General features: G+C 49.9%; 1 protein-coding gene across 1 annotated transcript; it reads left to right on the top strand.

Annotated features, from left to right (window-relative positions):
* The first annotated feature begins 33,643 nt into the window (after positions 1–33,643).
* Positions 33,644–36,269, top strand: ACTL8 (actin like 8). The gene is made up of 2 exons (XM_044236296.1): positions 33,644–33,991; positions 35,517–36,269. The coding sequence occupies exons 1-2, from the start codon at positions 33,644–33,646 to the stop codon at positions 36,267–36,269; spliced, it is 1,101 nt and encodes a 366-aa protein (XP_044092231.1).
* The last annotated feature ends 34,646 nt before the right edge of the window (positions 36,270–70,915 follow it).

Here is a 70,915-nt window from a genome sequence, read left to right on the forward strand (position 1 = left end):
GTCAGGCCCTGTTGTCTCTGGTATGGGAGGAGGGCCCCTTGCTTACGTGCCTCATAGGAAGCTTAGAAAGTTTGGTTACCTTGACCCCTGTGGGTGAAGAAAAAGTACCGTATGTTTGGAAGAATGAGTTATAAATGTGCATTTCCCCAGGAGTTGTTACTGTTCAGAAACTGAACTTTTATTCCTTTTGTCTGCAGTTTTTAAAAGATTGATTTATTTATTAGAGAGAGAGGAAGGAGGGGCAGAGGGAGAGAGAGAGGAGAGAGAGAGACTGTCAAACAGACTCCCTGCTGAGCGTGGAGCCTGATGTAGGGCTCAATCTCACAGCCCTGAGGTCACGACCTGAGCTGAAATCAAGAGCACACTCAGCTGACCCCACCACCCAGCTTCCTCTCTGTCTGCAGTGTTTCGACAGCAGTCTAGAACAATAGAACAGCATGTCCCTCCTCCTGCCGAGCACTCTTCTGCATGCTGTGTGCACATTAACTCATTTATTCCTCGTGAGATAAGGCACCATGCTTCTCCCCATTTTATGGATGGGGAAGACTGAGGCCCAGGGAAGCCGCATGGAACGTTGAAAGAGTGTGGGCGGTGGAGTTAGAGGAGACACAGCCGGGATGTTTTCGACCTGCTGGCCATTAGACCTCTGAACCCATTCTGTCCTCTGTGAGGGGAAAGTAAACCTTGGGCTCAGAGGGTCTGCCCACAGCAGCACTGACCCCCGGCTGGGTGTGTGCAGTAAACACCAGGGAAGGCAGTCTCCCTGGGAGGTTTCATTGATTGTGGATGAGAGGATTTGGACCAGCCCCTTCTGTTCTAGGGGGGTAGGTAGGTTGTTGCAAGGGTAGCTGTCCTCACCTCCTTCCTGGTCTCTCGGGGTCTCAGATATCTGTCCCCTGCTGGGACAGGGTGCCTGCAGGGTCTTCGGCCCCAGACACTTTTTAGCTGGTTTGTACCGGCTATTCTGTATCCCAGTGGTCACGCCTTATAGTTCTCGGTGTGTTCTTCTCAATTCAACATTTTCTCTCTTACTTTGATGAGTGTGTTCATTTTCTCTTGCGGCATAACACGTTATAGTAGACTTCAGGGCCGAAACAGCACACGTAGACCATCTCACGATTTTTGCAGGCCAGGGGCCCTGGCACGGCTGAGCTGTGCCCTCTGCCCCGGGTCCGATGAGCCTGCCGTCAATGTACCATCTGGGTCGTGTGTCCATGGGAAGGCCGGTCAGGGAAGCGTCTCCCCCACGCCCACTCCGCTGGCTGGCAGAGTCGGCTTCCTTGGGGTTGTCTGACCGAGGACGTTCGTGCTCTTCTGGCTGGTGGCCAGGATGGCGCTCGGGCCCTGTGGGCCACCATCAGCTGCTGGTGCCTGCCCACAGGCCTCCGCCTTGTGGCCCTTTCCAGACGCAGCTGGCCACACAGCGAATCACTTCTTCAAGGCTGACAGCGGAGCCTCGGTCTTCAACCTGTGAGGGCAGAGTCTTACAGAAGGAAACACAACCGTCGGGGATCCCGTCCCCTTGGCAATGTTCGGTGGGTAGGAAGCAAGCCCCAGGCATGCCTACACGCAAGGGTTGGGGGGGGCGGTTTGCAACCATGGAGACCATGAGGGTCACCTTCAGGCACGTCTGCCACAATGAGCTTAATAAGCTTATTTACATTGTGTAAAATAAGAGTAATTAGCTCGAAGCACTTTCCTCGGAGTGAAGAATATATAATCCATTTTGGCTATCAGATCTGTTTTGCTTTGTAGTGGTGGGCTGTGTTCTGGAGAGTTAAGGGTACCAGAAGAATAAGGTATTTATCTTCTTGCTTGAAATGTGTTTGTCTGTTTTGACTAAATTACCATGAAGTGAGAGGAAGTCGGGGGTGGAATGAGCCCGAGGTCAAGGGTGATAAAAGAGGGAGGGGACATGTGTGTGGGCTTCCTCTGTATCCAAATGCCAGTGACTTTTTTTATTTTCTTCTTATTATTTTATTTTGAGAGAGAGAGAGAGAAAGAGCGTGTAAGTGGGGTGGGGGGGAGGGGCAGAGAGAGAGAAAATCATAAGCAGGCTCCTTGCCGAGCCCGGAGCCTAACGCGGGGCTCGATCCCATGACCCTAAGATCATGACCTGAGCCGAAACCAAGAGTTGGACGCTCAGCTGACTACACCCCCTGCCCCAAGGCGCCCCCATGTCAGTGCCTTTTTACAGTTTTATATAAATGTGTAATAACTCTTATGTTATACATTTTAGCGTATTTTCCCTTCTTTCTGTTCATCCCTTAACCCTCCTTCAGTGACCTCACCCTCCCGCTCCCACCCCGAGACCATCTAGTATAGATCTTTTCATATTTTCCCACATTCTTAGAATCACATACAGACTTAGACCAATGTTTTCACGTTCCTGGGTCACCTCTCACTCACCGATGTCCTGCGGAAACCCTGTCACACGGAGAGCTGTAGTTCTAGCACATTCTTTGTAACGACTGTATAGTATTCTAGAGTGGGGAGGTACAGTCATTGGCGGCCCGTTCCCTGGCTGAATGTTATTCCGTGCTCGTTTGTTACCATAAGAAACAGCATGACGAGGCACCTCCCTGCACACATCCGTCCTTAGGTCAATCCGTACATTTTACTTCTCTGGCGCCTAATTTCAGGAGTCAAGTCATGCAATGGGTTTGTGTGCTTTTAATTTTCATAGCCCTTGCCAGTTTGATTTTCCCGGAGGCTCAACATGTCACCTTTACCCCAGAAATCTGAGACTTGTCCTTTCCCTGTATCTTGCCAGCAAGAGTTGTTACTGGTCTCGTTGGTTTTTGTGTTTTTAAAGATTTTATTTATTTATTTAGCAGAGAGAGAGGGATCACAAGTAGGCAGAGGCAGGAAGAGAGGGAAAGCACTCTTTACCCCACTGAGCCACCCTGGCGCCCCTGGTCTCATTAGCTTTGACCAAGTTGAGAGGTATAAAGTGAAATCTCGTCATTACTATTAATTTGCATTTCCCTGACTAGCCGTGGGTCTGAGCAGCTTTTGAGCTGTCTGGCTGTTTGGACGCTCTCGCCTGTGAATTACCTCTGCGAATCTTTTGCTCATTTGTCCATAGGGTCATTTGTCCCCTTCTTGTAGACCTGTCAGCATCTGTATTGTGTACATGTTAACCCTCTTCTGGCCTCTGCGGAGCAGTCCTCTTGTCCAAGATCCTCCGTTGTCTGTCACCTGTGTTCATGGTATCTTTCACATGCAAGATTCTGAATTGTTACGTGGTTAGAAACACCCATCTTTGGGTGCCTCGGTGGCTCAGTTGGTTAAGCGTCTGCCTTCAGCTCAGGTCATGATCCCAGGGTCCTGGGATGGAGCCCCGCATAGGGCTCCCTGCTCAGTGGGGAGCCTGCTTCTCCCTCTCCCTCTGCCTGCTTCTCCCCCAGTTTGTGCTCTTTCTCGCTCCATCAAATAAATAAATAAAATCTTAAAAAAAAAAAAAAAAGAAAGGAACACCCATCTTTCTTTCCGTGGTTTCTGGGTCTCCAGAGTCAGTCCGGAAGGCTTTCTTATCCACACGTGTTTGCTTTACTTTTGCAGTAGTTCAGTCTGATATTTGCCACGTGTATGACCTGGGCCCGGCCCTGGGCCAGACACTTAAGACATGGATTATATAAGAAGTGGTCCCACCCTCAAGGAACCCAGTGTCACTTAGATAATTACACCCAGCTTGACAAAGCAAAAGAGGCCACAGTCAGGGGGCTGCTGCCTCAGCTCAAAGCCTCCTGGTCAGGAGACAGGAGACAGGGGTGTCAAGGCTGAATGACCTCGGCACAGAGAAGCGGGACCTGGGCTGGTCCAAGCCCCCAGGAAGGTGGCTGCCTGCCGTGGCCATCTTCATCCATTCACCGCGTGCGAGAGGCCTGGGGCAGCCTGCGCTCGTGTTGGGGGCTGCTGGCTGAATGAGCCAGGTGAGGAAGGGGGTGGGGGGAGGAATTCCTGGAGGAAGGAAGAGCAGAGCGATGGCCGCAGGGCTGTGCTACGGAGGAGGCCCCACCCGGGCCACAGGAAGGGGTGTGCGTGCGGGGGGCGGGGGCGGCGTGCCACCACGCTGCAGAAGAGACCCAGAGCGGGTGCCCCTGGTCGAAGATGTAGTGGAGAAGAGCGTGGAAACTTCTCTCCTTCCTGGGACCTCGGTGGTGGGAGTGGAGGGCCCGTGTTGGCCAGCCGATGTCCTGGCTTGCTGCGGGCCACCTCCGGGCTATGAGCTCCTCCTGACCTGTGGTCATCAGAGTGGGCTACGTGGATCCCCAGGAGGGTGTGAAAAGAGCCACGGAGCACGGGAGACAGAATTAGAGCTTCATTCCTATTTCCGTCCTCATCTCCTCCTCTAGAGGTGTGTTTCGGCGTCTGTTTAATGATGCACATAAAACGGGGAAGGCAGCGTGCGTTTACAACGATAAACAAACATGTACTGGGACGTGTGCGCCATGAGAAGTTTGGAGACCGTGGATCCTAGGGGATGAGCTACTTCAGCGCCCCAGCCACCCCAAGGGTGGGGGGACCCATGTCACGGGAGGGAGGGACACTGCTATTGGATGGGGGGTGGACCGTGTAGGGTAGTTACCCAGGTGGGAGTAAACCTCTTCCAGGCTTCTAGAAGCGTGGGGTCCTTCTCCTATGTTCCCTCCATGGAGCAGCCCTTTCCAGTCCCACTTACCTTTCATTTTAGCCTCTTTTATTTCCTTTAGAAAATATTTTGTGATTTGTAGTTATGCCTCTGTTCTGCCCTTGGACTGGAAGCTCCCTGAGGACAGGAAACCGGACGTCTCCGTCTTGGGGCCCTCCCCCAAGCCTCTAGGACAGCGCTCGGCACAGAGTCGGTACTCCTACCTCGCCACAGCATAGTCAATGTGTGTGTTAGCACATTTTAGGTGTTTTCCAAGCCCCATGACTGGAGGCATCATTTTGTAGGTGAGAAACTTGGATTCAGAGAGGCCGAGTAATTTGCTCAACGTCACACAGCTAGTTGGGTGGCGGGAGAGGAGGAAGGGAGCTAACAACTTCTGAGCACCTTCTACATAAATGTCTGGTCTTCCCTAACTTGGTACACCCTTACTGGCTGAAAGGTAAACTGAGGCTTGGGGGTGGGAAGAGACTTACCCAAGACCACTCAGCTAGGAGGTGGAAGAGCTGGGATTTGAGCCCTGGTCCATTTGGGTCCTAAGCACATTTTCTTTCTAGCATCTCAATGCCAGTTCCTTTATTCAGGGTTTTCCGGGGTCTGGTGGTGGCTCTGTCCATAGTGGGTGCATCTGGGCACACGCCACATGGCGGGCTCCCTGGGCAGACACCCCCGGGGGCAGCGGTGGGGAGGCGGCTGGGTCGGGCTGCCCAACGGTGGGTGCTGGTTCATGGGCACCCGGCCTCGGTGCCCGGCTGATTTGCCTGCTTGACGAGGCGAGTGATGTTTTATGCATGGCGCCTAATTTTGCCCCCGGCGGTCTCTGGCTATATTTAACACCATTAATCATTATTGTTGGCTCCCGGGGGGATGGATCCCTGATTAGTGTCAGAAACACATCACACGAGGAAGAGAGAGGGGAAAAATAAGAGCTCTCCCCCGCCCTGCCCCGATGCCTCTGAACTGGAGCCGAGATGCGTGTTCGCGGCACCCTCCTCCCCGCCATCTGGGGAGTGCGTGACTTCGGCTTTTCCTTGGTTTGGATCCCAGACCTCCAGCGCTGGGCCTGCAGCCCAGTGGGGCGCCTCGGCACCCCCTCCTCTTTGCATGGGAGAGGGGGCACCTCAGCCAAGCGAGTGCAAGAAAGGCCTGCCCAAGCACTTATTAGGCGCCTACTGTAGCCCAAGGTCCCCGCCCAGTGCCTTACCCACATTATCCTCAACACACTGCCTCTCATCTTCCCAGGAGATGGATTTTCAGCCCTCCTTGATGAGGGGGAACTGAGGCTCGGAGGCAGGTTTCACACGCCTGTGCCGGTGTGATCAAACATGTGGGAACAGGCTGGGTGTACCAGGGACTCCTTGAGTGTTGCATAACCACGTGGCTTTGCCTTCCGCTATCTGGAAGGGTTTTCCCTGGCATCGGGCACAGGAAAGAGCCCAGTCTTTCTCATAATCAAATATAAACCCGCGCAGAGACCTGGTTCTGTGCACATTTATTCTCTGCCCTCTTTGGGCCTCAGGTAGGTGATGGGAAGCCCCTTCTTACCCATCCCCTCCTTCTCCTGCTCATCCTGCCCCCACCTTCAGGTTGACAGCGGGGACAGTGGCTCCTGTCTTGTCCGAGATCATGGGACTCTCTCCTGAGCCCTTGTGGTCCTAGTGGTGGCCTCCCCTGGCTTGACTTTGAATAGGGCTTTGCCAAGTCCTTCCCCAGCAACAGTGAGGACGGGAGGTACCAGGAAAAAGAAGGTGAGGACAGAGCCTCCCATCACTCATCCCCTAGACCGGTGGCAGACTATAGGCCAAGGAGAGTCAGAGGTCAGTGGGGCGGGGCAGGAGATGGACCCAAGAGACAGGGGCCATGGGAGGATGGCGTGTCTTCTGTTGTAGGAATGTTCAAATCCAGCAGCTTCCCTGGACAGGGGTGACTCTGTGGGGTCCCCAGTTGTGGGAAGGGGGCGGTTTGCAGTGGCCATCTGGGGCTCTCACCCTGGTGTGGACGGAGCTGAGGCTTGTGACCACCGGCCGTGTGCATGGGTCCTGGGCAAAGGGCTCTGTCCACAGAGTGTTAATGCTACTTGGGTAAAAATGGAAAAAGGGTTTTGATTTTTCCACTTTTTGCCCTTAACAGGGATTTCTTCGAGTTCTCCTTTCTTGGACCTTAATGTCTTCGGGCAGTTTCCAGTATTTTCTGGCCCCTTTCTGTTATTCGAACATCATCTCATGACCTAGCCAAATCTCTTTATTAACCTCCCTCCCCCAGCTTCTCCAGGTCCTCAGAAGGGGCATAGGGAAGGGGGGCTCACTCTTTAGTGGGCTGGGCAGGTGGTGGGGTGGGGTGCTGTCTGCTCTGGCTTGGGTTGGTTCTGTGCTTTCTGGGGGTCCTGCTGCTCTGATGGCACCTCCAGGCTCCTGCTCCTTGATAAAACTCTCATCTCCTTGCCGACATCATCCATCCACGGCCAGCACTCTGGGCTCCGTGAGGCTGACCTCCTGTGCTCAATATGTGTGGGGAGAGTTGGTGTTTAGTACTGGCTCTGCTGCCATGTGGCCAGTCCTGGCAGGGGACAAGAGAGGGTTAGGGAATCTGAGAGTACTTGGCCCTCCTCATCTCTCATTTGGCTTCAGCTGTAATCCCAGGGCACCTGGAAAAGTCTCACCACATTAGTTATGGGCAAATTTCTCTTCTCTTCTTGCAAACACCCCTTTTGGTTTATGGGATTATTCCCATCACAGGCAAGGAAACAGAAGCTCAGAGAGATGCAGTCATTTATCCAAAGCTGGTCAGCAATGGAAGGTGGGTAAGATTTGAACCCAGGTCTGGCTGGGGCACTAGGGTGGCTCAGTCTAGTTTCGGCTCAGGTCATGATCTCAGGGTTATGAGAGGGAGTCTGGCGCCGGGCTCCAAGTTCAGTGTGGATGCTGCTTGAGATTCTCTCTCTCCCTCTGCCCCTCCCTGCCATGTACCCTCTCTTTCTCAAATAAATAAATCCTAAAAAAAAAAAAAAAAAAAAAAAAAAAAAGGGAACCCAAGTCTGTCTAACCTTATGGCCCTTGCGTGAGGGCCTGGATGATGGAGTCCAGCTCCTCAGACTGGGATCTCAGCGCTGCTGCTTCGTAACTATGTGACCTTGGGCAGAGTTCCTTAGCTTCCTTTGCTTTAGTTTCCTCATCTGTAAAACAGGGATGACAATGAACAATACCAGGGTTGTGGGGAAGGTGGGATACGTTATACGCCAGGACCCATTTTTACATTAACCACCAGGGGGTTGCTGGCGTTGTCTATGGACTGCACTGACCCCTTTAGGTCCCACAGGAGAAAGGGCTTTCAGGCCTCAAAGCCTGGAAAAAAGATATGAAGCAACCAACCGTCACCATGAGTTGTGTTCCCCTCTTTGCTTTGGCTGCTCGGAAGCTCAGTCAGATTGCTGCAAGCATGTAGGCCTTCCTGGTTTCATCTTATTTTTTCTACTTTCCTCTTTCCTTTAATTTTTTTTTTTAATGTCACTGTGTCTTACTATCTTCTGTATGAAGTTAAAGAACATTTTCCTGGTTGCCACAGACTAATGTTGCCATCACAGGGCAAGTTGAGGGTGATGTAGAGACTCTAGAGCATTACTCTTCCAGGTAGTGCCTAGTCCTTCCCCCTCAGAGAAGAGCATACTTAAAAACCAATTGCTCTTGTGGGAGGGAGTGGGTGAGCAATATTAGAAATTCCCTTTAACCTTTGAAATGCTGAGGTAGTAGGACAGTGTACTGATAAGGTCTGCAAAAGGAGGATTACATCCTAGGTCCCTGTATCAGCTTAAGGTTGATGCCAACTAAGAGGTCTAAGCAAGTGAGAAGTTGGTTCACTCCCACATTCAAATAGTATAGAGTTGGGGGTCCACCCTGGCCTGGCATGGGGCCCACAGTGCTGGGGCCCATCTTCCTCTCCATTTCTGGTATGTGTAGCTTCCATTCCCCAAAACCCTCATGCTTCGAGTCAGTTCCTGGAGCTTGCCAACATGCCAACATTGCCAACATGTATTTCAGCCAGCAGAAGGGAGGAAGGGAGGAAGGACAAAGAAGGGCATGCTTCTCCCACCAAGGACACTTCCTAGAAGCTGCAGCTAGAAGGACCCCCCCACCTTTCTCCCCACTGAATAGTTTTCAGGCCACGCCTTGCTTCTAGAGAGGGTTCATCCCTGCAAACCTGGCTTTGGCTGAGCCCATTTCTTTCACTATAAACACTCCAACCACCTCACAGAGTTCTTAGGAGGATTAAGTAAGAATGTAGTAAAATATAACAGGTGTTCTGCAAATGTAAATTTCCTTCTATTTTTAGTGTTCCCTTCCCTCCATTACTTGGGAGGAAGAGGGAAGCTTTAGCTACACCAGGAAAGATTTAGGAGCAATTAAAAAAAAAAAAAAAAAAAAGAGCACTCTTCGGGAGCGACTGTTGCAACACACACCAGAAAGGTGGGGGAACAGATTCCCTTTGGCTCCTGTCAGTGAGGCTGGAAAGTGGAAACTCAAAAGCAGGGCCAAGGTTCCGTGTTAGAGCAGTAGAGGTCAGATAGGTGTAGACACAGGGTGTGGACCCAGTGAGCTTGGAAGGGTGGTACCTGCCCTTCGGTTCCTGAACTTCGCGGTGATTGCCTTCCCTGCTTGCCCAAGGTGGATTGGGGTGTGCCTGTCTGGGTCTCTCCCTCCTTCAGATGAGCTTGGGCATTTCCAGGACTGTTTGCCCACTAAGCGAACTAGCATGGGGTGTGGCATGGTACAGCCTCTCATCCCCCTGATGCCCACTTTCCGCCAGGGTGGAACCCCCAGGAGCCCTTGTGGGGCCTTAAAAAGCCGAGCTGCTGAGCACAGGAGCCCAGAGGCAGCTGGTTCTGCTCCACAGAGGCTGCTGGGCCTGCTTCTCCCCATGGGTGTCTCACCAGGGCGGAGTCAGCAGTGGGGCAGCACATCCTGGGGTCCCCCAGCTGCCGTGGCTACTGAGCATGCCCAGACTGTCTCTGCTGGGGATCGTGTGGTTCCCTGGGGGGATGAAGGAGAAAAAGAGGAACAGGAAGTTTCGGTGGGCTTTAACTTGATGGAGGGGTGGGGATGGCCCTGTGTGTGTGTGTGTGTGTGTACAGATCCTGGCACAAGAGATGCTGGAACTTTCCAACCTCCAGACTCACACAGCTACCATGTGACCGGTCCAGCAGCTCCAGATGCACTTGGCTTTAGATATTGATAGAATGCTTCTCGACCTTGGCTTCTAAATTCTACCAGGTGGACCCTTCTTCAGCAGCTGGTAGATGCTCTAGATTCAGCCTACTGAGTCGGGAGGTTTAGGTGGCCGCTTTCTGGGAGTATGAACTTGTGCTCCTGGAGTTTGCTTGTTAACTTCCAAGCTGGGGATTTCCAGAACGAGTGAGCTAGCCCATCTCTGGCACTTCAGCAGGAAGAGGCCAGCCCCGAGGGCTGAGGTGGGTGGGAATGTCCACTTCAGCTCACGCCCGGGTGTCCCTCTGCGTGGGCCCCCAGATTACAGCCAGTGGGGGGCCCTCCCTGGTGCCCCAGAGCCATCGCTGTCACTGGGGACCCCCCACACTCCTGCTACCCAGGCTTACAGCCCATTTTGGAAGCACCTTTAACTCCCTTGGTTTAGCAGAAAGAGCAAGCTTCCAATCAGACTGCATTTAAGTCTCATATTTCTCCTGCCTTGATGGGGGCTGAGGGCATTCCCCAGGACATCGGAGCCTGTGTCTGTACCGCTATGGGCACACCTCCTCGGCCACTGAGGGACTTTAGGTGGTGCCGAAAATGTGCCCAAACCCTGCTGGGACAGGTATTTCCTGAGCCGTGTCCTGCAACCAACAGTAACCATTATTACCAGCAGAAAGGGGGTGTGAGGTGTGGCGGGGGCAAGATGCTGAGGGCTTGGCTCTGCGGGAGACGAGAGGGGTGAGATCTGGAATAATCAGGAGACCAGAATCCTATCACATCTGAATGGGGGGGTGAGGGTTCTCCTCTTTCCAGAAGGCTTTTCGTGTAGCCAAATCCTGGAGTGGATCCGCAGTCCAGCTCCTCCCCCACCACGTCTTTCCTTTAGGGGCGCCTGGGTTCTCTCCGGATCTCAAAGAATTAGCTAATTAGGCCGGTTCTGCCTAGAAGGCAGAGGGTGTATCGGTTTGTAATTCTGTGGAATGTGCAGTGGAACTGAGCGGCCCTCATCAGCCCGGCTCTGCCTGCCGTCTCGTCCTGAGCTATGCAGACCCGCGGACCCGGTGTTCACGTTGAGGGACGGAGCCCACGGCCTCACTTCCCTCCACCCTCGGGCCACCTTCGGGGAAGGCATGGTGCCTACAGAGCGACCCGTCAGGTGGGGGAGTTGGGATAGGCAACCCGGGCGGGATCTACAAGGGCAGGGGACTCTCTGATGCTGGGAGGCAGGACTGGAGGCCCTCCTGGAGGGGTGCCGGCTCCCAGAGGAAGCCTAACAGAGTACCTAGCAGGTGCTGAACACAGGGAAGGACATGAAGCCAGCAAAAGAGGGGTGTATGGGGAGAGAGAAAGAGTGAGAGGGAGAGGATGGAGGGAGGGAGGGATTGAGATTTGAAAAGCCCATAGACTTTTCTTAGAGCTCTGGTTTCAAGATTTGTTAGTCTGAGTCGTGCCCTAATTTCTATCAGGATGATTGAATCTTGCCTGATTGCCTTGCATTCATTCCTCACACGCTTTTCACGTGCCAAAACTAGGTTAGCTTTAAAAAAAATTTTTTTTTTCTATTTTTGTCCCCCAGGTAAAGCAAGTTCATGTCATTCTACCATTTGTCGGGTCAAGGCCCTTCCTCTGGTCTCACTGTTTGCACATCTTTCATTCCCTGCCTTGCGGCTTGACCCTCCCCACGGGGAGGCACCTGCTTGTTGCCTGTCCTCAGATACGTGTGTATTCATATAAACTGTGCAGGCTTCTGTATTAACTTACGTCCCCGGCATTGGGCTACCAATGAGCTGGTTTTCTTTGTTTGCTCAGTGCTGTTTCCGAGTACTGTCCGTGGCTGGAACGTCCGGGGACAAGCCCGCTCTCCATGGATGGGTCCAGGGCTCTGTCTCTTCCTTGAGTGCCATCCACATTCGTGGCCTCTCCAGTTCTTCTCCATGAACGAGGCTGCAGGGAAGGTCCTTGTAAAGCCCCATCACAGGCTGGAGGGGGCTGCTTCTCTGGGGGTGAAGACCAAGGAGTGGGAATGCCCAGTCAGCAGGTTGCTCCGGGACCCAGTGGTCCTGCTGGGCTCACTCCCACCAGGGGTCTGAGAGATTCCTCCCCATCCCTGACCCAAGGCACGCTCCCCTGCTCTGTTGGTGATTGTTAGTTTTGCTAATCTGGGGCATACAGAACACTTCCTTGCTCTCCTATGTGTGTTGCTGTCCAAGGTTTGCTAGAACACTTTTGTATCTTGATGGCTAATTGGATTACCATCCCCCAATGGGCTAGTTTGACACTTTACCCATTTCTCCATTGTCTTTTTTTTTTTTTTTTCCTCTTGTTGGTTTGTAAGAGTTCCTTGCTTGTGGCTGTTAGATATTGCCGGGTTCTTCTCACATTGTGATGTGTGTCTATTAAACGAGTCTGCTTTCACGGAACGGAAATCGATCACTTTTATGTTGGTACATCTCTCTTCCGTTTTTTTGCCGTTGGCCTTAGAAATTGTGTGTATGTGTGTGCGTTTTATAAGCCCTTCCCGGTGCCAAGGCCGAAAAGATTCTCCAACGATATCTCCCCTTAGCTTTATAGTTTTACTTTTTAAATTTAGCCTTTGATCCGTCTGGATCGTGTCCTGTGTTCTCTGTCAAGCAGGCAACTTCCGTCTATACTATATGTCAGTCCCTCCCTCTGCCACTCCCCCTGCCCCAAATTTTATCTTTTCCCCTCTCGTTTGGGACCACCTTTATCAGGCTTCACCTTGGCACACAAAGAGGTTCCTATCTGAGCTCTCTCCGCCGTTCTGCTCTTCATCTGTTTTTATATGAGCATTATAGCTGTTTTTATCGCTTGTCCTCTGGGACAATTCTTCTGGCCTCCTTGGAGGCTTTTTTCTTCTCTTTTGAGACTGAGCAATTTTCTTCTTTCAGATTCTTTTAGGATGGCTTGATTGAACTCTTTGAAAACCTGTAATTTGGGGGCACCTGGGTGGCTCAGTGAGTTAAAACCTCTGCCTTCAGCTCAGGTCATGGTCTCAAGGTCCTAGGATCTAGCCCCGCATCGGACACTCTGCTCAGCAGGGAGCCTGCTTCCCGGCCCCCCCCACCTGCCTCTTGGCCTACTTGTGGTCTCTGTCAAATAAATAAATAAAATCTTTTAAAAAAATAAAAATTAAAAAAATAAAGATTTTATTTATTTGTTTAACACGGAGAGAGATCACAAGTAGGCCGAGAGGCAGACAGAGAGAGAGGAGGAAGCAGGCTCCCTTTTGAGCAGAGAACCCGATGCGGGGCTCGGTCCCAGGACCCTGAGACCATGACCTGAGCCGAAGGCAGAGGCTTTAACTCACTGAGCCACCCAGGTGCCCCAAATAAATAAAATCTTAAAAAAAAAAAAAAAAAGAAAATCTGTAATTTTCACATTGAAATTGCATTAAAATTTATGGATTAATTTGGGGAGTTAGCATTTTAACGATGTTCCCATGACATTTAGATTTCCTTTTCTTTTTTTTTTTTTTTGGTCACTTAAAACTTTTCCTCATATAAGTCCCAGGGATTTGGGTCAGTTCTAAAATAGGATATATCTTTTATTTGATAACATGAGCGGTGTCTCTCATTGGTTATTGCAAATGCAGAGGAATGCTGTTCATGTTTAAGTTCATTGTCCTGAGCATGTTTCAATTCTGGCGGATTTTTCTTCTATCAACGCTAAGATTTTATCTTAAATGTGAGTGTGATACTTTTGTCTCTCTTCTTCCAATTATTTTATGCTCTATTTCTTCTTGTCCAACTGCGTGGGCCAGCACCACCAGTGCCATATTGAATGGTGTTGTAGAAGGGATGGCAGACTTCTTGCCTTATTCCCAATATAAAAAGGAACAGGGCTGAGATTTTACCTAAAGACAGATTTGCTGTCGCTTTTATGGTGTACACTGATCCAGTTAAAGAAATTCTCTTCAATTCTTTGCTGAGTTTTTAAAAATAGAAAGTTAAATTTGATCAAAGGTGTTTGTCAATCTGTTGTTGCAATTCTTGCCACATCATGAGCCCCGAATACTGTGTAGAACCATCAATCGAATTCTGTGCCCTAAAACTAACATAACTTTGTTTTCAATTAAAAAAATAAAAAAAAACTGTTCTGAAATAAGCAAACCTCCCCTACTCATATAGACCTTAAATTTCACTTCAACTTAGAAATAGTCACAAAACAAGTTAACAAACCGTTAGATAAAATATATTCTGTCTTCCTGTCTCAGAAATCTACCTTGATAAACATCAAACCTACAAGATACCAAGATCACTGAATTTAATTATTATCTCACATTTTAGGGTTCTTTGTTTTTTTTTTTTTTAAAGATTTTATTTTTATTTATTTGACAGACAGAGATCACAAGTAGGCAGAGAGGCAGGCAGAGAGAGAGAGAGAGAGAGAGAGAGAGAGGAAAGCAGGCTCTCCACTCAGCAGAGAGCCCGATGCGGGACTCGATCCCAGGACCCTGGGATCATGACCTGAGCCGAAGGCAGCGGCCTAACCCACTGAGCCACCCAGGCGCCCCTAGGGTTCTGTTAATAAGCCAGAAATATTTGGATGAGTAATGAAGTTATCCATAATTCATAAATTACGTATTTATTCCACAAAACTCACTTTCCTTGCCTCCAGTTTGGTAAAATAACTAAATTTTGTTGTAATCAAGCCTGTCCCATAATTTGGGTTCTATTGATAGCAATAAGATAAAAGATGAAAAAAAAACCATAATTATGTACAAAGTATACAAAATTAAACTTTTATGAACTATAAATTAAATATAAAAAAATAAAAAGACTTTCCTAAGCCTTCAGGAGTTTTTCATCTAAAATTCAAAATCAGCTGCGAACATTAAGAGGTAAAGTATACATCAATAAAATTTTTAAATTCAAAGTTGTTTGAAGCCTGAATGTGCCTGCCTTTCGAAAACGGAACTCTGATCTTTGCTGTCCATGTAGCTGGCAAGATAATTGCCACTAGATCCAGGTACATACACATGTTAAGGGAATGTGACTTGTTCAGTGTTTCCGGTGCCCCTGAGTTGCCCCGTGAGGCAGCTGGGAATGCCGTCCAAGTCTGGCTAATCTGTGAGAGCCTCTGCTCCCACAAACAGGAACCTGCACGAAATGAGGACGTGTTCCTTCCTTCTGCAGGAATCTATTGCATGGGGGCTGAGAGGAAGGTTTGAGACGGTGGTTAATTCGCCTTTCCTCTTAGCAGATCACTTCCGCTGCCCAAGGTCTGCCTCCTATAGCTCCAGTCGTGTGTGTGCACACTTACTCCTTGGGGGTGGAGTCCAGGGTCCCAGACAGGGTTCTGAGAAGTTAGGCAGCCGGCAAGGAGTGGAGGGGTTGGCGTTGGAACCCAGGCTCTCTGACCCAGTCTGACCCCTGCTGCCTCTCGGGTTCATTAACTTGACTCCTACCTTGGTTAGCGGATACTTTATGTTGAAGTTTTATTACTTATATTCATAAGTGGAATTCGCTTATGATTTCCCTTGCTTATAGTATCTTTACTCAGTTGTGGAATTCAGATTATACTAAGTTCATAAAATGGAATCAGTGCTTTCCTTTTTTCCCTGTATTCTGTAATTGAGGGATGGTCCTTTTGGCACAGCTCACCTCTGTGCTCATCTGGGGTTACGACCCTTTGGGGGGTATCTTGGATTACCATTTCAATTTATTTAATGGTTTGGCTTGCTCAGCTCTTTTTGTTTCTTCATTTACCGATCATGGCGTTTTCTATTTTTCTGGAAGCTTCTGTTGGTTTTCAAATTTGTGACCCACCCAGGGCAACGTGAGTCACAAGGGTGCTTCCCTGGCCTCCCCCATGAGTGGTACTCTGGTCTTGTCCTCCAGGTTGGGGTTTCCCCAAGGGGCCCAGACACCTCCAGCTCTTGGACACTTCTCCTAGTTTCAGCATTGAAGTCAGTCTCCTTCTGTGGCCTCTGCAGGATGGGGCCTGGGGGAGGGTGGCTTGTGTGGGCTTGGGAGCTGTGGTCAGCCGCCAGGGTTAGCTGTTGATCATGTCAGGACTGTGTTCAGTTACTGTGTCATGTGGGGCCTCCAGGTGGCTGGAAGCGGGTGGAGAGAGTCTACTCCATATTAAGGCCCTGCAGGCAAGCGTTCTTCATATGGTAAGTGATGCCCATTAGTGATGATATTGGCTAAGGGTGGGAGCAGAGGACAGTGTAGGCCACATCATTGTTCCCGAACTCAGTCACTGGGCCCAGTTCAAAGTCTCTGTGATTTTAGAGATAGAATATAAGCTCAAGGCAAGGATTTTAAAGCCAGCAAGACTTGTGTTCAAATTCCAGCTTTGCCAGATTCCAGCAGTATGCCACTGGGCAGTTTTTCTGGACCTCCATTTTTTATCTATAAATTGGAAAATTGGGTATAATACTTACCTCATAGGGTATGTGTCATGGCTAGGTGAATACAGACAACATAAGAATTGTGTGTCAGTCAGGAATCTAACCTGCTCAAACAAAACAAGGAAATTGATTGGCTCTAAGAACTAAAAACCCCAGAGGGAATCTGGCTTCAGGAGAAGTTTGATCCAGAAGTTCATGATGTTGCTCCCTCCCATCTCCGGCCCAATTCTGGGCCATTCTTGGCTCTGCCCTTTTCTCTGGGCTCACTTTATCTGCAGGGGGTAGCTGTATCACAGTAAGGACGTGGGAGTTTCAGATCTGACATGCCCATGCTGAACAGGAGAATGGCCTTCTGTGATAAGAGAAAATAAAGGTTCTTTCCCAGAAGCCCTGAGCTAATGTATGCTCATCATTGGCTTGTATTGGGGCCGATGTCCCTCCCTGAATCAGTCACTGTGATGAGGGTTTTGGGACATGGCCCTGAGCTGAGTAAAAGGTGAGTCCAAAGCCAGATGCAAGTGCTGTTGACCAGACGGGGTTGACGTGTGTACGACTTGGGGGGCCACCTCCCATCTGGCCCCCCTGCTTCTGCCTGTGCCCACCACCCATCCTGAGTCCCTCTGCTAGTGTGGTTCTTCTAACGTGCAGGGGGGACGAACCTTCCCAGCCTGCTCAGAAGCCTTAGTGGCAACCAGCAACATCTTCCTTTAGGATTTCCCGACAAGGCCCTTGTCGCTTTGCACCCCATGCTTCCTGCTAAAAACACCTCGTGTCCGGATTATTCCCACCCAGTCACGCTGGGTACACTGCCACCTTGAGGTCTTTACCTCCTTCTTCCCCAGATATCTGTGTGCTGGTGCCCTCCCCTCTTCACATCTTAGTCAAATGGCTCCTCCTCTGATCAGTCTTTTTATAATAGGAATTTCTTCCCATATACCTACCCTTGTCCCTTGTTTTATTTTTCTTTATAGCCAATATTGTATAAAACAAGTGTTTCCTGCCTCCCTATAACACATATGAACACCCCTTGACAGCTCCATGGTCTTCCTGTTCACTGTTCTATCTGCAGAGCCCAGCACAGTGCCTGGCACACAGTAGGTGCTCAATAAATAATTGTCAAAGGGAGTGCCTGGGTGGCTCAGTGGTTTAAGTGTCTGCCTTTGGCTCAGGTCATGATCTCAGGGTCCTGGGATTGAGCCCTGCATCGGGCTCCTTGCTCAGTGGGAAGCCTGCTTCTCCCTCTCCCTCTGCCGCTCCCCCTGCTTGTGCTCTCTCGCTCTCTCCCTCTCAGATAAATAAAAAAATAGAGATAAATCTTAAAACAAAATATTTGTCAAAGGTGTAGCTCTAATCCTGCCACCTCTCACCAGCCCAGTGAGCACTCTCTCTCTTGCTGGCCTTGCCCTCGGGCTGGGTGGAAAGGGGGGCCCAGGGAAGAGATGTCACCTGCTCCGATGATCTGTGACACATGGCCTGGACATTGGCGTGTCCCCTCTGGTCCTTGGGGGCAGCTGGTTAAAGGCATTGCTCCCCCCTCCCTTTCTTTCTCTCAGCTGCCAGGATCTTATTAGCCCTGTTTACATGGCCAGGATGTCGAGCGATTAATTTTTAATGGCTTGGTTTATTGCATGTTTGAATGGTTTATTGAGTAATTCCCACATTTAAGTGATTAATTCCCCAGAGTTCAGAACGACTGGTTAGTTTTACATTAATCAGGGTTTCTGAATGCCAAGAGACAATCAATCAATCCTCCCTGCCAGGGAGAGTAATGTTAAAATACCTCAAGGTACAATGGAGTTAAGAAAAGGAGTAATTAAAACCTTGTCTTCCCCTCATGCAAATTTGATGTCTCTGTCTATCTCTGTCTCTCTCCCTTCTACTTCTCCTCCCCCTTCCTCAGTGAAGGCACTCCCTGAACCCAGCTGCCCTTTGGAAGGATCAACTCTACCCTGTCCTTGGACTTCCTATGATGAAGTTTAGTCCATCTGCCTCTGGAGATGGGATCTGCTCAGCTCCCTGCCCCCAGGACGGGACTCTGTAGCTGATAAGGCCACAGCAAAGCCCCGGTGTCTGTTCCCCCAGCTTGGTTCCTGATGTACAGGGAAGCGCTGAGAGCCATATCTGGCCTCATGATAAAATGTCTGGTTTCACCTGGTAGCCCAGCAGATGGGATCTCCCCACAGGAGGCCAGGGGAAGGTGTTTGGGATGGGGGCTTTGCCTTTGGACCCTACCATGGATCCCCTGTGGCCTCGTCAGCCATGAAGAGGAAAGAAATGTGAGCTGCTTTTGAATCTATATGGGTTCCCTACAGCTGCTATGGCAAAGGACCATAAACTTAGTGCTTATAAACAAGGCAGATTCATTACATTATGGTTCTGGAGGTCCGAAGAACAAAGGGAGTCTCATGGGCTCAAATCAAGGTGTTGGCAGGGCTGTGATCCTCTTAGAGGCCCTAAGGAAGTTTCCACTCCTTGCCTGTGCCAGCTTCTAGAGGCCGCTTACGCTCGTGAGCTTGTGGCCCAGTCCTCCATCCCCAGCCCCAGCAGTGTCACTGCTTTTCTAGATTGTTCTCTGACTCTGACCTTCTTCCTCTCTCCTCCACATTTCAGGGACGCTTGTGATTCCCTGGCGCTCACCTGGATCATCCACATTGTGTTCCCCATCCCAAGAGCAGATGATTAGTAGCCTGAATTCCTCCTGTAACCTTAATCCCCCTCGGCCACCTAACCTAACCTGTCTGCCCATTTGGGGATCGGAACACAGGCGACTTTGTGCTGTGCCAACCACAGCAGGGAAAGGCTGAGAACAAGGTGGCTGTTGGGTTAGAGGCATGAACTCTGGAGCCAGAGATTCTGGGTTCATATCCTACTTCAGTGCTCAATGGCTGTGGGGATTTGGTAAGTTTCCTGCCTGTGCCTCTGTTTCCTCACATAAACACCTGAGGCCGGTGATTCTATCCAGCCTACAGGGTGGCTGTGCTCATGAGATGGGAGCAAAGTGCTCCTGTGGCTTGGGGGTCGTGGGAGGTGTGTGCAGGGTGAGCCGTGATCAAGTGCTGATGTCCAAACACGGAGTAAGGTTCCCACATCACGAGGGCTCCTTAGGGTCCAGCGAGAATGTAGATAAAGGTGCTGAGTTCCTTACAAAATGTTTCCAACCAAACACAAGGCATTTTTTTAGGGTCCCCAGAGGGAGCCTTGGAGGACACACCCCGGAGTGCCTGTGTGCACAATACCGTGCAGACCCCGGGGGATCGAAGACCTGGGGTAGACAGTTAGCAGTAAGAGGCCCCACTGACCTAATGCAGTATGGTTCTGCAGCCCTTCCTGTAAGCAATCTTGCTTGTCCTTTCAGCATCCATGAGAGGTAGTTGTTCTCATTTGAAAATGAAGGGCTAGAGAACCAGTTAACATGAGCCCCTTGGTTAGCCATGGCAGTGGTTACCCTGGGCTCTGGAAACCAGAGGTGTGGATAGGAATCCTGATCGCCCCGGAGACTTGGAGTCTTGGAGCCAATGCCCTCATTGCTATAAACTCTAATCTCTGCATCTGTACAATGGAGATGGTCCTATTCCCTTGTCATTGGATTATTTCACATTTAAATGAGATAAAATGTGGGCAGGGCCTTGCTCCGAGCCTGGCACAGTGTAAGCACCAACAGGTGTTCTGGGTCGTGGTTGTCTGGAATTGTTGTGGTTGTCTGGGTTGTCGAGGAATGAGCTCCCATGTGGGAGTCGGCTGGTGCTAGAAGCTTTCTGGAGTGAAGGCTTGATTTGGATAGTAAAGGCTGGAGAAGTGTCAAGGAAGGGAGTTTCAAGCAAAGAAGAGCTAAGGAATGGACACAAGACTCACGAAGCAAATACAACACAGCTCTCACTTCAGATGCATGGGGAGGGGACCGAGAGGTGAGGTCAGCTGGCAGCCAGAGCCTGGTGCCTTCCTACGTCAAGCAGAGTTCACACTTCCTCTTGCTTATTGGCAGCAGAGCTGGTGAAGGGTTTTGAGCAGGGAAGTCACCAGAGGCTGATAGAAGAAACATTAGAGGAACATGGGAATGGAGTCCCTATTGAACTATCATGCTGCCAGCTAGCTGGTGTGTGTGTGTGTGTGTGTGTGTGTGTGTGTGTAAGCTTTTATTTATTTGAGAGAGAGTGGGTGCTTGCATGCAGGAGCCCAAGCAGGGGGAGCGGCAGGCAGAGGGAGAAGCAGGCTTCCTGCTGAATAAGGAACCTGATGTGGGGTTCAGTCCCAGGACCCCAAGATCGTGACCTGAGCGGAAGGCAGACGCTTAACTGGCTTAACCAATGGAGCCACTCAGGTGCCTAAGCTGATGTATTTTAAAAATTGTATTCATTCAACATAACTTGATTTAACAAAAATAGGCCAGGTATGTGGTGGGACCATGGAAGCAAAAGACAAAAACTTGACTACCCTGGGTCCTAGAGTCTGGTGGCCCTTGGAAGACAGACAACACCCCAGAAGACACACAGCATCATTCAGTATTGGGATAAGTGCTGCTGTGATTCTGGCTGGGAGCAGAGCAGGTGGACAGGGAGAACTTCGATGGGGCAACCCTTGAACCCAGATGGTCATGGTGAGAAGCCGCTGCTTCCAGAACCGCTGGAACAGGTGTTCCAGACAGAGGGCACAGGGAATGCAGGGCTCCCAGGGAGGATGGAGTAGGCTGTGTCCTGGGAAAGGAAGGAACAGAGAAAGGTCAGTGGGGCTGGAGGCCCATGCACTGAGGGAGAGGGTACAATATGATGCTGGAAAAGCAGGCAAAGTTTTCCTACGGTACAGAGTTTAGAATTAATTGTGGTTTGTTCTCGGGGCACCTGGGTGGCTCAGTGGGTTAAGCCTCTGCCTTTGGCTCGGGTCGTGATCTCAGGGTCCTGGGATCGGACCCCGCGTCGGGCTCTCTGTGCAGCAGAGAGCCTGCTTCCTCCTCTCTCTGCCTCTCTGCCTACTTGTGATGACTGTCTGTCAAGTAAATAAATAAAATCTTTTTAAAAAAAAGTATTTAAAACTGTGGTTTGTTCTGATGCCATTCAAATTTTTTCTCCACTGGATTAGTCTCATCAGCACAAAACCAACATATTATTTCTCGTCTATTAAAGAGAAAAAAAAAACCTCAGACTCCCCGGGGCCTCATATCTCTCCACATCTATTGTATTTCTTGGCTTCCTTTCACAGCAGAACTCATCAAAATCGTCTATGCTCACTGTCTCTGATTTCCGTCTTCCCATCCTTTCTTTTCCTGAAAGCTTTTAATTTTAAGAACCGTTCGTACTTAGCGAAGGTGCGAGAACAGTTCAATGCACTCTCAAAAGCCCTTCACCTCTATTCAATAGCCAATATCTTCTACCACATTTGCTTTGTGGTTTCTTCTGTGTACACGTGCTGGGTTATTTTCCAGATCTGCTTGAAAGTAAAGTGCATGATGTTTTACCTTCAATACTTCTTCATGCATCTATTTAAAATCAAGGCCATATTATCCTTCAAAACCACAACATAGTGATCGAATGCAAGAAATCAGACGTTACAGACACAACCCGTGTTCAAACATCACCAGTAATTCCCCAAATATTCTTTTCAAAAATTCACTTAAAAGATTTGCATGGAAACAAGCATCACCCTTTTCGATGTGATTCCACATGTAACCAAGATATAATCCAGTTCTTTCGTCCCCCCAGATTCCTCCACGCCCTTACGTAGTTAACCCTTCTTACCACCCCCAGCCCTTAGCAACCACCGGTCCATTCTCTGTGTTGATAGTTCTTGCTTTTTTTCCGGAATGTGCTAGAAATGCAAGCATACAGCCTGTAGGTCTGGCTTCTTCCGTTTCGCATGCTGGTTTTGGAAGTCCTGCATACTATTGTACAGGTCCGTAGTTTTGTTCCTTTCTACTGCTGAGCGGGACAGCGTTGGATGGACATACCCTAGTTTATCCTTTCCCCAGCTGGAAAACACTTAAGTTGTTTTCACTTGTGGGTGATTTTCATTGGCGTAAACGTTTTCGTGTGAACATAAATTTTTATTTTTCTTAAAAAATAAAAAATTATTTTCTTAAAAATAATTTTTATTTTTCAGATTGCTGGGTTGACGGGTAGGTGGATGTTTAACTTCGTAAGAAACTTCCAAGCTGTTTTCCTGGTTAAACCTTTTTATGCTTCCATCAGCAGTGTATGAGAGTTTCAATTCTTCCACATCCTTGCCGACTGTGACTGGCATTGTTCTTTTTTAAAAAATGTAGCTTTTCTAATTTGTATGTAGTAGTATGTCATTATGGTTTTACTTGGCATTTCCCTAATGACTAATGATGCTTAGCATCTTCTTGTGTCATTATCATCTATAGAGCTTCTGTGATGAAGCGTCCAAATTTTTGCCCATTTTTTAAAAAGCTCATTTTTAAATTATTGAATTTTGACAGTCCTTTATATATTCTGGATATAAATTCTATATCAGAAATGTGATTTGCAGATATTTTCTACCAGTTGTGTGGCTAATGTTTTTCATTCCCATTGTAGTGTCTTTTAGAGAACAGAATTTTGGGGGCACCTGGGTGGCTCAGTGGGTTAAAGCCTCTGCCTTTGGCTCAGGTCATTATCCCAGGGTCCTGAGATTGAGCCCCACATTGGGCTCTGTGCTCAGTGGGGAGCCGGCTCCCCCCTCTGCCTGCCTCTCTGCCTACTTGTGATCTCTGTCAAATAAATAAATAAAATCTTTAAAAAAATTGTCTGCTTTCTGCTCAGGTCATGATCTTGGCGCCCTGGGATCAAGCCCCGCATTGGGCTCTCTACTTGGCCGGAAGCCTGCTTCTCCCTCTCCCACTCCCCCTGCTTGTGTTCCCTCTGTGTTCTTGCTGTGTCTCTCTCTGTCAAATAAATAAATACAATCTTAAAAAAAAAAAACAGATTTTTTTTTTAAGTCTTGAAAAATGTTTTAAAAAATCTTTTCTTTTGTGGATTGTGGTGTCATATCTAAGAACGCCTGGATGTTCTTAGATAAGGTCATAGATTTTTTTCTTATGGTTTCTCTTATAAGCTTTACAGTTTGGGTTTTTTTTTTTTTTTAAGTAGGTTCTGCACCCAGCATGGAGTCCAACACAGAGCTTGATCTCATGTCCCTGAGATCAAGAGTCGGATGCTTAACCGACTGAGTCACCCAGGAGTCCCCAGTTTGGGGTTTTATAAATATAGTTTGCATGATCTATTTTGAGATAATTTTTTGTGTAAGAGGTAAGGAATGGGACAAGGTTATTTTCTTGTTCACAGAGAGCTTCAATTTTTTTTCAGCACTTTTCATTGAAAAGACAACTTTTCAGCACCGCAGTGTTCTACCTGGCATCTTTGTCAGAATCCTTGGCCAAACCTGTCACAGTCTGTTCCTTACCACTCATCTGTGTGGACATCCATACACCGTTATCATCCCATTTTGATGACTATGGATTTACAGAGGGTCTGAAAGTCAATAGTGTGAGTCTTCCAACTTTGTTCTTTTTTCAAAATTGTTTTGGATGTTCATTCCTTTGTCATCCTATAATAAACTTGAGGGTCAGGCTGTGGATACCTGCAAACAAAATTCTGAAGGGATTTTGATTGGGATTGAATCAATAAAATCAGTTTGGAAAGAATTGGCATCATAATGATATCGCATCTTCTCATCCATGAACAGAGCATCTCTATTTACTCAGGTTTTCCTTGGTTGCTTCCATCAATGTTTGTAGTTTTCAGCATATCTTATGACACATTTTGTTAGATTTATGCCAAAGTCTTTTACGGTTTTTGATGCTATTATGAATGGCACTGTTTTTTTAAATTTTTGACTTCTAGCTGTTTGTTGCTGGTATGTAAAATAAAACTGATTTTCAAAATATGGAACTTGAATGATGTGACTTGGCCAAGCTCATTTATTAGTTGTAGGATTTTTTTTTTTTTTGCAGGTTCTTTGGGACTTTCTACATAGGTAATTATGCCTTCTGTAAACAGGGGCAGTTTTATTTCTTCCTTTGCAATTTGTATGCCTTTTCTTTCTTGTTCTTGCTGCATTGACCTGGGTAGGACTTCTGGTTCATTTTGAGCTAGGAGTGGTGAAAGGTGACATTCTCACTGTTTCTGATCTTAGGGAGGAAAGTTCCAGTCTTTCACCATTATCTGTAGGTTTTTTCCTAGATGTCCCTTATCAGATTAAGGAAATTCACTTCTAGTCCTAGCTCCTGAAACCTTTTATTATAAATGCACATTGAACTTTATGCAGTGGCTTTTTTTCCTTCGAGATAATCATGTAGTTTTCCTTCTTGGTCTTTTGGCAGGTCAAAGTATAATGACATTAAAATAATGAGCCAGCCTTACATCTCTGAGATACACCCCGTTCAGCTGATATGTGTTATCCTTTTTATATATTGCTGGGTTTGCTAATATTTTATTGAGAAATTGTTTTCTATCTATGTTCATGAGGGATTTTGGTTTATAGGTTTTTTTGTAATATTTTTGATTTGGATATCAGGGTAATGCTGTCCCCACAAAATGAACTGGGATGCATTCTCTCCTCCTCTTCTGCTTTCTGGAAGAGATTCTGTACAACAAGCTTTGTATCCTCCTTCAGTGTTTGGTTAAATTTACCAGTGAAACCATCCGGGACTTTCATTTCTTTGTTGCAAGCTTTTTAAACTAAAAATTCATCTCTTTCTTAGTTTGAGGACTATTCAGCTTATATATTTCTTTTTTGAGTGAACCGTGGTAGCTTCTGTCTTTGAAGGACTCTGTTCATTTCACCTATGTTGTCAAACTGATAGGCAGAAAGCTTTTCATAATATTCTCTTTTCATGTCTCCTGGATTAGAAGTAATGTCACCTCATTTCTGATACCAACCTTTTGTGTCTTTCTTCTTTTTTTTTTCTTCTTGGTCTGACTGGTGGTTTATTAATTTATCGATCTTTTCAAAGGAACGACTTTTGGTTTTATTGAGTTTTCTCTATTGGTTTCCTGTTTTCATTTTCAGTGATTTTACTCCTTAACATTTTCTCCCTCTGCTTGGTTTGGGTTTAATGCATGCTTCCTTTTCTGGTTTTCTGAGCTGGGTGGTTAGCTTATTGGCTTGAAACCTTCCTCCTTTTCCTCATAGGAATATTTAATGCTATAAATTCCCTCTGAGCACTGCTATAGCTGCACCCCACCCCTTCTGATGGGTTGTATTTTTATTTCCATTCATTTCAAAATATTTTCTATTTTTTTCTTTGACCCATGAGTTATCTAGACTTGACTGTTTAATTTCCAAAGGTTTGGGGATTTTCCTGCTATCATTCTGGTTTTGACTTCTAGCCCAATTCTTTTATGATGAGAGAACATGTTTTATATGATTTCAATTCTACATTTGTCAAGTTTTGTGTCGGGGCTCCTAAGATAGTTTATCTTGGTGAGGGTCCCATGTGCTTTGGAAAAAGAATGTGCATTCTGCTCTTATTTAATGCAATGTTATATAAATGTCAGTTGGAAAATCAGCAATGATACAGAATTTCTGAACAGCCAGCCAGCTTGGCTGGTCTACTTTTTCTCTCAGTTACTGGAAAAGGAGTCGAGACCTACAGGTTGAGTGGTGGATTTTTCTGTTTCTCTTTCTGTATCTTTTAGTCTTTGCATAAAGAGTTTTGAATACCTGTTCAATGCATACACATTTAGGATTATTATGTTATTTTGGTAAGCAGATCTTTTACCATTATGCAACACCTGTCTTTGTTCCTGGTGGTATTCTTTGTTCGGAAGCAAACCTTGTCTGATGCGGGTGGCTGCTCCTGCTTTCATTTGATTCATTCTTACATGGTTTAGTTTTTTCTATTTCTTTGACTTTTAGCTAATTTTTATCATTGTATTTAAAATGGATTTTAAAAAAAAGTCTTTATTTGTTTATTTGACAGAGAGAGAGAGAGAAAACACAAGTAGGCAGAGAGGCAGGTAGAGGGAGAGGTAGAAGCAAACTCCCCACTGAGCAGGGATCCCAATGTGGGGCTTGATCCTAGAACCCTGGGATCATGACCTGAGTCAAAGGCAACTGCTTAACTGACTGAACTACCCAGGCATGCCTAAAGTAGATTTCTTGTAGACAGTCTACGGTTAAGTCTTAAGTCATTTTGTTGTTATTCCAACTGACAATCTCTGCCTTTCAATTGATGTGGCTTGGGACTTATTTTGGTGTGATTGTTGATTTGGTTGGATATAGGGCTGCTCTTTGTGTCTCTCCTTCCCTGTGCCATTCTTTTGTTTCTCTGTTCCTTTTTTCTTGCCCTGTTTCAGATTATTTGAATGTTTCTTGGTGTTCTGTTTCACTTTACCTATTGGACTTTGGGGTTTATCACTCTGTATTATTATATTTTTTTATTGCTTGCTCTTGGGATTGCCATGGATATACCTAGCCTTTCTTTTAAATTAAAAAAAATTTCTAGCTAGCCTTGAACAGTATAATTAGAGTTAGTGTTTACACTTCACATAGCGTGTAACACTTGCAACTATGTAGGTCCCTTCCCACCACCTCCTTTCTCGTGGGACTTACATGTTTTCTGTCCACATACCCTGGAAACACCACCGCATGTTGTTTTAATTTTTTGCTTTCAATGCCCATATCCATTTTTAAGAGGAAAAAGGATCCTTTTATTTTTGCCCAGATATTAACGAAATCTGCTGTTCCTCCTTCACTCCTGGAGTTCTAGATTCTGGTGTCATTGTCCTTCAACCCGAGGAACTTTCCTTAGCATTTCTTTTTTCTTTTATTTATTTACTTTCATCATTAGCATTTCTGAAAGGAGTACTGCTGGGTATGAATTTTCTTGGTTTTCCACTAAGAGTGTCTTATTTTGTCTTCATTCCTGAGGGATACTCTTGGTGGGTATAGAATTCTGTGATGACATTTCTGTTTGATGACAAGTCCGCAGTTTGCCTAATTGCTGTCCTCTGCCCCCCCATATTTACAATGTTTTCATTTTTCTCTGGAGGCTTTTAAGATGAAGCAAGAGAAAACTTCAGTATTTGGTAGTGGAATACACTGTGTCTACACATGGGTCTCTGTGTTTTGTTTTTAAAATTTCTTCTCTTTGGGATGTGCCGAGCTCCCTGAATTGGCAGATTTATGTCTTTCACAGAATCTGGGAAATTTTTCAACGTCATTGCTTCAAATATTTTGTACTGTGCTGATCTTTCTTCTCTTCTTGTGGGACTTCAATGACATGAATAGTAGATGTTTTTATAGTGTCCCATGGGTCTCCAAGCCTCTTTTTGTTACATTACTTCCTTCCTGTTTTTCATATTGAGCAATTTCTGTTGATATCTTAATTTATCTTATTCATCACTCTGCCACCTCCATTCTACTATGGAAAATACTTCTCAAAAGATTTCAGATATTATGCATACCTCTTGGTTCTTTTTATAGAATCTACTTCTCACTGAGAACACCTGTCCTTCCCCCCACTCCCAGAGCATCTACCTGTACATCTGTTGTAACCGCTGCTCGGACGTCTTCAGTAATTCCAGCGTCTAGGTCATCTCAGGGTTGGCATGCATCTCTTTTCCCTGAAGGATTAGTTAGGTTGCTCTGATTCTCTGTGTGTTCAGTAATTTTGGTTTCTACACTGGATATCCTGAATCTTCAGCTGGGAGACTCCTCTGGAGAATGCTTGTGTTCTTGGTTCTGTTTTAGTGTGCAGCAGCCCAGCTGGGCTCAGGCTGTACTTGGTCTTCTTCCATGGGTGGTGGTTCTCATGTCAGTTCCACTCATAGGGGCTTTGCAGTGCTGCTTTGGGTCCCTCCCTTGCACGCACTTTTACATCTTAGGGCCTTGAGCAGGTTCTTACCTGAACGAGGGGAGTCCCTTCTCTGCTGTCTTCCTTCCATCCTCTTTGACTTACAAGCATCCCCCTTCCTGATGTTGTGGCCAGAAAGACAGGTCTTTCCTTGGTCTTGGAGGTCAGTTATCTTCTCCTGAAGCTCTGCTGGGAACCCATCTCAGACCAACACTGCAAGAGAGAAGGGGAAATCGAACAGACGAGAACTTCACCCCTAGGTGTGTTGCTTCTCTAAGTTTTGATTCTTCTCTTTAATCTACCTGTTTTGCCTTTTCCTTTTCTCTTTGCCTTGTGTTGGATATTGTTAGTTTTATCCAGTGGGAGGCAGGGCTGTGGTGCTCTGTCCCAGTCCATACCAGAAACTTGCGATAATGTTCTTCACGGTAATTTTATTTCTCTGATCCACAGCTAGAAAATGTACCTTGTGTTGGTGACCTTGTCCTTCCATTTTGAACACTAAACATTTCTTTTGTGACATGCAATTTTGGCAGAACAGGGGGCCATTTTTGTAGACTCTGTCTTCCCACACCCCTCAAACTTTTCTCCATTGGTGACACTCTGATGAAACTCTTGCCAAGGCTACTGGTGACTTCTGTTTTGCTAAAGTCCACAGATATTTCTCGGTCTTCATCTGATTTCCCTCTTCTTGACATATTTTCTCTGCTTGGCCTCTGGAATGCCTTCTTACCCCTTAGCCACTCCTTCTCATCATCTTTACCAGTTCCTTCTCAATGCCCAGCCCCTAGACCTCAGGCACCCACAGGCACTGGTCTTGATCTACCCTGAGTCTCTTCATGAGTTCATCCATCCCCAAAACTTGCAATTTCATCTGCTCAGTAAGTTCCAATTATATCTCCAGCTCAGACATCTGCAGACTCTGCCTCCAGACATCATCATGCGTACTAATAGGCATTGTAAACTGTTATCAAGTCCAACATTAAAAAAACCCAATTTATTCCCTTTCCCAGTCCTGCTCCTTCTATAGTCTTCTCCATCTCAGTAAGTGGGTACTTCCTTCTTCCAGGTTTTCAGGCCCCAGATCTTGGTGTTTTCCTTCATTCTTCTCCTTGTCTCATGCTCCACTGTAAAGGTCTTTCCTAAATACCTCCAGACTCTGCTTGTTTTCCACCCTCTTTCTGGCTGCCAGTGTAATGCAGGCCACCATCATCTGTTGTGTCTTTTCCCTCCCCTGCTTCTATCTTGACCCGTGTGCTCTGTTTTTCATATCAACGCAACCCAAGTGGTGTGTGTGTGTGTATGACTCAAGTCAGATCATGTCATTCCTCTGTTTAAGCTCTCCTGCCCTGCTGGTTTCTTATGTCTCTAAATAGTATAAAGGCCTTCAAGGTCCACCCAACATCTTTGGCACCCTTCCCCTAGCCCACTACATACATCTCCACTATATGGTCCTCCTGGCTCTTCTAGAACACATGCACTAGTTTCTTCCTCGGGACCTTTACACCTGCTGTCCCTTTGGCTTAGACACTTTTCCAGGTAATTGCATACCTTATTCTCTCACTCCTGTTCTCTATTCACAGGTCACCTGATAGCAAGGCCTCTCCTGACTGCCCCATCTAGAACAACACCACACCTCTGTGCTCCTGATTCTCCCCACCCCTGTTACCAGATTTTATTTTTCCTCATTGTACTGAGTCCCACTCCCCTCCCCCCAGCATGGTGTATTTGACCTGGTGCTTGCTGACAGTCTTTATCTGTAGGGCATAAGGTCCAGGAGGGCAGGAACCTCTTGGTCAGCTTGCTCTAGAATGGTTCTTGGCACATTATAGGTGCTCCGTAGGAATTTGTAGAATTGGTGACTCCATAAAAATGCTTTTGAATATGCAGATTTTATCTCTGTCCTTGGAGCTGGGCTCTGTGTCATCCCCCAGACTTTCTTCCTACGTCATGGCCCAGGAGAGGAATGATGCACTGCCTCCTGCCTTCTGCTCACAGGCCAGGTCTCTTGGGCCACCAGCTTGGTGTCCCTCCACCACCACCCCCAACTCAGTGAGCATCCTGACACACAACCACGGTGGAGGTCATTCCAGCAGCCTGTCCTCTGATTCAGAAGGCCAGGGTCAGGGAAGCATCCATCACTGAGTCCACTCTTGTAATGCAGGGAGGTTGGTGGATGTCATCCTGGCGCCCAGTTCTCCCTCAGTGAGTGATTCAGGGTGAGGAATCCAATGTTTAGCCCACCAGCAGGCCAAAGAGGTTAGCACCTTGGCTCCAGCTCTCTTGCTTTCGGCTCTCTCCTGTGTGATGTCAGAGTTATTTCAAGGTAGTAAGGCTTTGTCATAGCCCCAAGGTTGGTGGTGGTGGGGAGCCACTGGCCAGGGCCAGGCGGTGGCTGTCATGCCCCGCAGTGACGTGTGTGCACAGCTCCCGCCCAGAACGGGGGCAGAGCACAGAGCTGGTAGAATGACAGCCCCAGAAATCACCTCCGGGCTGCGCTGCCTTCCTGGCTGCCTCTGTAACAAGAAACACCCACATGCGTTCCAGGCATGGAGTCTGCTGTGTGAGAGTTCGTGTTCTGTAAGGTGATGGCATCAACTTTCTTGGGTCCCCACACCCACGGGTTTTTTTCCCTTAACATTTTTTACTTAGAATAAAAATCCCTCATTTTTGTGTATAGTTGCAAGAGTTAAAAAACACATATGGTTACATGCTTGCCCTCACGACCCAGACATAGCACAGTCCGTCATCCCCCCAAATCCTGCCATGACCCTTTGTGGTCACCTCCTCTCTCCACTCCTGGCCACTGGCACCCACAGATCTGTTTTCTCTTTTTAAAGATTTTATTTATTTATTTGACAGAGAGAGAGCGCGAGAGAGCAAGCGCATAAGCAGGGGGAGCAGCAGAGAGAGAGGGAGAAGCAGGCTCCCCACTGAGCAGGGAGCGCCATGCGGGGCTCGATCCCAGGTCCCTGGGATCATGACTTGAGCTGAAGGCAGATGCTTAGCCAACTGAGCCACCCAGGCGCCCCCTGTTTTCTGTCCTTATATGTTTACCTTTTCTGGAATTGCCATAGGAACCGAATTGTCCAGTTGTTGCCTTTCGAGTCTGGCTTCCTTCCTGCAGTGCTAACTCGTGCTAACGAGACTAACTCGTTATCACACATACCACTTGCTCATTCCTGTTTGTTGCCGAGTATGACTCCACTGAACGGAGATTCGCTCATCCGTTCTCCAACTGAAGGATCATTAGGTGGTCACTAGGCTTTGACGATTATGAATCAAGCGATTATAAGGGTGTTTGGGTGAATGTAAATTTTCATTTCCCTTGGGGGAATACCCCAGAGTGGGAATCCTAGGTATGGTGGGTGTCCATTTACCTTTATATGTGAAGCTGCCACACTGTTTCCCAGAGTGTTTTATTTTGCATTCCCACCGGCAGCCTATGAGGGCTCTAGGCACCCCCACGTCCTCGACCTTCGCTGGGTCTGGTCAGCGTCTAACCTTGAGCACTTCTAGCCAGGTGGGGCCATCTCTTTGTGGTTTTAACATTCATTTTTCTAGTAACTCTTTTCATATGTTTCCTTGCCATCCGTATAACTTCTTTTGTGATATGTTTGAATCTTTTGCCCACTTGAACTATTGGATTGTTTTTCTTATATTGGTTTTTGTGAGTTTGTTTGTTTTATTTTTTTGAGTGCAAGTTGCTTATCCGATATGAGATTTGCAAATACTTTTGCCCAGTCTGTACCTTGTCTTTTTGTTCCCTTCACAGTACCTTTCAAAGTGCAAGTTTCTGGGGCACCTGGGTCGCTCAGTCATTTAAGCATCTGTCTTCGGCTCAGGTCATGATCTCTGGGTCTTGGGATCAAGCCCTGAGTCAGGCTTCCTGCTCAGCAAGGAGTCTGCTTCTCCATCTCCCTCTGCACCCCCTCACTGCTTGTGCACTCTCCCTCAAATAAATAAAATCTTTTTTTTTTTAAGTGCACATTTCTTAAATTTTGGCAAATTCCAGCCTATCATTTTGTTCTCTTATGGACCAAGCAAATGATATTCTATCTAAGAAAATCTTACTGTATTGAGCTCACAGTGATTTTTCTCCTCTGTTTCTTTTAAAAGTTGGATTCGAGTTTTAGATTGTATGGTTAGATCTATCATCCATTTTGAGTTTTTTTTTTAATAAGGTGTGATGTATGGATTGAGGTTCATTTTTTTTGGATGTGGATATCCAGTTGTTCCCCACCATTTACTGTAAAGACTCTTTGACCTCCCTTCCCTTGTTTTTGCACCCTGTCAAACTTGGGGAAGGTCTGTGTCTGGGTTTGTCATTCTGTCCCTTGTGTCTCTGTGACTAACCTTTCACCGGTGCCACAGTGTCTCGGCTCCTGCAGTTTTGTAGTAAGTCTGGAAATCAGGTAGTGACCACACCTACCTCTCCAGCATGGTGGTTCTTTTTTTTTTTTTTTTTTTAAGATTTTATTTATTTATTTATTTGACAGATCAGAAGTAGGCAGAGAGGCAGGCAAAGAGAGAGAGTGGGGGAAGCAGGCTCCCTGCTGAGCAGAGAGCCCGATGCGGGGCTTGATCCTAGGACCCTGGGATCATGACCTGAGCCGAAGGCAGAGGCCCTAACCCACTGAGCTACCCAGGTGCCCCCAGCATGGTGGTTCTTATTCTCCTCACTTTCCAGGCATCTAAACTGACCAGGATCATGGTCACACACCCTGCATACCACCTCTCTTAGGCAGTAACTTAGCCGCCTAGCTCCTCCTCAAAGCCTGCTTCTCAGGCTTAGCCTGATGCTCAGAGTGTAGCCTTTGGAATCTGCTTTGGGTGTAACTGTCACCCGCTGGTCAGCTGTGTGGCCCTGGGAAAGTAACTTCGAACCCCTGTGCCTCAGTTTCCCCACTGGTAAAATGGGGGAAACAGGGGTACCTGCCTTACAGGCTGTGGTAAAGATGAAATGATCACCCACTCATGCCATGTGAAAAGGCATCCGCTCATTTCTGACCAGCAGGCACGGCAGATGCACACGGTTCAACCTCCCATGTGAGGTGTTTCTCCTGGCGCTAGACCGAGGGCGTGCACCCCAGAAATGGTAGCTCTGCTGGTCCTCATTGTCCTCATTGTCATGGTCGTTGTCATGGTGGTTATGACTGTTTTTGCTGCTGTTGCTGCTAAGCTATTATTGCGGAGCACGGTGGGCCCTGAGGCTGATGACCCAGAGTTCTCAAATCAGCTGGCCAGCCACCATTGAGAGCTTCCTGGGTGGATGTTGCTTGCAAAGGCTGCCAACTGCACAGGGCCCAACCTCTGCTCCTGTGGGGTGGAAGCGTGCCCCGGGTGAACAGATGAGTGTGCAAAGTACAATGGGAGAGGTGGGTGGGAAGGAGGGCTTGGCAGGACTTTGAAGGCAGGGCTTTGTAGGATGATTAGGAGTTTGGGATGGGAAGAATATTGCAGGCACAGCTTGTACAAAGGCTTGGAAGGGGAAATGGACACACTTTAGGGGAGCCTTAAGTTTGATTCTGAGGTAAAGAGTGGGTAGCAGCCCACGGTGGCTGGAATAACCCCCCGTCCTTTCTCTCCACAGTCAAGTCCAGGAGACCTCTCCCACTTCTGCCTTCACCATGGCCGCGAGAACCATTATCATCGACCACGGGTCTGGCTTTCTGAAGGCTGGCTTGTCTGGGTGGAATGAACCCCAGATGGTGTTCCCAAGCATCGTGAACTACGTCCCGTGCAGGGAGAATCCTGGCCCCAGCTATGCCCAGAGGCGCGTGAGTCTAGGCATCGACATTTGCCATCCTGATACTTTTAGCTACCCCATCCAGCGTGGCCGTATCCTCAACTGGGAGGGCGTGGAGCACATCTGGTCGTTTGTGCTGGAGAGACACAGACGGGAGCATGAGGATTTCCCTGTGATGGTCACAGAGTCCCCTCTGAAAGAGCCTGCGGACCGACGGAAGACCCTGGAGGTAAGATGAATGGGAACTAGCCTGGCATTTTGCATTCAGATATGGCCCCAGGGGCTATGGGGAGTGCTTAGATCTTCCTCTAAATCAAGGTTTGGCAAACTACAGCTGGTGGGCCCAACTGGCCCCCCATCTGTTTTTATAAATAAAGTTTTATTGGAACATAGCCATGTCTACCCTTTCACATACTGTCTTTGGCTACTTTCACACCATATTGGCAGAGCTGTGACGGTTACAGCAGAGACCTTATCTATACTATATAAAGGCTAAGAAACCTCTTTACTGTAGGTTTGCTGGATAAACTACGTGGTGTCTAGTTAAAGCTGGATTTCAGAGAAGCAACAAGTCATACTTTAGTGTAAGCATGTCCCAGGTATTGCACAGGACATACATATATGAAAACATTATTTGTTGTTTGTCTGAAAGTCGAATTTAATTGGGCAGCCTGTATTTTTATTTGCTAAATTTGGCAACCCCAACTGTCTAGCTTTTATAGATAATGCTTGCCAGCCCCTGCTCTAAATAAATCAGAAGATCCTGGAGAGTTTTAAGTGGGATTCGTATTTCATTGCCTATTTGAAAAAGAGGGACTGGGCTTCTATTTGGGAAGTGGATGGAGGCAGGACGGTATTCTGGAGTGTGGGCGTGGGGGAGCTCCTTCCCCCTCCGTAGGGCAGATGGGTCTTCTGGGGCCTGAAGAGGTGGCTTCATGGCCAAAGGCCACGGAAGGGCAGACTAGTGCTGCCTTTCTGTGTCTATAGGGTCAGAAACCTGGGATGCAGTTGGAGCCGGGGAATGAGGCAGGCAGTGGGGGTGCTCTGTAAAGATCTGGGCGGGGGTGGTGGGTGGGGGAGAAGATCAGCCTAGGGACTTTGCCAAAACCTAAATGTCAGCATTCCAGTTTTGTCTTGATGTGTGGAGAAAAAAAGGCTTCAATTACCAGGAGGTGAGAGTATGTTATCTCCCTCCTTCCACCCACCCACCCTTCCTTCCTTCCTTCCTTCCTTCCTTCCTTCCTTCCTTCCTTCCTTCCTTCCTTCTTCCCCCTCCTTTTCTGGAGGCAGTGGTGGATATGATGCACATGTTTCTTGCCTAATTTCTTCTTCCGTCTTCTAAAGAAATGGGTCAGGCAGCAGATCGGCCACTTGGCCGTAGCCCCGCTGGTCCCCGCTCACATAGCCAAGCATCTCAGCACCGTAGCTGACAGCTCCTCCCACCTCTCCACAAAAAAAACAGTCTTCTGAACAGTGGGGGTCCTCAAACAACTGCCCCCCCCCCGCCCCCGGCAAATCCAACTTGTAATCCTCTAGTGCCTCCCTTGTTTCCACAGCATGAACTCCAGGGGCCCTGGCCCCCACCCCCTCAGGGCAGCGTCGCCCCCTCCGGTCCCTGGGGGACACAGGTGTGCCCCCGCTTCAGTTCTGACAGCTTAGCATACAGCTCAGTCTTGGGGAAAACAGAACCCAGAAATGGATTGGGGCCTTTTTTGCGGGGGAGATACCCTAGTGGCACTTCTCCCTTCTTGCAGATTATGTTTGAGTTACAGGATGTGCCGTCCATCCTGCTGGCCGACCAGCTGGAGATGTCCCTGTACGCCTCCGGCCTCCTGACCGGCGTGGTCGTGGATTCTGGCTACGGCCTGACCCGCGTGCAGCCCTTCCACCTGGGCCGCCCCTTGCGGTCCTGCGGCAAGACGCTGGAGTTCGCGGGCCAGGATCTGTCGGCCTATCTCTTCAAAAGCCTCTTCAAGGAGGATTGTAATCGCCACAACCTGTTCCAGTTGGAGACGGTGGCCACCACCCAGATGAGCAAGTGCTACGTGCCCCAGAATCTGGCAGAGGCCCTGGACTTCCGCCAGAGCCTGCCGAGCGGCTCGGATGAAAACAACACCTACCAGCTTCCCGACGGTACCCCAGTGGAGCTGACCCCCATGCAGCGACTGGCCCCCGAGATGTTCTTCAGCCCCCAGGTGTTCGACCTACAAGGGCCCGGCATCTCCCAGGCCGTGGTGGAGGCCATCCTGGCCTGCGAGGCGGCCGTGCACCCGCTGCTCACCTCCCACGTGATGGCCTGCGGGGGCAACACCCTGTACCCCGGCTTCACCAAGCGCCTGTACAAGGAGCTGATTGCAGAGCATTTCTCCTCCACCAAGGCCACCATGTGGGTGGGTTCCAACAGGAACTTCAGCGTCTGGCTTGGAGCGTCCGTTGTGGCCCATCTGTCTTCCTACAAGTCCGAGTGGATGACCAAAGAGGAGTACGAAGAGAGTCAGAGGCTGTGACCTGTTGGCAGCTCCAGGGACCTGGCCCCCCGTCCCCAGGGCTCGGGGGATTCATTTCCAGTGACAGGGTCTGGGGTTAGCAGTTAGCTGGCTTTGGAATTCCAAGGTCATGAGGGTGTTTTTTTAGGTTCTAGGGTTTTATCTTGTTTCAAGAGTGGGATCCAGCCTAGATGGGGACAGGGAAGCCCTCCGGGGACGGTGTCTCCAGGGGCTGGTCTGTCATTTGGAGTGGAGTGGTCAGTGATCATCTTCAAATAGCCACTTACTTTTCGCTGGCGTCTTCCGTAGGCTGTCCTGTTCTCAGTTCAGTAGGTTTTAACCGGGGCGGGAGAGATGGGACCTTCTGCTGGGGTCCCCGTTATTTTTGACTAGGAGTTGGGGGGTGGGATGGGAGAGATGAAGTTTTTCTAGTTTTACTCATTCTCTCTGGCCAGGGAGAAATTGCTGTAGGTGAGCCCAAGGGGCAGCCCTCCCGTGGCCAGGGCCTTGTTTTGTATCTGCAAATAAACAACTTCTTTGGAACCGTGCTGGCTTCTGTCATGGATGGCGGTGGGGGTGGGGAGACTGTCTCTAGGGGAGACGCAGAGTGTGAGGACATGAGGACCAGGGTGGGTCTGGGGCAGCCTCTGGGGACCCACTGGGCGGGATGGACAAGGGCCCAGAGTGCCCTGCTCTTCCTCGGCCGCAGTCTGTCTCTTAATCCCAGTTCTTTCAATATTCTGTTAAAGTGTGAGTTTCTACTGGTGTGATATTTATTTGGTAGATATTGGAGGGACTGTGGGGTGAAAGGTACCAGAGGTTTCCAGTTTCAAGGAGATTGCAGCCCACTGTGGGGACATGGGCAGTAGATAAGGAAATCTATTTGAGGCGTGAAGAATGAAATCAGGAATGCGCCGAGGTCACTTGCTCTGGGGGATGGGGCTGTCTACTTTTGATGGCGTAGCCTGAGAGGAGACCACTGGGGACCACGGGTGGTGGGTCACCGCCCCCTCCTTCCTGGACACACTGTGAGGTTACACTTACCAGCACCCCACCGTAGTTTAGGTAGGGTCAAGTGACCATGCGGTAGGTGCTGGCCAGTTTAGTGAATGCCTGACCCTTAAAATAGCCCTATCAGCCTGCAGGGTGTGGAGGATCTAATGGGGGGAGGGCAGAGCTGCAGATGGAAGGAGGCTGAATGACCGGCTGGAGCATAGACCCCTCCCCCTCCCCAAGCCCCACCCAGCCCTATTGCACTGCACTGGGACATGATGAAACATCTGCCATGCCCCCCCACTGAGATTTGGGGGTAATTTGTTCCAGTAGCTGTTTTGCAAACCCTGACTAATATGCAGAGAGAACTAACTATTTAACAAGTTATTTTTTTTTTTTCTGGTAAGTGGCGAAAGTGGGGTTGGAATCATCTGGGTTCTCAACCAGTATGACTGCTTCTTAACTAGGCTCTCAGTTCCCTAATGTTAATGGAATAAAGAGTACAGTGGGCAGGAGATTGCAGCCCAAGGAACCATGAGGTTCCAGACACAGGAGGGGGAGTTTGAAGGCCACAGTCCAGCTCATGTTTTCTTTGTCACATGAGCCATACTGTCTTGGCTACAGCGTTATCCCTAAACTTGAGACACGAGTGGTCCCCAGGAGGGGAAGTGGGACCTGTAGTAGAACAATTCAGAGCCAGCTTGGCCTGGGCTCCAGGGACTCTGTCAGATTTGAGTTACAGGTGGCCCTGTCATTAGCTAAGCTACCTTGGGCAAGTTGCTTAACCTCTCTTGAGTCTGCTGGGCATAAAATAGGGAATAGTATTTGTTCCCTCAGGGATTTGGGGTTAAGGAGGAGCTAAGATGAAGAAAGAGAAGTCTCTTTTTGTTTGTTTATTTTTTGGCTTAAAAAATATTTTATTTATTTATTTGCTAGAGAATGGGGGAGAGAGTGAGAGAAAGCACAAGCAGGGGGAACAGCAGAGGGAGAGGGAGAAGCAGACTCACCACTGAGTAGGGAACCCAATGTGGGGCTCCATCCCAGGACCCTGGGATCATGACCTGAACCGAAGGCAGATGCTTAAACGACTGAGATACCCAGGCGCCCCGAGAAGTCCCTTTGAAAACTAGAAGATGTTATTGAGATAGGAGAGGTGACTTTAAATTTTATAATTTGATATTGCATTCCTCTTAATCAGGAGTATGAATAACAATGGCAGTCATCAGTCACTGTGCATTACAAATGGAGTCACATTCAGTCCTCACATACATGCTGTGATATTTGTCCCCGTTTACACATAAGAAAACCAAAGCTGAGTGATGTGAAGCTCTTGCTCAAGTTCACACTCAAGGTTAGGCTAATAAAGGATTGACACAGTTAGGAATAGATTCAGCATTTCTAGAAAACTAGACTAGAAGTGGCTGAAACATATGGGGATTTCTTTGTCTGATGTGACAAGCAGGCAGTCCTGAAGAACAGAGGTATGTCTATATCATCAAGGACCCTTTCTGTCTTCCAGTTTTTCCAGTTTAGTGTGTTGTCTCATGCGCACAAAATGACTGCAGCAGCTCCATACATCACATCTATAGACCCTGCTCGAAAAGGAAGGGTGAAAGGAGTGTGCCATCTAGTTGATCTCTTTATAATAGGAAAGTCTTAACTAGCAGACTTCTGCTTATGACCTAGGGCATCTGTCCCTTCACAGAGAAGGGATTTGAACGTAGGTCCATCCATACCCATGTGGTTCTCCACAGTGCCAGACTGCCATCCCAGTTTTCTGGGCCCTGTTAGACCTATTGGCTTGAGAAATGAAAATGTGTGATTTTTTCAGGCATGAGTGAAAGCTGCTTTTGGGTGGCAATCAAGTGTTGACATACTGAGTAGTAATCTTTGTGTTCCAAACTGGTTCATCTGTGTGCTCCTGAGCTTTAAAAGGCAGAAGGGGAGAAACTCAGAAATGAGTATGAGGAGAAGAGGGATCTGGAGAAGAGATGGGCAAGGGGTATTTTTTTTTTTCCTTATTTAGCTCTGGGCAACTGTCATCAGGACTCTTTTCTCATTTTATTTCTGAATGTAACATTTAACCTTTCTGTTCAAGCATCAAATCTGGCTGCCTGGTGTATAATTACGAACTTTTCCTCGCTTTCTCTCCCCCCTCCCCCACCCCGAAAGCTTTTAAAACTCCCTCGCTGGGTACCATCTTTCTCCTCCGACTCTCCAATTAAATTAAAAATAGCAGCTCTGTGGGGCTGTGCAGGGCCATCAACCTAACGTGGATCTGCTGGCATGCCAGGCCTGGTAGGGCGGCGAGTGGTGCCCAGAAGATGCCTGCCGGCTCCAGCATGGCCTAGCAGCTGCTGAGAGCTGGGGGAAGCTTCTCCTCCACAAGGGGTCTGAGGCTGCCTGCCAGGGGCAGCCAGGTGCAGGAGGGTGGGAGGCAGGGTCTTGGCAGCTGGGGTGGGGCTGGTGGAGGGGACAAAGAGAAGGGTCCCGAGGTGGGCTGTTCCTGGCTGTGAGGGTACAGTCCTGCCAGTTTCTGCTGCCAAGGCTGGGGGCTTGGCACCCTTGGGTTTGGGTTTGGGTGGAGTTTGGATGTCCAAGTTCCCTGAGGTCACCCTGGTAGGAGCATTAGGTTCTGCTGATGTGGAGGACAAAAGGAATACCTGTATCCTCCTGGCCCTAAGAGACACTGTCATTGCCTCTTCCACCTCTGGGTCCCCGTCCTTTAGAGAAGCAGATGGTGACATGGATGAGGACTCAGACTCCGAAGCCAGACTGTCTGGGTTGGCATTCCTGCTGGGCTGCTTTCTGGCTCTGTTGCCTTTGGGGAGGATACTTAACCCCCTGTGCCTCAGTTCTCCCATCCGTAAGACGGACCTGGTGAAGAGGTTCCTCAGGGTGTTTTTGATGCTTATCATGTGAGTTAACACGTACAGCTTTGCAGGTGCCAGACACATGCGGCATCTAGTATTATTGTACATTATTATTATAACTGTTATTATTTCTATCAACCAGCTCTATCAACCAAGTCCTCAGGCAAGAACCTGGCTCTTCTGTTTATTTTTACTTGCTCACAGGCAGGAAGTTGCTAGTGATACCAAATGGATAAAACACCGTAAAGTGCTAACTTACTTTCCAGGAGGACATATTTGCAGGGTAATTTCTTGTCTGAGTGATGGGGCAGGATCACATTCTGTCACCGAGTGGCTGGCTACAGGGAGAGGCAGTCGCCAGAGGGGACTTCCATAAGAAGGGATTCCTGAGATGATTCTGGCCGAGGAGCAGGACTTAGCAAATGCTGTTCCTTTTGTTTGGAATGCTTGTCCCTGCAACCAGCCCCATAGCTGTCTTTGACAACCAGGTATCTGGGGTTAAATAGACAGGGCACTTAGAATGGCTGGAGAATGAGGGCAGTAGGTAGTGGGGACAGGTGGAGGGAGGTGGGGCCAGTTCTTGAAGGACACTGATTGTCACACCAAGGAGTGAAGGCTTCAGAACTGTAAGCAGAATCATGACATCACTTGGATTGGAGCTCTGGGTATAGCTTGGAGAATGGCCTAGAGAGGGAAGAGACCAGAGTAATCACATAAATCAGGAAAACACTCATTCCATTAGACTCTAGGCTAAAGGTTCTGTGCCATCCAGACCCTGCTCCACTCTATGCTTTAGGTTGGGGACAGAGTATGGGTGGTACTTGGGAGGTGGCTGTGGGTTTGAGGGACCATCAGATCTTCCGTCCTGTCATCTGGCAGCTGTCTGGTAGCTGTCAGTTTTAGAACACTGCGACCTGCGTGGTAGTGGGAGAGGCAGCCTGGGGTGCAGGACACGGGAGAGTGGTCTCCAAGGTGAGAGGCTGAGCTGGATTCCTGTGCAGGGCAAGAGCGTGCCCTGCCGGGGGGAAAAAAGAGAGACAGAGAGAGAGAGAGAGAGAGAGAGAGAGAGAGCCCTGCCAGGGTGCCTGGGTGGCTCAGTAGGTTAAACCTCTGCCTTTGGCTCAGGTCATGATCTCAGGGTCGGTCCTGGGATAGAGCCCTGCATAGGGCTCTCTGCTCAGCAGGAGCCTGCTTCCCCCTCTTTCTGCCTGCCTCTCTGCCTACTTGTGACCTCTCTCTGTCAAATAAATAAATAAATAAATAAATAAATAAATAAATAAATAAATAAATAAAATCAATCAATCAATCTTGAGAGAGAGAGAGAGCGCCCTACCTCATCCAGGAGTCTGTGCTGGGCTGTGTTCTTCTTCAGCAATGCAAATGCTGGACAGCTCCTGGGGCTTCTCACTTTCTCCGCTTTCTTCTCCATCCCGGAGGAGCCAACGATTGCCTCTAACAGAGGAAGCTGGTTGACCAGGGGGGAGCTCAGCTCTGGGAGTCACACTCTGGGCTTGACTCTGTTTCCCACCACATGCTGTATCGCCTGGGGCAAAGAACTGCCCTCTCTGGTTCCAGGCCTTATCTATAAAGAGATAATTATAGTACCCTACCTCACCAGGCTGATAGGGGGCTTAAAGTCACTTATCCATTCAATGATTATTTATTAGGCACCTACCTTGTTCTGAGAGCCCTTTTCTGGGATCTGTTAAATAGAGGAATATTTATAAAGTGGCTTAGCACAGTGCCTGGCACATAGTAGGTGCTCAGTAAGGGTTAAGTTTCTCCCTGCGTCCCTGCTCTGCAACAAAAAACCGGGATTAAGGACTCTTGGAGCTATCAACCAATCCTTGTCTTCACAAAGCACGCCCTGAAGCCCTAGCCTGCTGCCAGCTAAGATGCCTTTTCATCCTGTCCTTTTGATGAACTTTTGCACTAAGATGTTAGGATCTTGATCTACAACCCCTCCCAGGCATCTTTGGCTTCTTAAAGAGGCCCTAAAATCAGAGTGTGAAAGGTGGGTCCAACTCTTTTCTGTAATTAAGACAGAGTTCACTGGACTCACCCAAATTCAGGCCACTTCCGTGGACCCTCGAATATTGTCTCCCTCCAGGGAGAGAATCATGCTTAACCTAGCAAGGGCAAACACTGAGAAGGTTGAAGACACAGATTCATTTCGATGAGCCTTCTGGAACCCTGGCCGGGGGCTCGCCACTGCCCAAGATAGACCTGATTCCCACGGCCCCTGGATTCCATGAGGAGTGGACACCACCCGAGTGAGGTGGGGAGCAGGTGACAGCCACCTCTTCTGTGACCCTACACTCAGGGGGGTCGCTGTCTTCACCCAGCCCTCTGGGCCAGCAAACCAGGCTCCTGGAGGAGGTGTGTGAGCCCGAGGCATGGCTCCCGTAGGAGACATTCAGTTGGGGGAGGGAGTTGGCCGTAATCCGTGTTTAATTTCTCCAGGGCCTCCATTATAAATTCCATAACTCTACCAGTCAAAACATGACTAATTTCTGGGACTGCAGCCCCCACCTGGGAGCCGAAAGCCCTGTGCTACTTTTGCTGCCTTTTATCACCACTAATAAAGGCTTGGCAGTCAGAATTTAGCTGCTGTGGGTGGTTTCCTTGTGCACGTGGGCTCCTCCCTTCCCCCCACAGGGTCGTTATAGAGTAAGTGCTTGCTTGCTGGGCTGCTTTTCGACCAGCTCTGTAATATTCTCAGCCTGAAAAGCTGGGGCCACGGTATTCAGGGTTAATTGGGCCTTTGATGATTCTGACAAGGGCAGGACTGCTGAGTGATTTATGGAGGAAAGAATGGGTTCATTGAAAGTAAATAGAGCAGAATTGCAGGTGTGATGTTTCACCCACCGAGGGAAGACTCGGTGTCCTTCCCCCACCCCGCCTAACAGTCCTTGGGAGAGAGCCAGGTAGGCAGTGGACCTCTGCATGACCCCACTTCACCCCCGCTAACTGTGCACCTCTGGGCAGGTTACTCAGCCTTGCTGAGCCTGTGCCCTCGTGGGGAAGACAGTTCCGGCGAGGCCTGTCTTCTGCAGGGTTTTGTGAGTTTGCACTTAGCGAAGTGCTTGGCCCACCTGGAGGCTGGCCAGGGCTGCAAGGATCCCCTCTGGTCCTGTCATGTTATCTAACACCTTAGTCATTCCGTATTCATTATGAAGTTTCTCCCACAGGTCTTGCTAAGGTATTAGTTTGTTGTGTTTGCAATAAACAACCGGCTTTGCTTTCACCTCTCTAAAAATAGTGCCCGTTTCCAACTGCCTGGCCTTGGAGTTGAGGTGGTCTCACGGCAGGTGGGAAACGGTGGGCCACAGAGCCTTTGCCACAGGGAGTTCGGGGTGGGGGTGGGTTTGGTGCACTGGGTGGAGCTGGTGGGCATTGGGGCCTGGCCCTGCCTGGGAAGAGAAGGGTGGGATAGTCAAGGGCCAAGGACCTGGAGATGATCATAGAGTCCTAGGTGAGCCCTAGGAGCAAGGCATTGAAGGCTGAAGCGGAGGTTCTAGAGACCAGAGTCTTCGCCTGGGCTCTGTCACGTTCTAACGTGTGACCTCAAGCTGAAACTCAGTGCTTCTGAGCTTCAAACTTGCACCTGTAAATTGAGGGTACTAACAGTATCTACCTCATGGTGTAGAGAAGGCGATGGGAGCTACTGTCCTCCAAGTGCTTAGCACAGTGCCTAGCACTTAGTCCAATGGTCATTGGCACCAACAGCCCCTGCTACTCTGAGGTCACTGGCCATACTGGAGGCTGTGGGTTTGCTGCCGCATATCAGTGTCTCACCAGAGGTAGACAGACCCCTCAGGAAGACCTGGGTCCCCCAGAACAGCACATCCTCGACCCTGCACCGAGCAGGCTGGCTTCTCCTCCAAGCTAGCTCTTCTCCTGCTCCCACCTCCCCAGAGGTGGGTAATAGCTTTAATGTGGAAGTCTCTTGCCTTCTAGCTTCTGGGGATTTGTGTCAAAAGAGAGAGTGTCAATGTCAGCCAAGGACACCTGTAAGTGAAAGTGTTGACCCGGTGGCCAAGACTTTGGAATTCAGATTTACCTTGACGATGAATCAGAGTAGCAATAAATAACCACCTTCTTGTGGTCTCCGACTCAGCCACTTCTCCCCTACTCAGCATCGACTCACCCTGCCTAGGCTCTCGTCTCTCACCTGGGTTCCTGGGAGCCCCTCCCACCTGCTTGACTCCCGCTCTGCCTCCATTTGGTTTCTTTTCCATGCTACTTCTGGCCGGAGGGAGCCCAGTAAATGTATGACTGAACGATTTACTGGGCAGGTACTATGTGCGAGCACCATTGAAGACCCTGGGGTTAGTGCAGTGCACAGAACACAGACTCCTGCCTTCACGCAGCTTACATTCTCATGGAGAGACAAAGCTGTCTTTTGAAAAATAAAGCAGGGAGAGGAAAGAGAGAGGAAACACAGAGAATAGTCAGCTAGCTCTTCGTTCTCTCCTGAGGACCAAGCGAAAGCGTGTGGTTCCAGTACCCTGCAGGATACTCACACAAGCTGTTTGTCGAATTTTCTGGCCTGGCGTTAAATATTGGCCTGGGCTTGGGAGTCCATTTATTGAACTGGCTTTCAAGGGGCTCTGAAAGCTTGTCACCTGTAGGGTTTTGTATTTAGGGAGCTGCCTGAGAGAGTTTTCTGTGGCGGGGAGAATGGACCTGATTGTAGAGCTAGGGAGGAAGCCCAGAGAAGTGAGGACAGGCTCGGGGTCCCTCTTATTAGTAGCAGAGCAAGGTCCCCATCGGGTCATCTTGTTTAACAATCCTGGCTTCTGCTTACTGAGCACATACTCTGTCTTACCCGCTGGAGAGTCGCAGATGAGCGGTTTCCATGAGGGGCTCACTGTCCAGACCCTCAATTTCACTGTCTGAGTTTTTATCCCCAATTCTACTATTATTATTAATTATTATTTCATTATTTTTCTCACCAGAGCACATACCCTCCCCAATGTCTGTCACCCGGCCACCCCATCTCCACCCCCCCCCCAGCAACCCTCAGTTTGCTTTCTGAGATTAAGAGTCTCATATGGTTTGTATCCCTCTCTGGTTCCAAAATCTATTATTTAAGGCTCCACAACCTTCCTCCCAAATGCTGGAATGTTCCAGGCACACCCTCCATGTAAATGTCCCCTGCCTTCCCCTGACCCTCTTCCTCTCTCTTCGGTCTGGCTCAAAATGCCATCCCCTGCCACAGTCTCTGTGTCCCTGGCCCTCCCATGCAATGAGTTGGGGGCAATACCTTTGCTTCTTTGTTATTTTGGGGAGGCCAAACTGTGGCTCCTGGGGTCCAGGGAACTTAGCTCAAAATCCAGGGGCAATAGCCACGTTGAGTGGAGACCTGGAGTGTGTGTTTAGGTGGGAGACCCAGGTTCCAACTCAGGGTCCACTTGGAGCATTGGTGGTCTCACTTAGAAATGAGGGAAGACAAGAAGACATAGCGGGGCCTAGCACATGAGGCACCCAGTGCAGTGCCTGGCTCTGTGTTCAGGGCAAAGCTCGTACAGACGTGCTCTCTGCAGCCAGAGGGCCTGGGTTTAAATCCTAACTCTGTTGCCCTCCAGCACAGTGACTTTGGATAAGTCACCTGACCCCACCTGAGTTAATGCCTGCCTGGTGGGGCTTGGGGGTCACTCAGCCAGAGCCTACAGGACGCCCATGGGCACAAGTGTTTCCTGGAATAAACCTGTGGTCTCACCATTGCTATGGCTAGGGAGAAAGACTAGACTGTTACAGAAGGAAACAGAAGAGGCAAAGTCTCTTCCTAATTCATAGACAGGGAAACTGAGGTCCAGACACTCCCAGACCTGCCCTCGCCGCTCAGTACCTCTGTCTCCTCTGCCTGCGCCACCCACCCCCAGGACTGGAGGACAGTCCCGTGGCAGTGTCCTGCCTTCCCCAAGGGTCACCTCCCAGGGGGTGTCTGTGGGGGACGTGTAGCTGACTCCCCATCCTGATCCCCACTTAAGGAGCTCAGACTCTGGTCCCATGGAGCCTGCTCCTCTCCCCGCTAAACAAGAAAAAATGTCTTGGATACGCCTTTGCCACAGCCAGTCCTAATCTGCAAACCCTGTAATTCTCTGAAAGGGAGAAGGGGGGAGAAAAAGCACCTAAGCAGTCTCTCCGACTCCTGGGCCAAGATTTAGTGATGGGAGCTGTAGCGAGGTCTCGCATTACTGAGCCTTCATTACTTTTACAAAATATGTTCCGGTGGGTTCACCCGCAGCTATAAAGCGCCGTCGTAAATAATTAAACTCCACTTGTCAAGAGGTGGTTGGCGAACCAAGCCACCGTGCAGGGACGCGCTGGGCTGGGAGGCGGAGTTCTGGGACCCGGCTGGGGCGTCTGACCCCCGTGACCTTGGGCCGGTGGCTTCCTCTACCGGGGCCTTGGCCTCCCCACAGGCAAGTCAGAAGGTTGGAGCAGCCGGCCTCCAAAGCTTCCGCAGGCTCTTACAGTCAAAGCTGCTCACCTCCAGTGTGTGTGCATTTCAGGGAGGGTGGTTCCGGGACCCCCAGTCTTGCCTCCTTCTGTGTATCCTTCTATCTACCCGAAGTCCAAGTGCTGTCGGGCCCCTGGGGAGCAGGTAATTGTGGCTCAGGTACCTCCACTCTTTCAAATCTCACCGTCCAGTAGAGGAAACCCTCTGGGAAACTGAGCACGACCCTCGGGAGGCCCAGACCCCTGCGGAAGCAGAGGGGAGGGCCCAGGAAGGCTACCTGGAGGAGATCTTGTTGAGCCCAGCCTGAGAGAATGCGTAGGAGTCGGAAGAGGGAGGCCATTCCAGGTGGAGGGAATGGCCCGTGCAGAGGTGCAGAGGAGAGCCCAGAATTCAAAAGCTGGCCCGCAGTTCTGTCAAGAGCCAAAGGGACCCAGGATGGCTGGTGCGTGATAAAGCGGACCGGGGCCTTGAATGCCTAGCAGAGGGGTGTGTCCTGACCTCGAAGGGGGAGGAGTGTCTGTGGTTCTGAGCTTCAGTCGGTGGCAGGGTACTGGGCACAGCTGTTGGAGTTTAGGCCCGTTCCAGTCCCTGGGAGACAATTGGCCCTGACAAACCCCACTACCTTCCCCCACGTTATCACCTGAACATTTCCTGAGTGCATCGCTGCCCTCACTGTGCCTCCCCAGCCAGCCAAGCACCCAGGGCAGGCAGAGCCACCTCGCCAAGGGAGCTGATGGAAGAACCCCAACCCGGAACCTCAGGGAAGGGCAGGTACCCCACCCATCTCCCTTGGTAGAGGGGGGACACTCAGAACTCTCAAGAGCTCCCACCGCCAAACTCCCCTCCTCATCTCCAGCCCCCTCTTGGCTTTTTCCAACCTCTTTTACACTAGAGGTGGGAAATCAGCCAAGGGCAGCAATGCCGGTTCTCACCGGGTCTCTTGTAAATCCTGCTTGGGTGGTCTCTGCACCTCAGCTGGAAATGCAGGCATGATTGGGAACTATTGTCTCTGAGCGCCATCTGAACGGACACCAAAATAGCTCCATCTTCACATCTACTTCCCTTCAAACATAACTCGAGCATTCCTACCTCAGGACCTTTGCACATTCGGCTCTCTCTTCCTCTGCCTGAATATCTGTCCTCGGATCCCTGCATGGCTGAGGCCTCACGATGACCTTGGATATGTCCCCTTGTCCTGCACTTCCCCTCCCCAGCTGATGGTATCCACAGTCTAGCCTGCAGGGTTTGATCAAGACACCATCAGACAATGGGACATCTGAAAGGAACCGAGGTAGTGTGGACTGCAGAGCTCTGTCCACCTGTTTGATGCAGATGGCTAAGGTATTTGCTGGTCCGAATGGCGTGAGCCAGCCTGCCCAGCTTTCCCTGGGTTCTCTCCTGCCCTGATGGGTCCAGAGCTGGATGGAGATGCTCAGACCCTCTAAGAGAATGAAAAGGCTGGGGTGGGGGGTGCAGGTTAAGTGTGAATATTGTAACAGAAAGAAGCAAGGAGGTGACCTGGGCAGGTGACAAGGAGCTGTTGACCGCTTCCCTGCCCAGGGAGAGGCCATGGAGATCCCTGAGACGGCTCAGGAATGAGAGGAGAGCCCGCCGTGAGCGGGGATGGTGGGTGCTGGCAGAGGTGAGAAGTGGGTCTTTACCCAGGGGAGAGCCAGCTGTCACAAGGGGCTGGACTGCAGGGGGCCTGCTCTGACCTGAGACGAAATTGCAGGGAGGAGGTGGGGCCCGCAGTGCCTGGGACATGTGGGAGGTGCAGCAGAGGAAGCCAGCCTAGATGCTGGAGAATGGGATGCAGATGCGGTTTCTCAGGGGCTCTGGCCCTGGTCTCAGGTTCCCTCGGCCGGCTTAGGTCGGAGCTAAGATGGGGGCCTAAGGGCCTGGAACTCTCACACCAGACATTTTCCTTTGTCCTAATCTTAATGGGATCAGGATTTTAAATGAGGCCATTTAGCTGGTGGAGAATGGGGCAGCTGAGCAGCTACTGGGTGCTGGGGACAGTGTTAGCCACCACCTTGCAGGAAGGTGAGGTGGGTGATGGGCATAGATGCCCATCCCCGGGGGGTGGGGGTTGCCTGCAGACCCTCTCCAGGAATACTGAGCCCTGTTCTGAGGTCAGTCCTCACCTGGGCCAGGCCTGGGGAGTCAGTGCTCCAGGAGTGACCCTCTGCCAGCCCAGCTTTCTACCTCTGCCTCAGGGTGGGGGTGGGGGAGGGTTCTGAGCTGTGCTCCGCCCACTCTCTCAGAGCCTCCCAGCGGGATTGGACCTTGCTTGCCCACAGTGGTAACAGCTCAGAGCCACCCTTTATGGTGTTCCTTCCTCCTTCTGTCACTTTGGGACTCCCTTGCTCTGTGTGTGACGTCCTTTCTAATTGACTTGTAGCCAAATCTTTGCCTTCTTTGGGGGGAACCCAAACTGAGAAACATGGTCAGGAGAATAGAAGAAGACGGGGTGTGTAGTTTTTCTCATGGAGAAACACAAGTTCACGGAGGGCCAGTGGCTTCCCCCATGACACCCCGCCAGGAAGGGAAGAGCTTGACTTAGAACCCAGGTCTGTTTTAGTCCATGAGGCCCAGACAGGTAATGCGGGGGAGAGGAAAGAGAAGCCAGGTCTCTCGATCAAAGCCTTCCTGGGGTCTTGTTACAGGGCAGCAGGAGGTCCCTAGGTCATGCCAGCTGGGCTTCCAGAAGATTCTGCAAGTGGCAGAATTTAGGAGAGATGCCGCTGACTCCACACCTTGACAGGGAGGGTCCCTTAAGGCAGGGGCCGAGGGGCTAATACTGTGCATATGAAAGCGAGAAGAGTCAGGGGCTGAGGTGTCTAACCCATGGGAGGGAGGGCTGGGCAGCTGCAGGGTCAGAGTGGGAGGGCCACCCAGAGCGATCCTGGCAGGTGGGGAAGAGGAATTTAAGACCAAATTGGAGGGAACAGACTCCAAGCCAAGCCCCCGCCGCACCCCCCCCCAGCACAGATGGCGCAATTAGAGAACCGCACAGATTCTCTGCCGAAGATGATGCCACTTGAGGAAAGGAAACAGTTCTGTGGGGGGTCTTTTCTCCATTTTAAAAGCAGCCGGCAGTGTGTAATTCCTTCAAGTAAATTGTATGGTTAAGTGCTTAGGGTGGGGACGCAGCCGCTTCCTGGCTTCCATGTGGAAAGGAGGAGGATGCTGGGCCCTTGTATCTGGGGCGCCTGCTGGGGGCAGGCAGGGGCAGATGGCCCCCCCCATATTGTCATCTGAGGCAGGATGGGGTCCACCCCCTCTGCCTTCCCCCGAGATGGCAGGGCCTACCCCAAAACCTGGGTCAGGAGTGGGGGTTTTGAGGGCGTATGTTCCACTGCCCCCCTAGAAGGGACAGTCTCCCCAGGTCCTCCGGGCTCAGGCCTCCCTGCCACCACCCCAGGGTCTGCAGGGGACAGCGGCATCCCCAAGCTTTGGGGCACTCCAAGAGAATGGGGATTCATCTGGCTTGTTTATGAGGTATACAGCAGGTGCTCACTGGGACTTCAGCTCCATCACCCTTGGGGGCACGCTATTGAAATGTTCAGATGCCCGACTCGGTTCCTTTGACAATGGCCAAAGAATAAGGCTTCTCTCTGGGGATTTTTAAGGAGATTCACAGAAGTGGTTCCCGTAGACGGCTGGCCAGTCCCCGGCACATAGAAGGGGTTCAGGAGGTGGTAGGTCTTCTATCCCCTGGATTCTCTCAGCCCTGCGTCCATCCTGTGGCTTCTGGGGCGGGGTGAGGAGTGGGCCACTGTGGACCCAGGGGGCCATGGGGACCATTGGTTCTCCCACCAGCCAGGTCCTTCCGGGCACCCTGGCCCCCTACTCCCACCCCAGGTCCAGACTCCACCTGCAGACAGGGAGGCAGGGGCCTCATGGCAGGGCCTCCTCCCCCATTTCTAACCTGTCACTTGCTTTGAAAAGGTCAGGGTCTTGGTTGGTTTCGAGGGCAGGGATGGGGGCTAGAAGCTCTGGAGATCTCCCCATCCTGTCCCTTTCAAGGGTACACATACGTCATTCTCTTCCAGAGCCGGGGATAGAGAGTGGGAAGATAATTCCAGGGAAGCAAATTGGAGGCTGCTGGGGGTGTGCACACGTGTGTGTGTGTGTGTGTGTGTGTGTTTAAGCTGTTCTTCTCAGGGGCTGTGTCTGATTTTGCATCTCCCTCTGGGTGTCTCAAGATATTTGTCCCTTTCTGCATGTGTGTCTCCTGCACCCATACCTGGGTGTGTGTGTGTGTGTGTGTGTGTGTGTGCGCGCGCGCACACAGAAGGGCACTTGGCTGCCTCAGGCTAGCCCCCTTGTACTCTCCTTCCTCCCAGCTCCCTCCAGACCAGCCCCTAGAGGAGTGGACCAGGTCACCCTACTGTCCCCTCACGAACCCCTCCCTCAGCCCTTTCCTGGTCCCCAGTTGAGGGCCTGCCCCTCAGCCACCACCCTGGGCAGTCTGGGTCGTGGCTGTGGGGTTGGGAGTTGGGGGTGATCTGTCAGGGAGGTGAGGGGGCGTGCATCATGGGGCCTGAATGTCAGCTTATGTGGCAGCTCTTCTAACCCACTGTGGTGTCCCATGCCAAACGGTCTCACCAAAGGCCTGGAAAGTATGGTGCGATGTCCACCCAGCCAGGGCCCTGGGATCTGTGCTAGACACCCACAGATAAGGGATGAGCCACCCTTCATACCCGAGGCAGTGATCCTGGGTGGGGAGGGCAGGCTTGGGATCAGTGCAATTCCATTTCCTTATGGAATGTTCTAGGCGCTTGGATGTCCCTCTACCAGGGCACCCTGGTCTCTCAAATGAAATGCTGGATGTTCCAGACTGACAAGGCCTGGGGACGTTTATGGCACTCGGAGGCCCATGTTCAAGTTTGTCTGTCTTGATAATCCTGATAAAGTCCCTTGTTGGGTCTGGGCCTCAGTTTCTCAAACTGTGTCCTGCAGTGTTGGCCCAGATGTCTTCTAGGGACTTGTCAGCTCAGGTGAAAATGGAGCATAGGGCCCTGTATTAATCAGGATTCTGTGGGAAATAGAATCTGTAGGTGCACACACACACATACACACACACACGTGGGCTGGCAAATATGAGATTTGTAGGGTGAGAGAGACATACAGGTAAGATTTGATATCATGTTCTTGAGTCTGAAATCCACAGACCAGGCCAGGAGGTTGGAAGCTCAGGTGAGTTTTCATGTTTCATTCCAGAGGCAGAATTGCATCTTTTCCCAGAAACCTCTGTTGTTGCTCTTCAGGCCTTCGACTGATGAGATGAGGCCCACCCACCTTTTGGAAGGCAATCTGCTTTACTTGGTGTCTACGGATGTAAACCTTCCTCTCATTGAAAAAAGACCTCCACAGCAACACCTAGACTGGTGTTTGGCCAAATAACTGGACACCACAGCCTCCCCGAGTTGACACATAAAATTAACCATCAGAGCACGTGTTCCCTAGGCAATATGGCACCTGCTCCAGGCCCCTACATCTCCTTGGACTCACCATATTCTGCATCTCGGGATTTAAGCGGGTGCTTATGTTTGAGCACAATGGTTTCCCCACGAGCATGGAAGCTCCTTGCAGTGGAGTGTATTTTGTTCACTAGCTCCTAGCTCCTGGGCACGCAATTGGCACTTGCTAGGATTTTGTGTAATATAAGCTTCCACAAGGGCAGGGATTGTTGTCTGTTTAATTAACTGCTATATCCACTTCCGGTTCTCTAGGTTCTTAACAAATATTTATGGAATGAATGAAGGAAGGAATGCTCCTAAGATGTTTTTGGAGTTAAGAGGTCCAGATGGATTTCTGCTGCTACTTCCTCCTTTTGCTCCAAGAAACTAGACTGAAGCCCTAGCCTGAGTGTTACGGCCTTCTGGTCGGCCTGGGACACCCCCTCCCCTCGCCCTCCTCTGCCTAGCCAAGTCTGGTGGACCTCAGAGGTCCGCTCTGGCCCAGCTGCCCCAGCGAGTTCCCACGCAGACAGCCCCGCCCACCCAGGTGGCTCCTCCCGCCTCTGCTGGCTGCAGCAGGTGCATAGCCATAGAAGGCACCACGAGGGGTATAGTGACTGCTCTGGACTCGGCTTCCTGGCTAGACGGAGTGAACCAAGAGGACCAGGTTGGAAGGTCCAGCCTCCTCATTTCGCACAGGGGTCACCAAGGCTCCATGATGGGAAGCACCCCATGGGGGCCACGGGCATGATAGTAGCGGGGACTGGACGGACTCCTGACCTCTCAGTCCATCCAAAAGCCCCATCCATTGCACCTTCTGAAGACCTCTCAGTTCAGACTTCTCTCCCTCTTGGCAACCTTGATGCTTGTCCAAGCTCCCGTCGCCTCACGCTGGGAGGCTGCAGGGCCTCCTTCGTGGCCTCCTGCCTCCTCCCCTCCTCCACTTCCGCCCGGCAGTGATCCCGCAGCAGCTCGAGCCTCGGCTGCAAAGCCTTTTCTCCATGCACTCCCTCCCTGCCACCCCTCCAGCCTTCTCTCCACCCAGCTGCCAGAATGATAGTTTAAAAATATAAATTAGATCATGACATTCGCCTGCTTAAAACCCTCCAGGGGCTCCCATTACAGTTAAAATAAAATCCAAAGCTCTGCAACAGGAGTTGGCAACCTTTTTTGTAAAGGCCCAGATAGTAAATATTTTCGGCTTTGTGGGCCATATGGTCTCTGTCGCAACTATACAACACTGCCTTTATGGCACAGAAGTGGCCGTGATTCGCAAATGAATGGGTATGGCTGTGTTCCAATAAAGCTTTATTTAGAAGAACAGGTGGTGGACTGAACTTGGCCCCCGGGCTGCAGTTCGCTGACCCCTGACCTACAGGGTCTTGCATGGTCCTGTCCTCACCCCTCCCACCTCGTCACTCACCATTTTCCTAACAGTTTCTTCTGGCCCACGGGGTCCTTCAAGCCTTCCAGATACCCGGGGCTTAGCCCAGCCCCAGGCCTTTGTTTCGTGCTTCCTTCGGCCTGGAATACTTTTCTTCAGATCTTCCTAAGACTGACCTCCCATTGGGATGCCTGGGTGGTTCAGTCTATTAAGCATCTGTCTTTTGTTCAGGTCATGATCTTGGGGGTCCTGGGATCGAGTCCTGCCTCAGGATTTTTGGTCAGCAGGGAGTCTGCTTCTCTCTCTACCTGCTGCTCCCCCTGCTTGTGCTCTCTCTCTCTCTCTCTGACAAACAAATAGAATCTTTTTTTTTTTTTTTTTAGAGAAAGAATTTGAACTCCACTAGGGCATTATTTTGTGTGTCTTGATCGTGGATGTGGCCCCACCACCAGGAAGGATGGCAGGCAGATATGGACGTGTAAATGGTCCATAATGCATATTAACGGGTGCCTTATTAAGTTGCCTGCCCAAGGTCACAAAGACACTGTGCGGCTGGGTTGGGATGGGCCTGCCCTGGCGTTGGGGAGGGCACAGGGCACCACCTCCACGGACCTCTCCTTCCTCTGACGCAGCAGCGTTCTGCCTCTTGTGCCTGCTGTAAAGCTTTTGGCCAACTTCTGGGCCACCCTGTCCTCCAAAGTAGGTATAAAGTCACCACCTTTGGGAGACTCACGTGACCACACTGCGGGTCACATCAAGGAAGCTTGGCTCCACGGACGGAAGTGATGTGGGAGCACTTGAAAATGAAGTGTCTCCCATACGAGTGTTTAATTATCTTTTTATAGGACAGTAACTGGGCATTAAGATTTTTTATAATTATTAATAGAGTATTAAACAATGAATTATCATGAACAATTAAAATTAATTACATTTCTTGGAGTTAATTAAATTACTCCTTTAACAGGACAAGTGGCTAAGCAGACATAAAAATTAGGAACAGGTACTACAAAAGTCTGCAGGAAGCGGTTGGGATGAGGCAGGGTGCACTTCCCTGTCTCGCCAGGGGGAGGGGCTCCACGAACAGGCTGGGCCTTGGGAATCTCACAGTTCAGCTGAGCAGAAGGAGGAGGGGGAGGGGGAACTGAACTGGGTGGACCTGGCCTCCCCCCACCCCGCCCCCCACAGGATCCTGCTTGAACTTCTACCTCCCAAGCCTGGACTAACGGAGACCTCCCTGCCCCTCTGACCTTTCTTTCCATTCTTCTTCCTTCTTAAACCTTTCCTCCTCTCTTTGATATGCGGGTGGGCATTGGAAGCACAGGGATCAATCAGTCAAAATTCCATCCTGCCTGGAGCTCACGGTCAAGGAGAGAGACGTAGCCCTGTATTCAAAACAGAAAGAGTCAGACAGCTGGGCTTGACTTCGGATGCCACCTCTTAACCAGCGGTGTGACCTTGGGCAAATTACTTGTTTTCTCTGTACCTAAGTTCCTTCCTCTGTAAGACAGCACCTCTCTCCTGGAGGGACATGAGTTCTGACATATAGGGAATGTAGTCCAGTGCTTGGAACATAGTAAGTGCTTGATACCTGTTAATATCATCATCGCTGTTGGCCGTCCAATTTGCTCTTAAGCAAAGGAAAGAGAAGTTACCTGGCCTATTTAAAGGCAGAAAAGCATTTTTGGAAATTAAATCCTTATCCGAGTCTTTACACATAAGTAGGCCTTGGCAAGGTGGAGCTGTGAGGGAAGAGTATTGCAGGCAGAGGGAACAGCATATGCGAAGGCCCAGAGGTGCTACCTGGACAGTGCCAGCGTGTTCCAGGACAGTTGCCTAAGTTGTGGACTGGGGAAAGACATGGCTTTGGAGGCGTGTGGGGGCCTGCCTCCGAAGCAGTCATGCCCTTGTCTGGCCCCTCCCACGCTGAACTGTGGTGGGTCTATGTGACTGATGGTACATGACAGAGGTGATGATATGTCACTCTTGGGGCTGGGTCCTAAAAGGCAGTATGGCTCCTTCCTTGCTCTTGGATCAGCTGCTTTGGGGGAAGGCAGCTACCGCTTCCAGTCGTCCTAGGGAGAAGTCCACGTGAGGAACACGGAGGCCTCCTAGCGATGGCCACATAAAGGGACCATCTTAGAACTGGAGGCACCAGCCCCAGTCAAGACTGTGGGGGGCTGCCACCCTGCTGATACATTGGCTGCCTTGTGTGGGACAGCCAAGCTGGGTCCACCAAGAGAAGCTGCTCTAGACAGCAACCCGCGGACCCTCAGGGAGATGATCAATGTTTTTGGTTGTTTGAAGCCACTGTGTTTTGGGATCATTTCTTACATTACAATACAATACAATACAAATGATCATTAATAAGGGAGGAGAGCAGAGCCCCAATTGTGAAGGGTCTGGTTGGGGACCTAAAATGGGGGTAAAGTCAGATTTGCAGGTTAGAAAGGCCATTCTGGCCACAGCAGAGAGGATGGATTGGGGGATGCTTTGAGCTGAGAGTTACGGCTCCTTTATTATGTTCCAGGCACCATTCCAAGTACTTTGCACTATTAACTCATTTAATCCTCTGAACAATACTGTCAGGTAGGTGCTATGCTCAGGCTAATTTTATTTTATTTTGCTTTTTAAAAGAATTTATTTATTTATTCGAGAAAGAGAGCACACAAGCAGGGGGAGCAGCAGAAGGAGAGGGGGAAGCAGGCTCCCCACTGAGCAGCGAGCCCCACATGGGGCTCAATCCCAGGAATCTGGGAACATGACCTGAGCCCAAGGTAGATGCTTAACTGACAGAGCCATGCAGGTGCCCCCTCATGCTAATTTTAAAGATGGAAGAGATTGGGGAAGGTTGGAAAAGCTGCTCAGTATCGTACAACTAACAGTCACGGTGAAGCTGGGTTTTGAACTCAGGCAATTTCGTGCTTCCTGCTCTCTCTGGCTTCCCTGGAGGCCAGTGTCAGGGACGCAATCACGTATGCCAAGGAGTTGGGAGCCCTGGATTGGGGACATGCTTGAGAAATGCTGTTGCAGACTTGGGACCCGCTTGGACAAAAGGAGAAGGACAAGGAAACATTCACGGGTTCCTGCCTCCATTCTCCTCTTGGACTCAGGGTCAAAGGTGGATCCAGAACTGGAAGTGGGGCAGGTGTGGGGGCAATGTGAGGTGGTCGTTTTGGGGGTATGCGAGTTTGAGGTCCCAAGGACATCCAGGTAGCTTCTGGGGGACGAAGAGTGTAGGCCGTGCTGTCCTGCCAGTCCTGGGAGCACCCTCAGCTTCTGGAGAGATGTGTGCTCCCCCAGTCTGTTCCCGCAACAGGTCCCGGGGACCCTGATCATCTCTGATCTGGGGTGATAATTCAAATTTGAGGAAGGGGGACTCCCAAGGGCAGGGACAGATGGCAGATGGCCGCCACCATTGGCATCGTTGCAAGTTTTCCATTTGGGCTTCCAGAGTCTCCTTGGGGGGCGAGAGGGAGGCCGAGTATGGGGGCAGGGGTGTCCGAGCTGTTTCTCACTCCAGCGACTCTTTTCATTATTTTCAAATCTAGAAGCTACGTGGATGGTGAGCATGAATTTTCAAGCCACGTACTGTGGCGTGCCAGGCACTGTAACTTTATTTTTCTCTCGCGGAAGGGAATTTCTGTCCCCAGCTCCCTTTCTGCCTGAGGGCAGAAAATGTAATCTCAGACAATTCCAGGTAAACTCAGTCATTCCAGGTTTAAGCTCCGTTTGATTGGGGACGGCCTTCCTTCCTGCTCCTCTGGGGGCTAAGTTCCGGGAGCTTCGTGGAACCGGCAGGCCACATCGGCGCCTGGTCGTCAGCATCCGCCCCCAAGGGTCTCCACCAGGGTTGACGGTGTCAGGACTTCTCCCCACTCCCCAGCCCCCGCCTACCCCAGGTGTCCAAGTTCCTGTCTGATCTCCAAGAATTCGGGGAACTGTGTCTCATCTCCGTCTCTCGAGGGAGAAGACAGGGAGGAATCCGCAAATCGCTCTGCTCCTTAGAGCACAAGCCCAGAATTTAACCCCAGTTCCCCAGGGGCAGCTGCTGGCTCGAGGTCTGTTTGCAAAGATCTTTGGGATTCTTCGCTGCTCCAGACATTGCAGGTGAGCCTAGCGGGGCAGAGCTCTGAGCTTTTGCATGAGAAGTGATGTTTACCCAAGAGCTCTGCCCTCTCCCTCCCTTGCTCACCATCCAGATGCTGTGGAAGAGCCTGCCGGTTCCTGAAGTCACACCAGGTCTGGGGCGGGAGTGGGGGGGTGCGGCGCAGAAGCTGGGTGCCCTGGACAGACCCAGGAAGTGGGCAGGAGACACCTACCTTTTCCCAGGTGGGGCCCCAGGTGCTCAGAAAAGGATGGACCTTGGTCTGGGTCATTTGGCATCAAAGGGGTGGAAGCCGGCCTAGCATTCACAACAGCTGGAGAAAGCAGGGACCTTGGGCTGCATCTGCAACAGGGAGGGAGGGGGTGTGAAGACAGAAACTCCCCCACGTCAGTCGGAGTGATTGCCCCCTGAAAGCTAGGCCACTGGCTGCTGGGACGCAACCTCCCACCCCCCGCAACCCTTCCCACATGAAGGAAGAGAACTTACTGTGGGCCGTGACCTCTTCCGTGCACACAGTGGATCTACGCGACACACCTTGTTATTTCCATTTTACGGATGAAGAAACTAAGGCTCTTTGCCGTGAGATGCCCGAGTCCCATTATAGATCAGCGACCGAGAGGGCAGTTTTAAAAATTGCTGTTGTTTTATTATTATTATTTTTTAATATGGGCCCATCAGAACAACGTAAACAATACTAAAGTACATAAGATTGGACTAGATTTTTCCAGGCTTCTTTCATGCTCTGTCCCTTGCATTGCCTCCCACCCGAGGTAACCGATCCCCTCCCGTGCGTGTGAGTGTGCGCAAACCTACAGGCAGGCACGCAGGGGCGCGGGGAGAATGAGGGGTGCCATTGCACGTGTTCCTTAACAGAATATTGCATACTGGATGGTGTATTCTGCCCATCTCGGTCAAGGTGATGGGTGCAAGATACTGTGTCTGTAGTTTCCAGCAGCTAATGGCTTAGTCAACCAGCCTCCCTCTTGAGGCACATCCCAGCCGCCTCAAGGTTTCTGCTCTTACCACATAGCGAGAGCCGTCCTGGAATGGACGTCTGTCGGGAATGGCATTTTCATGTCTAAGGATCAATTCCGGAAGTGGGACTGTGGGTCAAGGGTTACAAACATTTTATGTCCCTGCAGATACCAGAGGCGGGATTTGAATCCAAATATGTCCGACTCCAAAGCACAAGGAGGACCCAGGCAAACAGGTGGTGGCCTGACCCCCAGGTACCATTCTGGAGTGTCCAGCCTGGGGCACAGGGAGGCCGGCACCCCAGCCCATCGCAGCACCCCAGGAGCCCCTGCCCATGGGCTGCGGCCATCACCCTCCCCGTCCTGGAACCTCAGAACGCACGGCCTGATTCATTCTCAGAAGCACCCTGTGAAGGAAGGGGATGCGGATGGTCTTCCGCATTTCACAGATGGGGAAACTCGCAGTAGCAGGAGGCACAGGGCTGAGGCCGGGATGGGGGTTTGGGGGCTGAGGCCGGAATGGGGAATTATCGGAGCTAAGTCAGACTAGATGGTAGGACTCCAAAGCAGATCTTTGAGGCTGTCTTTGTGGGGCAGGAAGGATTCTCTCCGTGCTCCCCGAGGGGGGAAGCTGGGGCAGGTAAACCACCCTACCCTCTGCTCCTGGCCCCGTCCGGGTATGGGCTCCGTGCTGCCATGGGAGAGAGGCCAGATTCCCTCCCTCTCCAGCTGTCTGAGACACTGGGGCGCACGTGCACAACTCTCATTAGAGAGATGATGGATGTGCTTTTGGCCTTGAAGAGAAGGAGCCATGGGAGGGGGGGCCCAGGGAGGGGACAGCGCCAGGGCCCCCTGCCGGGAAAGGAGAGTGGGGCCCCAGCTGCCTGCCTGATTGAGGGCAGAGGAAGGCAGGATGGGGCAGGGGCAGGGTGGGAAGGCAGAGCTGGAGCTCCCAGTCCGAGTAAAGTCCAGCGAGTAACAATCCTGCCCTTGGACGGCTCCCAGTCGTATGGAGAAGAAAATGGAAAACTACAAGAAAGGCTTCACGCTATTTTCAATTGCTGGAAATAGGAAAGGCAGCACCTACCTCGAGGGGTGACGTGAAGGACAGGGTGGCTGTGTGGGAATTACAGGGACTTGGCTGGCACTGCCCAGCCACCGGCAAGCTGTGTGACCTCGGTGGTGTTACCTTTCCCCTCTGAGCCTATTTCCTCACTAAAAACAGGGATACTATCTAAGTGAGTTAACCCTTATATAGCCCCAAGGACCGTGTGTTTGGCTGTGAGCACAAATGATAATGACTCTGATTCATTGTATTTGGGCGAGTTTATTTTATTTTATTTATTTCTTATTTTTCAATGTCTTAAAAAGATTTATTATTTATCTATTTATTTGTTTGCTTATTTATTTGAGAAAGAGTGAGCAGAAGGAGGGGTAGAGGGGGAGGGAGAGGGACGGGGACAAGCAGACTCCCTGCTGAGCACAGAGCTGACTGGGGGCTAGACCTCATGACCCTGAGATCATGACCTGAGCCCAAATCAGGAGTCTGATGCTTAACCAACTGAGCCACCTAGGCACTCTATTTGGGCAAGTTTAAATCACGGAGGGCTTCCTGTAGGAGGAGAGGCCTGAGGCTAGACTTGGAGGACTCGGGCTCCTTTCCAAGTGCCTCTGGAGGGTCTCAGCTGCTGGACCGTCTAGGCTTTCGGGGCCTCACTGCTTCTCCTTGCTCCTCCTCCGGGCAGCTGAGCCGAGTACATCAGGCGTGATGACATGGTCAAAGCAAGAAGACGTGTTTAAACGTGATAAAGGAAAAATATAATGGAGGTCATGAAAGGAACTGGAAGATGCCCACTGGAGGGTCCAGCTGATACCAGAAAAACCACTGGAATCAAATGCCCCCTTGCTTCTTGGCCATGAGTACGCCCCACGAAGTCCACATCAGTAACTCATGTTCACCTGCCTCGGCGAAGAGAACCCACAGGACGCTGGAGTCAGCCCCAGCCGGCAGAGGCGGGAGTGTTGGCACACACTGTGCACTAGTGCTGAGACCATGAGCAGGGACCGCGGAGGCTGTGGAGGCTGGGAGGCTCCTGGGGGCAAGGCTCCTTCCTGGGAGCTGCTTCTTCGTGACTTCCCGATTGGCTTCTGTAGCTGGCTTCTCTGGCCTTGACCTAAGAGACCTACCATCTGCTCTTGTCTGTTTAAACCCCCTAGCTCTTGCCCTGTGTAGGCTCCCCAAGATGGAGGTGACAGGGGTTGTTGCTTACCGGGACAGGTGGGGCTGAATGGAAATTAATGGGAAGTTGGATGGTCAGAGACCCAGAGTCCAGCTTGGTAGGAGAGAATGCTCGGCAGGGGGCTGGTAACGGGGTAGCACCCAAGGGTACTGTTCCTTTGGTTTTCATTTCTTGAGCAATAGCTACACCTTGGGTATAGCACTGATTCTGATTGCACTAAAGCCTCCCAATCACCCTATGAGCAGGTCCAATTGTTATCCCTACTTGACAGGTGAGGAAACTGAGGCTCAGAGAGTTTAAGTCCCTTTCCCCAGGTCATACAGCTTCTCTGCAATGGAGCCAGGATTCAGAGACAAGCCTGGGGAATTCCAAAGGCCGTGTAACAAGCAGGCCAGTCCTGGAAGGAACGTTCACGGGAAGGCTGGCATCAAACCTTCCTGGGAACCTTGACCCGTGCAGGAGCCAGATGTAAGATGTAGGAAGCTGGAGTCCTCTTCTTGGGCAGGCTTTCTCTACACCTTCACCCTGTTCCCAGACCCAGAGGTACAATGGAGCTTGTCTGGCTCAAAGCTGCAGCTCTTTGGGGCCCAAGGAAGTGTCCCTTCCTGGGCAGATTCATTCAAGTCCACTCTCCTTGGCCTTGTGCCTTGCCGTGTCCCAGACACACCCGGCCCTGCCCACTCATATTGGGGATCTGGGGGCACTGGGTATAATGTCAGCCACCATCCAGCCCTCGCTGGGTCAGTCTTCATGGGGGTGGTCCTCATCTTGGACATGCCTGCTAGGTCTCTCCTGGGCCTGCCCTTGGCTTTTCCCTTTAGATTGCACAGCTCTTGCTTTTGGCTTTAGGACCCCCACCCCACCCTCCAACATCTGCCCATTCCAGTCCTCTCAGAACACATGACCTTAGTACCAGAACACGTGAACCTGCCTGGACCCAGTGGCTTCTCTTGTCTCCAGCGGTGCCTGGACACTGGCCTGGAGGGACCATCTGTGCCGTGTTTTGAATTCCATGTTGAGGAGAGCAGTGACAGGAAGGGTTAAGGCAAGCACGGTGCATGGCAGGAGGAGGATGAGAGAAACAACCCAGCAGGCTCTTCTATCCAAATCCCTGCTCCCCAGCACAGGGCTGCTCACAGATAAATGGGTGAAATGGCACGAAGGTGTGTAATGGCACAGAGTTATTTCAAAGCGATTATGTGGGATAACAGTAATTATGTCCAAGAACAGAGAAGGTCAAAGCATCTGGTCCCACTGCTCGACTCCAGCGAGCCTCTTGCCAAGACAAGGCTGCAGGGTGAGGAAGGAGAGCAGAAGGAGGGGTGGGGAGGCGGGAAGTGGGGGGAGGTGGGGTGGAGGAAGGAGAGGTATGGAGCCTTGGTCCTGACCAGGGCCTCCTCGCGGCTGCCCGAGGGCTGAGCTCCGGAGGAAGCAGAGCTGTCGGTTACATGTGTTGCCCTGGCATCCCTGGCTCTGGACGGTTCTTGGAGACAGTGTGAGGATGACTCTCTTTCCCCGTGGGTCACCTCAGTGGGGCTCATGGGCTGGGATGAGCCCTTCGCTCCTGTCTTGCCCTTGTTTTTTCTCTCCCTCTATCCCTTCCTTCTTCTGTCATTGTCTCCATCATGTTCCCCACCTGCCCACACCCGTCATCCATCCGGTCCCACCATCTGTCCATCCACCCAACACTGTCTACTCCCTCACACGTCTACCCACCACGCTGCCTGCTTTTCCATTCTCCCTCCCATCCATGGCCACGTTTCTTTTTTCTTTTCTTTTCTGAGGTTTTATTTATTTATTTGAGACACACAGAGAGAGAGAGAGAGAGAGCGCACATGAGCCGGGGGTGGGAGGCAGGACAGAGGGAGGGAGACCAGCAGGACAGAGGGAGGGAGACCAGCAGACTCCCTCACTGAGCAGGGAGGTAGATGTGGGGCTCGATCCCACGAGCCTGAGATCTGACCTGAGCCAAAGACAGAAGCTTAACCCACCAAGCCACCCAGGTGACCCCATGGCCACTTTTCTATCCCCTCCCTTCCCACAATTTAATCTTCCATATCCATCTGGCCACCCGTAACCCTTCCACATGCTCACGGTAGCACCCACCCTGTCTGCTTTTGCTGTCTCCTGGTCTACCCATCCACCCACCTGCCCTTCACTGTCCACCTTCCCACCTATCTCCTTAGCTACCAGTTCTCCCTTAACCCATGTCTCTTCCTTCCCTTCCTCTCTTGTTGGTCCCCTTGTCTCCCCTTCCCCTTCCCTTCTCTTCCTTCTTCTACCCTCTGTGCATCCTATCCTTGTCATATCCGCCTACCACCTGTTCACTGTCCACCCATCCACTGCCCACTGTCCACCCCTCCACCATCCACTATTCGCTGCTCACTGTCTACCCATCCCCCATCCACTGGCCACTGTCCACCATCCACCATCCGCTGTTCACTGTCCACCATCCACTGTCCACTGTCCACCCATCCACCACCCACTGTTCACTGTCCACTGTCTATCCATCAACCATCCACCATTCACTGTCCACCCATCCATTGTTCACTGTCCACCAATCCACCATCCACTGATCACCCTTGTATCCCTCATCTCTCCATACTTCCTGTTCACCCGCACATCTATCCACTCATCCATTCTTCCACCCACCTGCCCTTCCCTCTTACCACCTCTCAGTTTGTCCACATATCCTTCCATCCACATTAGTTCCTTCCTCTTCCATGAAAACCTTTAGCCCATCCAGTGTTCTCAGATGAACCCCATCATCTCCTGCTTCCATTGGTTTGTTTATGCTCTCCACCAGCCACTAGTGTCCTCCTCCTCAGCCCTGATTGCTGAAACCATACCCACTAATCAAAGTTTATTCTAAGGTATCTATTTCAGGCAAGTGTAGCCTAGTAGAGAACATGTACATCCACAGCCAGAGAGATGACTCTTGTGATTTTGGTTTAGCCATTCACTGGCTGCTTGACCTTGGGAAGGCGCCTCAACCTCCTGGGTCCCAATTTCTTTATATATAAAAGGGGTGAATGATACCTACTCTGAACGGTAGTCAACACATTAAATAAGATTATCTGAAAGGTGCCCAGCAACATATGAGACACCCAGGGGACACTCAACAAATGTTTAACCCCCCCGAGGAAGAAATGCAAAACTAATTAAAGACCTCCTAGACTCTCAAGGTATAGAGCAAAGATGGCTGGCTGGGCAGACATGCTTCCGGAGGCAGACTTCTGCTTTTGTTCTCTGCTTTGTATGGTTCCCACTCCAACCATTCATACACCCACCAGAGGTGTTAAAAGCAGAGACAAAGGATGGGTGGTGTGGACAGCAGGATATGGTTAAATCAACTTCATCTCAGCAGGGGCCCCAGGATCAAACCATGGGCATTATGCCAACTGCTCATTAGAGACAAGAGAACCTGCTTGCCATGCATAGCAATGACTCCAGAGGGCTGAGCTTTGCTATTTCCAAAGGGAGCTGGATGTCTGTGCAAAAGCCCCTCCACTGAACCCAGAGGTCCTGGACGCTCCCTGCTGAAATGAGCCGGACCCCAACGGGAATGTGTATTGGATTTTCCACCTCCCACAGGGAGGCTCAGAAAGGCTAGAGCTGGTGCTTTTTTCTGAAGGAAGATGTCCTTTTTGAGTGAAGATGGTTTTCTCATGGCTATCTAGTGTAGTGGGGAATCTTATAACCAGTCTCTCTGATTTGTGACCACATCCTGGGTTGTAAGCCGGCCATACAATGCTAGTAAATGGAGAATAACGATCTCTCTGGGGCATTAATAGAAACAGGATCTGGTTTGCAGCATTTGCCCGTTTCTTGGTGTAAATGCTCCCACCATGACTGATTTCATGCTAGAGACATTGAATGTGGTGTTGGGAAGAGATGCTCAGCCAGACACCATTGTAGGGGCATTTCGATCATACAGATACAATAGACACAAACGATCTTAAGAGCATAGATAGCAATAAAATAAAGTAAAATAATTATAAGGTGATGAATTTGAGTATTTATCATCTTCATTTTTCATGTACTTTATTTAATGGCAAGTTTACATACTTTAATTTTTTTTTTTAAGTAATGGCTGTGTTTAGCAACTGGCTCACAACATTTCTGAAAATTTAACACTCTTGGGCCATTGTGAGCCAGAGCCACTTTCACCTACTTGAGTTTAAATGAATTTGCATTCCCCAGCACTCTCAGCTTCAGGGATGTGGGAAGAGCATCACACAGAAGTCTGAGTTGGAGAAGTAGAGCAAACCACCTTGACTTTGAACTTCCGCTGGAGTGCTCTCCAGGGTCAATAATGTGCAGGGCTGATGGGTTGTCATGTTCATGAAGAACAAAAGGGAAAATGTGATTTTCTGTGTCATTCAGAAGGGCAAGTGGTAAAATGAGCTTTGGTCTCCACTAGACCTGAGTTCAAATTCAGATTTTACCATTGGGTGGTAGTGTGACTTCAGCAAGGTACTCAACCTCTTTGAGCTTCTTGGGTAAATCAGACAATTTGTTAATTTGACAAATATTTATTGAGCATCTACTATATGCCAGGTACTAGAAATGGAGCAGAAAATAGACACCCCCCCTTTACATATAGCTTACATTCCTGCCAAAGTATTCAATTATTTGCCATATAGTAGCTATGGTGACTGTTCTTTATATATTATTGTCATCATTGATATTATTTAGGTTTACTACTCAGATGTTATTGCTTCCTCCACTCACAGAGTTTGGGTGAGGTGACAATGGGTGGGCTTCTGATTTTTCAAAACAAAGATATATTGCCTCCAAAACCACAGCATTTTCTTCCATGGGTTTGACATTTGTAGCTTTTAAAAAATAGAAGTTGACTCTCTGCCCTGGTGTGGTATGTCTTACCGGAATTTCATATCATCTATTCCTTAATCATCTGTCCATCCATCCATCCATCCATTCATCCATCCACCATCCATCCATCCATCCATCCATCCATCCATCCATCCTTCCATTCATCCATCCATCCAGGCATCAATTCAACCATCCAAGAATCCAACTGTCTGTCCATCTAACCAATCATGTATCCATTTAGGAGGAATGCCTCTCCATTTCTAATATTTCTTTCCATGTGAAGATAGCTCAGTTAGTGTAATTCTGGTCTTCTCCCCATTCAGTCCCAGGAGAGATGGAGTGATTTATCTGATTGGTGAGTTGCCTCACGGAACCTGGTCCTTTTCCTCTTCTCCCCAACTTGGAGCTCTTCCACAGGGAGCAAGAATGATTCCCTAATCCTTTAAGACCTTCCGGGTCCATTATGACAGCCACTCCCCACATGTGGCTATTAGCATTTTAAATGTGGCTCATCTGGATTGAGATGAGCCATTGCTGTAAAATATACTTTGGAACTTAATGACATAGTGGGAAAAAAAATAGATGTACAATGCCTTGGTAATAATTTTTTATACTGACAATATGTTAAAATGCTCATATGTTGGGAAGATAGGGTTAAATACAATATATTATTGCAAGTACTTTCACCCGTTTCTTTTAATTTTTTAAAAATATGGCTGCCAATAAATTTAAAGTTACTTTTGCGATTTGTGTTATACTTCTGTGGGACGATGTTAGTCTGGACGTAGGCTTTGCTCTTGTGTTGAGAGCGGGGAGGTGGGTGGCCTGCCTTCACCCTTAGCTGTCTATGACAAGGTGGGTTGGTCTGCCTAATTCTGGGGTTCACTGAGCACACCCATTTGGCTTTCACAGAGAGCTGTGTTCTGTTCTCCAAATTAGCCTTTATCCATACCAAAGGTGACATGTTGGCCTCTTTCTGCTACTCCTTTGTCTCATTTCCCAATGTGTTCAGAACTTGGGTGGAGAAGAGGAGAACTATTTCTGGTCTATTAAGGACCCCCTGCCATTCATCTCCACAGTACGTACCAAGAACTTACCATGTGCCTTGCCCCATGCTGTGTGCCGAACATAAAACAGTCAAACAATTCAGCATTGTGCCTGGCCTCAATCTGGATGAGATTTCAAATGATCATGCTAGAATGATTCCCATGTACATAGAGGGTCCCAACTTTGCTTAGGATCTCAGGGAGATGCCTGCATTTCTGCAAGGCTATCCATGGGTCTTCTAAGGATCCCAGAACTCCTCGTTAAATACTCTGTTGAAAGCAGGGTTTTTCAATGTGGGTACTATCGACATTTTGGGTTAGATCATTCTTTATTGTCCTGTCCAATGCATCCTAGGATGTCCAGCACCATCCTTAGCCTCACTGGATGTCAGCAAGCGTGCCCCCCACCCCAGCCAGGTTACGACAACCAAGAATGTCTCCAGACATGGCCAAATGTCCCCTGGGGGATAAAATCACCCCACCTGAGAAGTACCATGTGAGAGGGACTTACAGCTGCCTGGATTCAGACACCAGCACACGGGGCCATCCTATTTCTAAACAGACTGTGGGCTCCGAGAAGGTTGAGGCCACATCTTATTCGTCCCTGGGCCCCCAGTGCCTGCCTGGTGTCCCCGTACCCTGCCTGGTGCAGGATATGTGGCGGCTCAGTTGAATGGAGCCCGAATGAAAGAACAGAGACTCCTTCACTCCCCCTTCCCCGTGGCATGCAAAGCTCACTCTAGGACCTAGTCCTGCACTGCCTAGAAGGCCATGAGGAACATGATATCTTTAATTATTTTAAACTCATACTGCGCTGAGAAATGTCTCTTGCCCCCAACTAGAACTCACTGTTTTGAGTAATGAGAAAGAAGTTATCGCTGAGAATTCTCAAATCAGACACTCCTGGGACCCCACCGACCTCTGCCTCCCTCTCCTGCTGCTGCAGCTGTGAGTTGGACAGACACTGGTGGGCAAGGAGACTCCCTACCCCGGACCCCAGGGACCCCTTCTCCTGGCCCCATGGCCTCTGCTGTCTTCAGTGCAGACCCAGCATCGGGGATTCTCCAGCCTCTGGGGAGCTCCCCACCAGGGCGCCGGGAACCTGGCTGACCCGGGAGTCGGCCCAGAGCTGGCTGCCACTGAATGAAAAGACAAGAAGTTGAGCAATGAGAAGAAAGAGGGCTTTGGTGTTAGACAGACCTGGCTCAGATTCCAGATTGCACACTTTTATCTGCTGTGCAATCATCAGCAAATGACTGTCCCCTCTCTGAACCCCACTTCCTCACTGGGAAAGTGGGAATGTTGGCTGATTGTCTAAGTACCTTCCTGCTCTGATGTTTGAGGGTTATTTTTAGCCCAGATGACTGGCATCGACTCCTGCTTTGCTTTGCTCAGGCGAATCCATTTTCCACTGTAGGACAACGGGGGCAAAAATGGTTCTAGTTCAGCTTCATCATCTGTGTGTTGAGGTTTCCGCTATAGACTTCTTCTGCCTCCTGCTTCCTCTCAGCTTCTGTTCCTAGGCTTAGCAAACGCCCGAGCAGTGGTGGTTATTTTGTTACTGAGTCTCTTATTTCATCTTCGGTTGGCCTCTCTATGCCTCAGTTTCCCCATATGTACAGCGGACGTAATAAATTGTTCCTACCTAACAGAGTGGCAATAATGAGGCTCAGTCCTCTAGGCAGATGAGGTGACATGCCTTTTCCAAGGTGATGTGATGGCAGGAGGGAGAGCTGGGATTAAAACCGGCGAAATCCAGGGTCCGAAGCCCAAGCCGGGGTCACAGTCTTCCAGGTCAGAGACCATTCTTCCCAAATGGCGGGAAGTGCGGCTTTGCACTGGAGGCATGTGCATGTGCACGACCACAGGGGAGTCCACAGAGAGGAGTAGGGAGAGCACAGTAAGGAGATCAGTGGGGTTGAAGTGGAACTAGCAAGAGATACTCTGGGGGTAAGGCCGTAGAGGATTCTGGGTCAGAGAAAGACCCGGGCCTGACTCTGAGTGAGCCAGAGAGAGCGAGGGCTCTGAGTGAGTGTGGATGTGAGACAGGCAGAGCCTCCCATCCAGGGCCCCACATCAGGTGGAAGGAGCTCCGGCATGCCTTCCCAGTGGTCTCCTGTGGAGACATCTGGTGCAGAGGTTCGACGTCCTGTAGCCTCTTCTCCCAGAAGCATCTGGAACCCGGCACTCAAGCCCCAAGTTCTGCTCGCCAAGGCCCAGCTGCCCAGCTTGAGCTCCCCGGATACAGCAGCTCCTCAAGACTGAGTTCCCCCTCCCCCTCCCCACCAGCCTGGAGCTTTTCATCTCCTGTTTTGTCCCCTTGGGCAATTATTTATTATTTCCTTCTCCAAAGTGTTTCTGAGACACAGCTCTTATGAAAGATGTTGCACTGAATAAAGCGGGACGGCATCATAATTCACCCCGGCTGCCGCTGAAGTATCTGAACGACAACACATTACTGTCCAATTTCGCTGCTCTCTGCTTCGAAGGGGAGGCAGGAACCCCCAGTCGGGGTGCTCCGAGCTCTTTTCAGAGTTGCGCAGAATGGATTTGGCAGCTGTGGTGCTGAACGGGGTGTGAGCCGGGGGCGGGGAACTGCCACTGAACGCCGTCAAGGGGGCCTTCTGCTGGGCCGCCCTGCCTCCCCCATTCAGACTGGGAGGTCCTGCCGGGCAGGGATCTAACTCTTGGTCCTTCCGTGGCATCTTCTGTGATAACTGGTTCAAGGACGCTAAGTGAGCTGTTGTAAGACACAGTTCTGGAGTTGGGCCGGCCCGGTTAAGTGCATTCCCTACCTCCTGATCACTGCCTACTCTCGGGCCAGACTCTCAAGCCTCAGTCTTTGGACCTCTATAGTGGGGATGCAGGTATCTACCCAATGCTCGGCTGTGAGGGTCCCCATGCGATAATGGGTGTGGGTTATCTATGACTGCATAGCAGATGAATCCAACTTCAGCCGCTTAAGGTAACAAACATTTACGATTTCACGGTTTCTGAGGGCTTTGAGTCCAGGTGGCTCAAGCGGTTTCTTTTGCCTGCTTCTACAATGCCAGGCTCCAGCACAGTTCCAAAAGACCTCCTTTCATGACATGGCAGCAGGCGGCAAATGATCAAGAAAGCCACCGAGACGGAAACCCCACTGTCTCCCCGCCACCAGCGGTGTGGGTAAATCTAGACCTCTGCAGTCCTCACTACCACCCAGTTTAGAACATTTCCATCGTCCCCCAAAGTTACCCTGTGTCCATTCCAAGTTCATCCCGGCTGCTGCTCTCACTCCCAGGTAACCAAAGCCATTCTGCTTTCCGTCTACCGTACATTCGCCTTTCCCCGTCACTTCGTACACGTGGAGTCATAGAACGTGGGGTGTTTTCCAGCTGGTTTCTCTCTCCTCGCGAGATGTTGGGAAGGTTCATCCACGTGGTCGCTCAGATCAAGAGTCCATTCCTTTCTATTTGCCACAGAGCATTCCACTGTATGGATATACCGCATCCTGTTTATCCATTCTTCAGCTGATGGACCTCCGGATGGTTTCTGGTTTTAGCCTGGGGTGAATCATTGGGCAGCCAGGAGCCCTGACGTTCATGTCTTCATGTGGATGTATGTTTTCCTTTCTCTGGGGTAGATTCCTAGGAGTGGTGTGGCTGGGTCATGATACATTTATGTGTATCTGTGACAAGAAGCTGCCGAATTATTTTCCAAGGTGGCTCTACCCTTTTAAATTCCCACCAGTCATGCATCAGGGTTCCAGTTGCTTTGTATTTTGTCAAAGCTTGCTTTTATCTGTTTTTTTCCATGAAAGCCATTCTCCTGGACACATAGTGCTCTCACACTGTGATCTTCATTTGCATTTCCCTAATGACTAATTGTGCCGAGCATCTTCTGTTGGGCTTGTTAGCCATTCATACATCTTCTTTGATGAAATGTCTATTCCAATCTTTTGCCTATTGGGCTTTTTGTCTTATTGTTAAGTTATAAAAGTTCTTTATATATTCTGATTACGAGTCCATTATCAGATCCATGGTTTGCAAATATTTCTTCCCAGTCTCTGGTTTGTCCTTTTATTCTCTTGGTGGTGCCTTCTAAAGTGTGAGAGTTTTCAACTTTAATAAAGTCCAACTTATCAGTGTTTTTCTTTTATTGATCATGCTGTTACTGTCGTACATAAGAACTCTCTGTCCAACCCAAAGTCATGAAGACTTTCTCCTATAATTTCTCCTGAAAGTTTTATAGTTTCAATTCTTATGTTTAGATCTATGATCCATTTGGAGTTAATTTTTGTGTA

The sequence above is a fragment of the Neovison vison genome, chromosome 2 (assembly GCF_020171115.1).
Source record: "Neovison vison isolate M4711 chromosome 2, ASM_NN_V1, whole genome shotgun sequence".
NCBI classification, from domain to species: domain Eukaryota; kingdom Metazoa; phylum Chordata; class Mammalia; order Carnivora; family Mustelidae; genus Neogale; species Neogale vison.

What these genes read in the sequence shown, in the direction of transcription:
- ACTL8 (XM_044236296.1), top strand. Translation starts at nt 33,644, where the DNA reads ATGGCCGCGAGAACCATTATCATCGACCACGGGTCTGGCTTTCTGAAG. An exon ending in ACCGACGGAAGACCCTGGAG is followed by an intron (nt 33,992 to 35,516) that starts GTAAGATGAATG and finishes CCCTTCTTGCAG; the next exon opens with ATTATGTTTGAGTTACAGGA.